The sequence below is a fragment of the Amblyomma americanum genome, chromosome 2 (assembly GCF_052857255.1).
Source record: "Amblyomma americanum isolate KBUSLIRL-KWMA chromosome 2, ASM5285725v1, whole genome shotgun sequence".
NCBI classification, from domain to species: domain Eukaryota; kingdom Metazoa; phylum Arthropoda; class Arachnida; order Ixodida; family Ixodidae; genus Amblyomma; species Amblyomma americanum.
In genome coordinates this window covers 92,889,528-92,960,023 of record NC_135498.1, presented here as the reverse complement: position 1 = coordinate 92,960,023, position 70,496 = coordinate 92,889,528, and the positions used below count along the sequence as shown (strand labels likewise).

General features: G+C 48.1%; 2 protein-coding genes, 9 non-coding genes and 3 pseudogenes across 11 annotated transcripts; 13 read left to right on the top strand and 1 right to left on the bottom strand.

Annotated features, from left to right (window-relative positions):
• Positions 1-2,525: 2,525 nt before the first annotated feature.
• LOC144118818 (uncharacterized) lies at positions 2,526-5,470 on the bottom strand. The gene is made up of 3 exons (XM_077651623.1): positions 5,394-5,470; positions 5,140-5,318; positions 2,526-3,726 (listed from the first exon to the last, which is right to left on the bottom strand). The coding sequence occupies exon 3, from the start codon at positions 3,432-3,434 to the stop codon at positions 2,607-2,609; it is 828 nt and encodes a 275-aa protein (XP_077507749.1). The 5' UTR covers positions 3,435-3,726; positions 5,140-5,318; positions 5,394-5,470; the 3' UTR covers positions 2,526-2,606.
• Positions 5,471-15,329: 9,859 nt separating this feature from the next.
• LOC144119892 (uncharacterized) lies at positions 15,330-22,711 on the top strand (annotated as a pseudogene).
• TRNAL-CAG (transfer RNA leucine (anticodon CAG)) lies at positions 21,387-21,470 on the top strand. The gene has a single exon. It is a non-coding gene; the product is annotated as a tRNA-Leu (tRNA).
• Positions 22,712-25,042: 2,331 nt separating the features above from the next.
• Positions 25,043-26,375, top strand: LOC144118817 (uncharacterized; annotated as a pseudogene).
• An 88-nt stretch (positions 26,376-26,463) lies between these two features.
• Positions 26,464-26,547, top strand: TRNAL-CAG (transfer RNA leucine (anticodon CAG)). Its single transcript has one exon. It is a non-coding gene; the product is annotated as a tRNA-Leu (tRNA).
• A 32-nt stretch (positions 26,548-26,579) lies between these two features.
• On the top strand, positions 26,580-28,071 carry LOC144119890 (uncharacterized; annotated as a pseudogene).
• TRNAL-CAG (transfer RNA leucine (anticodon CAG)) lies at positions 26,624-26,707 on the top strand. The gene has a single exon. It is a non-coding gene; the product is annotated as a tRNA-Leu (tRNA).
• TRNAL-CAG (transfer RNA leucine (anticodon CAG)) lies at positions 26,784-26,867 on the top strand. Its single transcript has one exon. It is a non-coding gene; the product is annotated as a tRNA-Leu (tRNA).
• Positions 28,072-31,783: 3,712 nt separating the features above from the next.
• On the top strand, positions 31,784-31,867 carry TRNAL-CAG (transfer RNA leucine (anticodon CAG)). Its single transcript has one exon. It is a non-coding gene; the product is annotated as a tRNA-Leu (tRNA).
• Positions 31,868-31,943: 76 nt separating this feature from the next.
• Positions 31,944-32,027, top strand: TRNAL-CAG (transfer RNA leucine (anticodon CAG)). Its single transcript has one exon. It is a non-coding gene; the product is annotated as a tRNA-Leu (tRNA).
• Positions 32,028-32,103: 76 nt separating this feature from the next.
• Positions 32,104-32,187, top strand: TRNAL-GAG (transfer RNA leucine (anticodon GAG)). Its single transcript has one exon. It is a non-coding gene; the product is annotated as a tRNA-Leu (tRNA).
• A 76-nt stretch (positions 32,188-32,263) lies between these two features.
• TRNAL-CAG (transfer RNA leucine (anticodon CAG)) lies at positions 32,264-32,347 on the top strand. Its single transcript has one exon. It is a non-coding gene; the product is annotated as a tRNA-Leu (tRNA).
• A 76-nt stretch (positions 32,348-32,423) lies between these two features.
• On the top strand, positions 32,424-32,507 carry TRNAL-CAG (transfer RNA leucine (anticodon CAG)). Its single transcript has one exon. It is a non-coding gene; the product is annotated as a tRNA-Leu (tRNA).
• A 346-nt stretch (positions 32,508-32,853) lies between these two features.
• LOC144119889 (uncharacterized) lies at positions 32,854-33,357 on the top strand. Its single transcript, XM_077652402.1, has one exon. The coding sequence runs from the start codon at positions 32,854-32,856 to the stop codon at positions 33,355-33,357; it is 504 nt and encodes a 167-aa protein (XP_077508528.1).
• Positions 33,358-70,496: the final 37,139 nt, after the last annotated feature.

Genomic DNA, 70,496 nt, shown 5'->3' with positions numbered 1-70,496 from the left:
AGAAGTCGTTAAATTAAGCAGACCCTTCTTGTACTCCACAGTTCTCCAGCAAGAGCATGGCCAGCATGACTGCAAGCGACTGTGCCAGTTATGCCAAGATTTCTTCGTCACCAATGTGCTGCTGTCTCCTGAGCAGGCTGCAACACTGGCAAACCACCCTCAGGGAAGTGCAGCATGGCACAAAGAACGTTTATTGAGGATAACTGCCAGTGAGGCCCGTAGCATTCCCATCAAAGCTGCCCCTGAGAAGTGGGTATCAAAGCACATACACCCAAGCTTCTATGGTAATGCCAGCACACGGTAAGGAGCCAAATATCTCACTGACTACAGCCTTTGGTGTTGTGCCTCAGTTGCTCTGCATGGCATGCTGAAGTTTACACCTTGGATTCGAAAATGCTATGGGAAGTTTTATAGTACAAGAACTATTGCTAAATACTGTTTTGCATGTTTGGTTTGGTTTGGTTTATTGGGGTTTAACGTCCCAAAGCGACTCAGGCTATGAGGGACGCCGCAGTGAAGGGCTCCGGAAATTTCGACCACCTGGGGTTCTTTAACGTGCACTGACATCGCACAGTACACGGGCCTCTAGAATTTCGCCTCCATCGAAATTTTGCATGCGATGCTGACAGTAGAGCGGTTGCAACACTATGCTTTGATTTTGTACAGCAGCACTTTTGCGTATTTGCAGTATGAACTCTCTATTACTGCATTATGCAAAGTGGCAATTTGCAGGCCGAATTTGCCTGCAAAGAATGGAAGTACCACTGTGTGGTTGTAATTTGTGATGTAAATTTCTATTCATTGCTTCCAACAGCAAAGCACAGCCTGACTGCTTGTTCATCGCAAATCGCATGCAAGTTACAAGCCTGAAAGCATGAAATTGGAGGTTGATATTTGTTACATTGTGAATGCTTGGTTTGTGTATTGCAATATACTAGTCACTGTTGAAGTTACTTTAAGATGAGGGACACTAATTCATTACAACATGAATGTGATTTTTACATGAAGGTATGGAAGAGAGTCAGAAGCAAAAGCCCGTGCCTTATCATCCGGCCTGCCACTTCATGGCTTGGAGCCAGCCCTGATGGCATAATTCCAGACTCGGACACAGTGCTGGAAATAAAGTGCCCGACACCACTGACTGTGCAAAAGCATGGTAGCCTTGATGCCCTGTTTAAGAGCGGAAGATATGACGTGATTAAGAAGGAGAACAAACTCACACTCAGCAAGGCCGGGAAGAACAGATATTACCTGCAAGTACAGTTGCAGCTGTTCTGCTGCGAAACAAGTCGGTGCGACTTCGTGATTTGGGCACCGAACGAGGCATATATTATCGAGGTGCCCTATGACAAGGAGTTCATAAGTAAGCAAGTGGCACATCTTGAGGACTTCTATTTTTCACACCTGCTGCCAGCAGTTGTTGACAGCAAGCAATGAACACATTTCTATTGGAATAAATTGACAAGATTTGACTAATTGTCTTGTCATTAAGACAATTTGACCCGGCTTATTTGTGCATGCAACATCAGAATTATCAAATACATCTCTGAACATACAACAAAACAAAAGCAGGCATAGAACAAAAACCAACAGGCTCGTACCCTCACCTGGTACTGAACATTTCTCATCATCCCAAAGTGAACACAGGGAGTACAAGCAGTAAATCTTCAAAGAATGACATCTCCAATATGGTATCAACAAAGGTTTCCATAGGGCAAGCCAATTGCAGAAACTCCCCAACATAACTTTCCATTGCATTTTAAAAATCCACAATCCACATAAACGTCTCACCTACACTGTACACACAGCCGCAAAGCAAGTGCCCCTAAGTGCACCAGCAAGACAATGAAATAGGCTCAGAACATCAACCTTGGCAGCTCGAACGTGCTTTGCAAGTGATTCCAACTTCAGTTCCTCAAGGAGGAAGAGTGCTTTAGAGTTTGCTCTTCCTGGACAAAATGTAGCGGACCTGAAATTGCTGACAAACACTTTGGTAATCAGACGGCATGAAAAAAAGGCTCCAACGCGAGTTGTTTGTAGCAGCTAAGTTAGCTCAGAGCCATCAGTGAAATAGCTAGCAAAATACCTGAATAGCATATCTCTGACAGATATTCTTAGGGTCATCAACAGCAGCCTGCCAGTACACCAGCATGCTTGAGTTAATTACATAAGAGTTGTATCTTGGAAGTATTCACCTATGGGGCAGAAACTCTGAAGCTAATGAAAATGCTTAAAATTAAATTGAGAGCAATGTGAGCTATGGATAGAGACAGCAATCAAGTGGGTTGGGTCAGGGAATAAATGCAAGTTAATAATATCTTAGCTGAAACAGAAATAGCCATCAGCAAAGCATGTAATATGGAGAGCTGATAACCAATGGCATCAAGGGTGGCAGTGTCAGATGGGCAGTTAAAATTGGCAAGTTTGCTGGGGTAAGGTGGCTACAGCTAGCCCAGGAGATTTAACGATTTAACTGAATGCAATTTTGAGGAGCCCTTCTCTTGCAGTGAACATGGTTACGTTAATCAGTGAACAGAGAACATGGCAGGTGCATAAAAACAAGAGACGACTAGGTGATGTGGCTACTCCACATAAATCTCCATGCCTCATTCAGGTGTGTTGTCTACCACTTCCAGCTGCTTGCCTGGATGCGATGGTGACTGAGCACCAGGTTCTGACGCATCACCATGATCTCTAATCAAATTCGGTTGCAGGTTGCACAGCCCAGCGATGGCAACAAGTACATCATTTGCGAGGGGTTTCTTTGTGAATATACTAGCAGGGAATTGCTTCAAAATCCTGAAGCATTTGAGACGCCTTATTGATCGCTCAACATGAATACGAAGCCTTGCCAGGCGACGCGAACTTACTACATCTGAACGACAAATCTGCGGCCGGCCTTTGGAAAAGCTTGGGAGTGAAACTTTAACAGATGGTGGGAGTAGGTCATCTATGTTAAAGCCACGGTCAGCGAGGACTTCGTCGCCTTGCGTCAGGTGGTCTAAAAAACCACTGTCCAAAGTGATGAAACGATCGCTTGCACGGCCACCATACGGTTTTGACAAAAACATAATAAACCCACTTGATGCAATGACGTGAAGAATTTTGGCCGTATTGTGCGATTTGTAGGAACTGTAAGTTGTATTTCTTCGGGGCAGTTGCCCAGGTCTGTCAATGAAAATCTCGAAACAGTCCACAATGCAAGTTACGGAGTAATTCTCCTCAAAAACATAAGGAAATGTCCTCCTGATTGCTGTTCTTGGCAGCCAGAACACTAAGAACTCTCTGGCAAACTTGGCAAGTTTTGGTACAATGAAGCAGAAAATCCTGCTAATGGCTGCAGTGGATGCACCAAAACGTAAGCTAAGGTCATTAAGCAATAGGCCAAGACGCAGCCGCATCAGTGTAAGTAGGATTTGGTCCTCAAAGGGCATAGTGAAAGGGCTCTTCACAATAGTGGAAAGAGTCCGAACCAGTTCGTCAAATACTACTTTTGACAGACCTGTAAAGAAGCGGAAGTGACTTGGTGCAAGAGTTGAGTATGCACTGAATATAGTCTGTCAAGCACTGTCTGCAGTGACCGGGGCCTGCCTGCGAGTGGTTGCATACAAATGGTCATGAGCAGCCGCTGGCTCCACTTGAGTTCCTTTTTCTGATGTTTCGGTAATCTTGCATCTGCAGCCACAGGCCAAGCAGCCATCAACGAGACTCTCAGCTCCTTCTCTCCTGTACAACGAAGGATGTGGAGGAAAGTGAGACACAATATTTAGCATAGTAGTATGAGCTAACAAGCACACAGAATAAAATTACCATGCCGTGCAACGGTTATACTACAGGGAAATAAATAGAGTGTTCTGGTTGTATAATTGTGGTCTGCATCGTACTCCTGCAACAACTTGCAGAGGTATTGAAAGCTTTAAAGGGACACTGAAAGAAAATTGAAACTGGCCTCTATAGATAAGGTACTGTGTTCTAATCACAAATGCTAAGCGAACACTGAGCTTTTATGAATGGTAAAAAAAAACTAAATACAGGGATTCCCATCATTGGCTGACAATATTCAGAGTTTTCCTCAGTAGCCCGTGTAACAGTGCTAATGCAGCAAACTGTCAAGCTTACAGCAGACGACGAACCTGTGCAGTGGAATGGCTGAGCAATGTATGTACATGCACTGACTGAAATCAAGTCTGCTCTCATGTGCATTGATTGCTTTTTGTTCAGAATTGCACAGCAGTAAACACCAAGCAACGTGAAAAAGTCTAGTTCCAAACATACATAGCAGCGTGTGGCCACCACCATCTCAAGGGAAAAAGAATGAAAAGATAGTAATTGCTGCATTGAAATGCAGACTGTGTATGCCTGCAGAGATAGGCATAACTCCTGCGCACATGGCAGCAAGAGATGCACAATCCGGGTCCAGGCAATAAGCTGTAACTGGGCTAGCCTATATGAGCGGTTGCAAGAAATTTTACTGTTAACTGAACATGACAATGCTAAAGATGGCAAAACTCGTAAGCAAGCTTACAATCACCATTTCATGATATCAGCAACTTTATTTGTGAACAGATTCTGCTGTTCTTAACCCTTTCACACGCCATTTCTTTTTTTCTACTCAAAAGGAGCACTCCCACCAAAAAGGCATCTTCAAGCATTGACAAAGACAGTTTGTTAGTTCTCAAGGGCAAAATACTAGTAGAGGTGCCATTATGAAATAGCAACAATAAAAACTATGCGACTTATGAACGATTGTGGGACTAATTTCTATTTCGGAGGTGCACATTACGCTTGAAATCCAAAAAAAATTTATGTCACTAATGGTGGCAAACTATATTTGCACAAAAATGGTAGATGGCATGCTACCCCGCTGACGAAATTGCTGAGTATTGTTTACTTCAGTCACTGTATGACATAAAAACATCTTATTTGCGACGTGAAGGATGCAAAATTCACTTGGAACGAAGAAAGCACTGCTAAGTGCAGCACACTCTCAGCTAAAGGTAATATCCATAGCGTACCACAGGTTTAAACTCTTCATATAACTAGTGAAAGCAAACGTGCATATTGTGCACCCAAAACAGACTTGCATAAAAGCATGTAAATGAGAACCCATGAAGGATAATTCACACCACTTTACCGTACCTATGTGATACATCCTCTGTTGCAATGTTGATAGGCAGGTGATCATCAGCTGCAGCACTCTCTTCATCTTGCTCGTCTGATAAATGGTGTGACAAAGGTTCAGCTGTTGAACAGGTCTCAGGCTCCAAAGGTTTGACATCGTGCCGCACCAGCTTCCTTCTTCCCTTGTGGTGAGCAGTCTAAAATATTGCAGAGTATGAAAATACAAAAGAATAAATAAACTGCAGTTCAGAACAAACCTCCGAAAGCCATACCGGTGTTCCAAGGTGCAGTGTTGGGTACGGGTTGTCTTTAGAGGGACGCCCATCAATGAAATGAACTGAGCATACCTGCAAGAAATGTGTATGAAGCAACAGGACTTGTCGGGCTAGTTGGTTGATCATAATGCAAAAAAGACGAACTGCGCAACAAGAACACGGACGAAAGGGAGGCAGACACACACTAACGTATTCCTTCCTTTAGTAAAGTTGTAAGTCTGCGTTAGTGTGTGTCTGCCTCCCTTTCGTCCGTGTTCTTGTTGCGCAGTTCGTCTTTTTTGCATTGTGTATGAAGGCCACTTAAGTTCTGACAACCAGTGCAAGCGGACTACGTCAAACACCACAAATACAAGGAAATATGTGATATGGTCATTCTAACTAAACATGTAATATCGTCATTTCATGCAACTGTCCAGGCATTGCACTTCTCCTTTGTGCTCTTCAAAAATATTGCACCATAATATTTTCACAATGCATATTTGAGAAGTTTTGTTTTCCATAAACCGGGGCACACAACCAAGAAAAAATGTTTTCAACCGGCGTTTGCACTCACTTAAAGATAGCCCAACAGCATTCCTCGAATGTGCGATGCCACTATTCATAAACGAAAAAAAGTCCAGCACAATGCCTGGAAAGCTTCTGGCCGTATTATGAAATCGCCTATCTCACGTGCGCAAACACACTCACGGAGTACACACACTACGTAGTACCTCCCCGTTGTGGCGAAAATGAAATGCAGCCAGCACCGCACGTTCGCGTAAGTATTTCGAAACGAGATGGTAGAGATAAGGTACTTACAATACAAAGGATCTACGCTTCAAGCGCGAATGCACAGCCGACTCGAAAGGCACCGACTAAACGCGGACATGTATGTACGTACATCATGTACATACATCAGCCCGTTTAGCTCGGTCCTAGGTTAGATCATTTTTACAATTAAAACAGCAGGCTCTAAGCCGTACTACCCTACTGTCAGATGAACACTGAATGCAAGGTGACTGAAACGATACTGGCAAACCAAAACCTCCCGTCAGACCATGCACAGAAATTCATTTGAACAGCGGCTCGAGCGCGCAGGTGACTGCCGGCGTTACAGGTATACCGTCAGCGAACAACCCGAGCAACCGGTGTTTTCACTTTTATCATGTGTACTCACCATAGCCGATGAGCCGGGTTTGAAGTCTTTCCTCTGTAGATTCGCAATCCAGTGCTGTCGTACCAACTTGTTCTTCTCTCCTTGCGGAAATCTATGCATTGCAAAAGGCCTAGTGCACGGACAATCTTCGTGAAGTTGAGGCCCGTGCGTTTCGCAGACAGATACATTCCAAACCTTCAAATCTGCGTCGCAGTTCTTACAATCGAACACGGAACACGTTTTGCCTCTGCTTTTCCACATTTTGGCCGCAGAGCATAGCGGATACAGCAGCGAAGTCAGCAGCGCGTAGGCACCACCTGCAGTCGCCTACTATCCAGAAGGCCACTGATGTCGCGACGGCGGTGGCGCCGCGAGTGTCGACTAGGCGAACTGCTCTCTGTAAACGGTCTATACGCACGACACACTAAGACTGCCGTGGGCGCACTGGTGTTTGGCCGGGATCGTAAGATGATCTGTGCACAGCAGGCGTAAAGCCAACTTCGATGGCCATTTGGCGCTCTAAATCTTGTGGAAGGCCAATGTGACCCATTTGCATGATTGCAGCAACGTATATGTACTTCTGTACACTGATAATGAGCGAGAGTTTGCTACATTGCGATTTATGAACGCGGCTGTCTAGTGCGTTCATGAGCGGCTACTCTTCCCAACTTATTTATGACTGTTTTCTTAGACTGCAAAGATTTGCTGTAACACGGTGGTTTGGGCTAGTTGGTTGCTATTCATAATGGAGACAAGTTCCGCAGCATGAATAATATGCACACAGAAGACAAGGAACAAACAAGACAGGACTGTGCTGCACTTCCAACTGATTTTATTTGAAAAAAATGCTCGACATTTAACTACATTCAGTTCTCATTAGGTGAAGCGTAATCACAATCACCCAAAAAAGCCATTTCATTCTCCAGCAATGAGAGTGAAGGCGTGCTGACGCAATTGTCACTGGCTTTCCTAATAAAAAAGGCTTCGATAATTTCACGCTGAAGCTTGTCCTTGGCGTGACCCAGACACTGCGCCGGCAGTGTACGGCCATCTTGCCGTACACTGCCGGTCGTGCAAATGTGGCTCGTGATGTAAGCTTGGGTGAGGCGGAGAGTAATCCGCTCTGGCAGACCCGCGCGCCATTTAGCCACGCGCCGAATGAGACGGGTGGCTTGCTGGGCTTTGGTCTGGAGAGTTGGGATGGCGTTGCCATGCGCGCCGTGGGAGTGAAGGACGAGGCCCAGGATACAAATCTTGGAGACCAGGGGAATGGGGTGGTTTCCTAGAGTGAGTGAGATAGGAGGGTTGGCGGGGTCGTGCGGCCTGGGGCGGTAGAAGGAGAGTTCTGATTTAGAAGGGGAGCAGGCTAGGCCGCGCGTGCGAGCGTATGAGTCGATGATGTTGAGGGCCGACTGTAGGTTGTGTTCCATGTCGGCATCACTGCCTCGTTAGCCCAGATAATGATGTCGTCAGCATAGAGGCTGAAATGCATGTCAAGGTGTACTTACCTCGCACACGCGGGTGTTTTTGGTAGGCTAGAAATTCTCCCGGCCGATTCTGTGTAAGCACGCAGAACGACGCTCTCGGTCATTTTTCCCGGTGGGAATCGAGAAAAAAGTCTTTCCAGACTCGGATCGGTTGCTGCATCCGAAGGCGCAGCAGCAGCCAGGCATGACTTCCTTGCAGTCAAACGCGAGTGCGGCAATCGAAACAAGAAATGTAGGGAACCTGCGCTGCCTGCGCTCTAACTCAGCCGGCCAAGCCCGGCGCTTGGAAGGTATATCCCAAATTCAAGCGGTACGGTTGGGCCAATGAACGCGTCGGCGGCGCGGGGAAAACAACTGCGGTACTCTGAATTTTTTTCCATGTTCGCAGCGCCACGATCGCGCCGCGGAGGCAGACAGGAAACACACCCAGTGCGCCGGCCGTTTGAAGCGCGGGCCACCGCCGATAGTCGAGCCCGGCCGTGGAAATAGACACTTGCGCCAAGTCGCCGCCAGTGTGTTCGAAATGCGCTGAAGCCGCCGAAAGCGTCGACGGTCAAGTCAAGTGCCGTTGGAGTGTCCAGTGCAGTATTCTAGTTCACCACAGCGTAGAGGGTCTCGATTTGGCCAACGTGGCGTCGCCGTGCAGCGCGGGCGATACGTCGGAGTATAAACGCGCCTTCAACCTCCATGGGCTCCCCATTTGAAGGGGCCACGCACAATGCCCTAACAGGACGTACCGCTTTGTGGCGTGTCCACCGACTTGATCTTCCCACTCTCCGTCAGATGCCTCGGATAGAAAGACGCAGCAAATCCTGCATTGACTGCGCCAGTTGATTTTCCCTCCCGATTACATAGAGGAAAATAACGGTGATGATGATGGTTAAAAAGGATGCTGGCTGTCTTGTAGACTCGATACAGCTCAATAACGTTGCTCAGGGACACTTCTGGAGAGGTCAACTTGTTATTAACAAATAATAAAATAAGATACAATTAAGGAGGAAAAGTAAAAAATAAGGCAACTCCACAAACGTCCACCCAATGAATAATTGGGGGAAGAAAAACATCACCAATTAACCATTAGGAAAAGAAAAAAGAGCCAATTAGTGATTGCGGAAAGAAAACGCATCTCGACAAACAGTGCACAAATATGTGCCCTTTCCACTATCGGGATTTCAGAGGATTGTCCCTTCCTCCCGCGAACTCCTCGACAATTCTCGCTTTCCGAAAGTGCGGGTCGTTTGAATGTCAGGTTCGTTCAATCCGCCTGCACTACGTGAACTGGTCCTCGCGGTGCTGCACTGCGCCATTCGTTTCAGCGGTGCAAGATGGCGCCGTCTGCACGACGTCATTCGTTTCAAAAAAGTGCAGACGTTGTGCAGGTCTAGTTCAGGAAAGTGCAGGAAAACTGTGCACCTCCTCAATGGTCGGTGCCGAAATGGTGCAGCTGCAGCCGCCATGGAAGCATACGACGGCTCGCGCGACGATGGCTTGCGCTTTGCGATAAACGGCGGATATACTCAAATTATTCCTCTCGTCGATGATAACAGTGCCTCACACGGGCCCGCCGACTCTTATGGAACGAGAGTTGCCACCCGAGAAGGCGGCGACGGAGGTGGGGACGGTGGCCCTCGCCGGCACCTTGCATCTCTCGACCATCGTGCTCTCGACGGACCCGTAACCGGCGTCTTTCCTTTCTACTAATAAAGTTATATTAGTACTCGAAGCCGGTTATGTGAACTAAAAAGTAACGACGTGCATGCAGCGCATGATGCACGTTGTTGCAATAACCGCTTAGCATGCAAGTTGGCACGCGCACATCTCAGTGGTGTTCAGTAAAAGAACACACGTGCCTTTCGCTTAGCTGCCGCGAGGTTGCATCGATGCCGCGGTCATGGCAACACTTCGCTGCGATGTGCTGTTTGAAAATTCTTCACGCGGTTCGGGATGTTGGCGGCCGTTTATTTAGGCGCCACGCTGCTCGCCGCAATTTGGTGGCGACACCAAGGCTAGCAGACGACCAGGCTTGCACTCGACCATTCGTTTAGGAAGTAGCCAGTGCCAACTGCAGCACTTGAACTGCTGGAACTGGCGCTGCACGCTCGCGGCACCGCCACGGCACCGCCGTAGAACTTTACAGGACTGGTGCAGGGAGTGCAGGCGAATTGAACGGACCTGCCATCTCCGAGGCCCATCTATTCAGTACTCTCACTCACGAACTGTCTTCATGCACATTAGTCAGAAAGATACCAACTCTCGTACAAAGCGCGTCTCTCGCGTTTCCCTTCTCTTTGCATGTGAGCTGATGTTGACGCGTGCCAGTGGCCGGTCATTCTAGGGTGGCAATTTCTTGTTGACCGCGCGTCAAGCAGTCAACGAGTGCCGTCATAGACACACTAGGCTTTGAGGGGCTGAGCCCCAGATATGGGACAAAAGACACGCGAAGAGGATCATGATGGCTCGTCGGCGCGCACGTGCGTCCGCTTGGCCGCAAGAACATGTACAATGAGATGCGACCCGACACACACCCTGCTGGAGGGGTTTAACCTTACCTGTGCGACACGGGTACGTACGAATGGGATCAGAGTCCAATGGCATTCGCGCGGTGTTGTGCTGTACGACACATTCCGAACGCACTTAAATTTGCTCAGCTCATTTTCAGTGTACAGCGACGATGACGATGGTGGTGGTCACTGCGGTCACACTGGTGCGACAACGACACTGTCACAGTAAACCGCAGCATATGATTGTAGTGGGACAAGTTTTCTAGGCCAACGACACCGACGTATCCGATCGGCGGACGGTCAGCCTTCATGTCCACGGCAGGCCGGCGGCTGATCGGATTCGAGGCGCTGATGAGCAGACGGTGTGAATTAATTCGCGCTTCTACTTATCCGTATTGAAAATAAACGAAACGAGCGGGTATATTTCACATGTGCACACTTGAACACTTACCAGCGATAAGCGCTTGCCGAATTAATTTTAATCGATGGCGACTTCCTTCCCTTCTGCGACGACTAGGCCTAGCGGGTCTGCAGGGTTACCTCTGTGAATTCGGCGGTTGTGAACAGAATGCACAATTTTACGCGAATGCAAATAATCAACGAGTGCAGTTTTGACAACAGTGACCAGAAATCAACTATTGCTCACATCGCAGGGCGCATACGATGAACGGGAAGCGCCGGTGTTACCCAGACCGCCGAGCACTGCTTTACGAGCAGCAGAAGTCGCCATTGCCATTTTGTGGATAACAAGTTTTGCGTTTCAAATAGCATGAATGGTCCGCAATCAAACTTCTGGATAAAGTAGGTTAAAATAAAGTACTGGTCACGCCGGAAGAAGTCGGGAAAATTAGCGACAAGCGCCGGTCGTACGCGATGTCAGCAGCCCGGCTGTCGAGTGTTTCTCAGGCGAGCGATCGGATCGGCGCTTCCTCCCACAGATCGTCGCACTGCGTTAACAAGCACGGGCACAACCGGTACAAATGAAAAGAGATTATTTAATAGAACTAAAGCGCAGAATGTGTTTTAGGTCATGCAAACGAGCGCTAGCTGTTCATACGCAGCGATGTAAAAAATAGTATGAGTGCAACCAACCATCCTCGTCGGCGCACTCTTGGGGAAATTTCATGCTCACGCGGTAAATGTTCATCGGTGTACTATTATTTGCAAGCACTTACTTAGACAGAAGAGGGACAATTTGCTAAACAAAGAGCAGGAAAAAGCGACCAGCGCGTATCGAGATGAGCAGCCACAGAACCGAAAGCAGTCGCGCGGCTGTGGGCGGGGCGAAGCGATGACGGCAGCGACGCCTATTGGTCGGTTCGGGCTATGTTCGCGTTTCGAAGGCTTTCCAAATTCTGGAATGTCTCCGCGGAGATCCGTCGACTCGAATGCCATCTGAACCGAATGCCGTTGAAAAACTTCGTGTAGCAGCGGAAGCTCGGCAGTCGAGCCGAATGACATTCGGTTCGAAGGCATTCGAAACGCCCGTGTAGCAGGGGCATTATACGTGTTCTCGAAATCCTCTGCGGTCGGGCTCCCCCTATCGCACTGGGTAGCGACTGTGAATCACCTCTTCTTTGCCGTTGTACACAGGGCAGAAAGAAATTTAATGGGCATTCTTTTTCGCCAACCCAGAAGGGGCAAACACGCACAGCATCGGAAACTTCGCTGGCCTCAAAGGAGGTTAACGGCCCCGGTAAGACACTCCCCAACCGACATGTGAGACAATTACTGCACCATTTCCTGTCCTTAAAAACTTCTTTTTTTTTTCTTTTTAACCACAGCTTGTGGTGAAACATCGAAGGCGTCTCGGCGTAATGCGCCGAGCACAACCGCCGATTCGGCTGCTCATGAATCCCCAGGGCTTTCATTTGCATTTTTTTCGTTCAGCACTTTCACTGCACCGTATTTTCCAGTAGTTACTCGCAGCACAACCACAGCTGCGATGAGTGCAGAGGCAACGTTCTGACGCTGCGGAATGCAGTGGGTGTATGAAGGAGGCAAATGGGACAGCGCGTGCATGCGCCGAACGCTATGTCACACCACAGGGGAAAGCTCATCTCAGTGGCCGCAAGGAACCGAAGGCAACAAGGTGGGCTTCGGCATTCGAGTGCCCGTCGAAAAAAAAAGTCATTACACGGTACACAGAGATATGAAACGAACGACGCAGCGCGGTGGCTGCCGCGACCATCTGGCAGCGCAATCTGGCGTTGAAGAATGCAGCAACTAGGCCAGCTCAGCGCCCTTGGCGCAGAGAGGAACGCAGCTTAAGCGAGAACGCTTGATTTATTGTCAGTGCTCACAAACACAGCACAAGAGGTTCGCGTTAACCAAGTCCTGTTCGTGGAGCAGCGGCGTGACGAGTATGTAGCCGTGGAGGCCGCCGACAACGTTGTCCTCCGGGAAGGCAGTTTCTTCGCTGCAGCCCAAAACAATTTCACTCGCTGCAACCGCGGAGATGTGTTGTCGGGCAGATCTGCAGCCTTAAGGGGGCAAGAAGCTTGAACGAGGGGAGTAGGCCAGCAGATCCTCGCCCTGATCGTAGGGGACCAAAGCTGCTCGCATCACAGGCTCCGTTGTGCTCTTGGCCAAATTAACGCACATTGGCGCACAAGTACAGGCTCCAACAGTTGACGAGCGCGCATCCTCGGCCGACGCGGATATGGATGGGCCAGCCGAAACGCATTCAACGTCGTTGCAGCTCTGAAGAGGTCGCCGTCTCGCGTAGTGCTTGGAAAGTAGCGGAAGGAACGCCGCCATCCGTGGGCCCGGACCGTCGTTGGGCAAAGTTCCATCACCTTTTATGAGCGCGAGTGGTTGCGCCTTCTGCAGCTCCTTTGCCTTTTTGATGATAGACATTAGGAACATGCGACGAAGGCAGTAGTCACTTGGGCGTTGCTTCTTCCGGTTGTTGAGGTCAGTCAGTTTGCTTTTGGAGGTGTGCAGGACCGCTGAGACGCTTGTGACACTGGTATTGCCTACCACACTTCCATGTGAAGTCATCACGGCGAGACCCGAGAAGGCAACTAGTGCACGAAGAAAAAAAAAAGCTGCGAGCTAGTTCGCGGGAGTGACAAGGACAAATGACGGACAATAAGGATGGATGGATGGCGAGTCAATATGCAAGGGGCCCAGCGATTAAGCGAAGCGTCGCAGCGATAAAAAATGAAAATTGATTTTGAGGAAAGGAAATCACGCAGTAACTGTCTCACATATCTCGGTGGGCACCCGAACTGCACGCCGTAAGCGAAGGGATAAAGTAGGGCGTGAAAGAAAAAAGTTACCCTAATGGTCGTCTTCACGTCGCAGCGATAAGTTCCAACTTGATGCGACCTCCCCGTTCTTTCCCGCTCAAGCCGCCGTGACGACTCAAAACAGGTTTTAACGCGACAGCGTTAAAGAGCTCGTGTCGCAGAAAAGCCGGTGTCGGCGACGTTGGCAGTGAGCGAAAATGGTGCATCTCAATAGACCCCTGAAGCACGCCTAAGGGAAGGGTGACTGAAGCACTCCGAAGGCTGACTGAAGCACTAGTTTTTCCTACTAAAAATACTTCTATTACCTCACAAGTCACCTGGACCTTATGACGGAATAGAATAGTGGTGCTCGGTAAGTGTGGCGAGCATCCACATTTTTGGCAGTGCACTGGAAGACGGTTAAGTGTGGCAGCTGTTGAGTGGTACTTGCTACGCAGTGCATAAAGTACATCCTCAAGAAATTTTGGCCTGTTGTAACGAGTACAAGACGGCTTGGCAATCTTGCCGAGACCAGCCGTCGAGTAGGCGGGTTGGTACTCAGTCAAAAAAAGCTTTTTGTTGAAGAAGGGATTCTGTTTTTGAGATTTCTCCAATGGGGCGCTCGACTACTGATCCGGAGTTCCCGGGTTCGAACCCGACCGCGGCGGCTGCGTTTTTATGAAGGAAAAACGCTAAGGCGCTTGTGTGCTGTGCGATGTCAGTGCACGTTAAAGATCCCCAGGTGGTCGAAATTATTCCGGAGCCCTCCACTACGGCACCTATTCTTCCTTTCTTCTTTCACTCCTTCCTATATATCCCTTCCCTTACGGCGCGGATCAGGTGTCCAAAGATATATGAGACAGATACTGCGCCATTTCCTTTCCCCCAAAACCAATTATTATTATTATTTTCTCCAATGTGTCTTGCAAGATGTCTTGTCGCAGTAAAAAAATTGGCGCAGTAGCTGAGCTGAGCTACAAGATTTGTCATGATATTTTGAAATGTTCTCGAAGCCGACGGCAAGATAATTTGTCAACACATCTGAAAAACATTACTGTTTGGGGGCTGGCTGAGACGTATATAAGGCGGCTTATCTTGCCGAGACATCTAGATTATAGCCGCCCAGTAGACCGCTAAGTGCTAGGTAAGTCCTCAGAAGCGTGACGCAACCCTAACAAGGATCTTCACACAATATGAGCGCTTCTCTGTAATTAAAACAAACAATCAGCAGTGATATTTTATTTTGCCCTCGACTCATCTGATTTCAACCTCGCTCACGATGGCATAGCTGCCGTTCAGTGGCTTAAACCGAAGTAGAAATATGAGGAGATATTCAGTTATAAATAAGTTACCGGGTGAAAGGTAATTGCTCGTGTCGATCCATGTTTATTGATGTCTTGGGCATATCGTTAAAAATGCACAGAATAATCGTGTCCGTGTACTCTTCCCAATTCGGTGCTAGAAGACGAAGAAGACTAATATAAGGTGAAGAGAAAGAAAACGAATAGAGCAGGAGAAAGCATTCGTTCGGACGAAGAAGAGAAGAGAAAACATTTCGTTCAGAAGCGAGCTTTAGGATGCCGAAGATGGAGAACTCTGGACTGCAGACCACCATATGGGTTCAATCTGTCTGCGAAGGTCGCCAGCTTCCTGGAGCATACACCTTTTGTCTGCAGGGTGAGCTGCATCATCACACCGTCATCGACAGCGGCCACGGCAACCCGGGCCTCAGCTTCGACCGCGGCACTGCCGCATCCTGCAGCTGGGGACCGCCGCAGACGCTCTTTGAGGTATCCAGGGGATCGCCTTCTCCAGGAATGAGCTCTGAACGCGGCGAGCCGCTTGTCCGTGACGGACGCACTTGGAGGGCATCTGGCCGGTCTCCGCGGCAGGGACGCAGTTTGCCAACGCCATCACCGGGTGTTCGTAGATGCTGGCCCCCGCCGCCTACGCCGCCAGGGTTTCCGGATGAACGAGCCTCCTGCGAGGACCTCAGCCATCGGCTTTCCAGCCGCCGAGGCAGGCCGCTTGACTTTCATCGTGCGCAAGGTAACACAGGCGGAAGCCCACAAGAAAATCGCCGTGGGTCAGAGATTTCACACACATATCTTTTTGCCGTAGGTCAAGAGAGCTCAGCCGCGACACCTCGCCGTCAAAAAAGACTCGGGGAGCGAGGCCAGCGGAAAGTGCTTCGCAGGCCGACGAGTTAGGACGGAAGGGAGCGCTAACCTCTGAAGGTCGCGATTTGACTGAAAGCGGAAATTACAGAAACCTTCAGAGGTCAATGACGAATGACGAGGCATGGTCTGTGGCCATTGCACAGGACGTGGTCCGCTGGCGAAAACAAGCACCTTGTAAAGACTTTAGTGATCAAGAGCTCAACGAGACGGCCAGTGGGAAGCATGCGGGCTTCGAAATAACCCAACCGAGAACAAGATAGCAGTTTCATCTATGTGGGCGCTGACAACTGTCGGGCACAGTGTTCCACTCCATATTCAAATTGGGACAAAGAAACGGAACCCATCAAGTCGACACCTCCCGAGAGTGATGACGAGGACCCTGTATTGTACAAAATCTTTCATGCCCGGAACAGTTCGCGACAACACTACCGTGCCGAGCGGCTGGCTGCTACTTCCTCGAGTTCATACGCAGCAGGAAGCATCGCAGAGGCCAAATTCCACTACCGGCAAGCACCCGTCCCAGAGCTGTCACCAGGGGGCCAAAGATTTGATGGAAGGAGCACTGTGTCACGTTACTAGTTACGTTTTTATTCCAATTGTCCCCTCCTCGAGCCCCTTTTTCAAAAAAAAGCGCAGAACACCTATAATGATGTTGCGAATAAACAAAATGTACAGTTTTATCGCGTGCTGTTCTTTCATTGCGCCATTGCGACCCACAAAGGTCGTTGTATTGTGAGAGTTCGGGCTCTCCTTTTTAGCACGGCGGAGGAAAGGAGTGAGGGGGAAGAAGTGGGTTCCGCCCACCAATGGCGCACAGTGCGACCGGTTCGCGTGCGGTGCATCATGCGTGTGGTGTGTGTGGTGCTCCACCAGCCGAAAGACTGCAATCGGGAAGGTGCTAGTAGTGCCCTACTCCACCTCTTTGACGAGGCTGCCTGTGCGGACGGACAGAAGGTCCGGTGCTACCACTCCACCTCTGTGACGTTTGCAACTAGCAGGCAGCGGCGCTGTCAACGCTGTGGAGAGAATTGGAAACTACTGTTGTCCTCTCTACTCTCCTCTAAGAGTGGCCTGCTCTCCGAATTCTCAGCGCACGATCTCTCACTTGACGGCTGCTCGCGGATGGACTGCGAGGGTGAGGGTGTGAACATCGTGGCCACGACGGAGTGGGGGATGGTTCGACGCATGCCGTGTTTTTTTGTTTTTGATAGCCAATGTCCCGGTAGTGCTCGGCGTGGACAAATTAGCTGCCTTTTTGCATGCCAATTTTGAGGTGTTGCGATATCGCGTGGTACAAATTGGTTGCACGACACAGTTCATGGCAACTTCTGCGCCGCCTTGGTTGGAACTGTTCTGAAGCACGATTGTGTAACCGACGCTTGACGACGCTTCCAGTGCTCCGGTCAAGAGTCACTTGATGAGCAGCATTACATGTCCGCAAATGATTCGCGTTGTCCGCTGAGTGCGTGAATGGAGCTATATACGTGTCAAAGGCCCGACCACCGCACACTGCTCCCTCCCACGCGCAGAAAAAAAGATGATACGGTTTTTAAACTTGGTTAAACATATTATAGTATGAAATCATTCCCAAGGTCAAATTTTGGCAATGGCCCGGGCCAAATCTAGAGTTCGCCACCGTGTCGGACACGCTCAATTATGGTTTCGTCGAAATTGCCAAGGGCAATGTTCGGAGGTGGGCAGGTAAAATTCCGGGGCTATCCTGAGCCAAATTTGGAGATTTTTTTGATAACGTTATTTATTGCCTCAGGGCATAAGGGGTGCTGGGAAAGTAGAAAGAGAAAGAAAAGAGTAGGTGTGTGCTAAATGAAGGAGAAAAAGTGGGCGGATCTAATGACGTCGAGGAGGCAGCGGTGATGTGGCCCTTGCGTCCAAGCAACATATGAGGACGGGTTGTCCGGCAGGAAATTCGGTGCTGAGATCACCATCATGTTGGGCGCGGTCAATTATGGCTAGACATCAGTTTTGTTCCAAATAAAATTGTTTTATTTTTTTTTCAGGAAAGGAAATGGCATGATAATAGTCTCTCATCTTGGTAGGTCGAAGTCTGACAAGAACATTTTTTAGGGGCGGGGAGGGGGTGGCCTGAGGTCAGAGGTCAAAGGCCATGCCACCATGGTGGACCAGGCTGGTCATGGTGAACTTGCAGAGATAGCACACCTGATGTAGCTTCCAGCAATGCTGTTGCTGTAGTAGGCATCACAAAGTTATTTAAGGTAATCTGGAGACACGGAGTCGGAGATCTGAGTTTTGCATCCAGTAGAACATTCGCTTCAAAAATTTCAGTCCACTTTCGGAGTGGCTCTTCCTTGCAACACTGAGTACGGCTTTTTATACTACTGCGTAACGAGTGCCATAAAATCGAAAACTTCCCGGCACCGCCATCTGTGTGAAGCCTGCACCTGAAAACAGTGGCAGGTGGAGAAAAGGGAGTCCCCCTCCAATCCATTTGTAGGGGAGAGTAGGGAGAGGCCGGAGTAAGAATGACTCACCAACAGTGAAAATAACTAAGAATGACTCAGCAAGAACGAAAAATAACATGCGATTAGAAATAGAAATTCAATAAGAATAGAAGCAGAAGCAGAATAGAATCACGGATAGAACAGAACCAGTTCTGGAATAGATTGCTGAGTGAAAGAAAAGGAATAAGAACTGGAAGCGAATCGCATTTCGACCGCATCAATCCAATTGCTCGCCGCTATTTTTTCTTCTTACTGTGCAAATTTGGCCTTTGACGTTAGTTAAAGAAAAAGGTAAAGGCTAGATTCGTTGTTAAATGTCAACAGGGTTGGATGCTAAGGCCAGCATGTCGACATGCGCGTGTTTGGCTGGCGGGCGTCTTGGATGGTAGCCCTGGCTGCGCAGATGTTCGCTCGTAGCTCGAAGTCCCGGGAAAGTCTTCGTAAGGGGATTCAGCGTTGCCTGCTTGGCGGGAGCAGGGCAGAAGGGGCATTTCAGTGGAGGGGTATGCGACCTGGATGACCAGGACGCCTTGACTGCAGGAGCCAGCACAGCGCCCAATCGAATTCTCCGCAGCGCGACTTTAAGGAGCTTTGGAATAGGGGGACCCTTTTGATTAGGGGCACAGGGGAATAGCGGAGTGACAATGCGCGTGCTCAGAGCAATAACTCCCCTTGAGTTCTTGTCCTGCGCATGAGCACTGGCTCCAAGCTATTCCCCAACCCCCCCTGTTAAGTTGGAAGCCCACGGCGCCGATGGTCCCCCCCCCCCCCCCCCTGCACCTGTTCCCAGGAGCGGTAAATTCCGGGGGAAAAAGAGGAATGTACGTCGAGGCGTGACGCCCGCGCTTAGGGTGACTCTAGAGTCACTAAATAAAGCGGCTCCATGCCGTACGGCTACGATCCCCGCCGCAGCGCAGGGTGGCTAACAGCGTTGTTTACAAAATGGCCGGGCCAAAGTTAGCGGCGAGGTCACCGAAGCGGCAATCTGGCAACAATGATAAACAACAAAATGGCCGCCCCTGCTTACCGCCGTGCTGCCGTGACGGTACTCTAAGTCTTTATTTAGTGACTCTAGGTGACTCGATGCCAGCTACGGCACTAATACTTTCGGCTCTGGCGCCGAGTCAATCTTGCCCCGCCGAAGACATTCCTTTGCTGTCAACGGAGACGGCAAATCCGATGTGTGGTACTCGATGGAATGCGCATGCAGCAAGCTGCGTACGCGGAATCACGCGCCCTGCACATTCCAGGAGGTGCGGGGCCACTGGGCTCGGACCGGGGAGCCCTGGGCTCCGCTCACTTGTACATACACGTTGCCATTGTTTTGCTATTGGTTCAAATTGGGTGAGAGCTGGTTTGCTAAAGCTCCGCCCAGTTATCGAAGGGGTTAAAACCCGCGGGAAACAACGAATTTGGATGAGCGCGCCGAGTCTCAAGCTCGGCCGTTTTTAACAGCCTTTTTTTAAGCAGCCTTTTTTTTAAACTGTCCTTTTTAAACTGCCTTGTGCTATGATGCCTTTTTTTATCAATCCCATCTTTAATAAATAAGTTTTGTTTTAAGAAGTTGGAATCGCTGCCCCAACCGGCAACGTGTCGCCGGACGAGCGGACGAAGACCCGAAGTGCTCTTCGTACCACCAACCGCCGTATATTCGATCACCGGCCAGCGTGCCATCATCAGTCACCGCTCGCGAGGAGCAACCGACTAGCCCAATCCGGCCTTCACATCAGGAGGAGGGCAAGAAGTATAACTCCCCCTTAACCGATAGGGTCCCCCTATTCTAAACTGCCTTTTCCCACGGCGTGTTATGGCTTGTCAGATTGCCTTTGCTCGCGACGACGGCTTTCTAAAGCTTTGAAGCTCCAAGCATGAAGCGACGAAATCAAGGAATGAATCTTGTCTGCATGACATCACGTGTGCCTCATCGCGCTGGCAGTATTTGTCCCTCGGAGTTGCCCTTCCCCCCATCGCCGACTGATCGCCTTGCATTGGTAAAACAATCGCTGCGTGCCCATCTGCTCTGCCGAATACGGCGTATTACAACGATGAGCCGTTCGGGGAATCTTTCCTTTCCAAGGAAATTTGAGACACAAAAATTAAGCGAGAACTTGCTGAGTTGAAATTCAAATTGAAAACAAAAATTGTCTGATTTTTGTTTTCCGGACTGACGGAGTTCAAAAGCTCCAAGTGGAAAAAAACCCTGTAAGAAGAAGACGACGAGGGCGACGCATTACTACCGGACTTCGTCGTCATCGCTGGAGGCTAGAGCGCGGGTCTCGGTCTGAAGCTGCTGCCTCCGGCTCTCCTGTCCCGCTGCTGTCTGAATGCTGCCAGCGTTGGTCGCCGTGATTCATCTGTAAATCCATTCTTCAACACGAACACTGAACCATCAAATAGCTGATCTGCTCAATAAATACTCTCATATTAAGGAACAATTGAGGATAGTGCTTCCATGCAGGCGTTTAGCAGGATTACTGTCTTCTCTTCTTTGGCCTAAAAAAGGCCGTTTCTAGGCCTACAAACAAAAGCTGCCTCATACCTTCCACTTTCTTCCTTTCTCTCTTCGGTTAAGCCTGCATGCCGATTCCGTTTTTTTTTCTCGTCATAGCGTCTTAAATATTGTACATTTAGGTAGAATGCATTTTATTCATATCGATTCTTTATTTTAGTTTCTTGAATTTTCAGTTGTTTTTTTTTCTCACTCATCTGAGTTATGTGCTTATGAATGTCTTTTGCTTTCTGGGCACTATTCTTATGGATGAATGAGTATTATGAATTCTGTGTAAAAATTGCCCGCTGCTCTGCGTGTAAGAAGGAAATTGGGGTGACACTTCGCCCACCAACTTTGTTCGCCTTTTTGTCGCCCCTCGGTAACCAAAGCATTGTTTCAAATTAACTTTGAAACTTTATGCCCACAAGAACAGAAAATAAGATTTTGTACAAAACTTCAGCGATTTCAGTGCACCCGTGATCTGTCAGGATGGCCGAGCGGTCCAAGGCGCTGCGTTCAGGTCGCAGTCCGGTCTTCCGGGCGTGGGTTCGAATCCCACTTCTGACAACACTTTTTATTTTTATGCACTCAAGACGAATAAGGAAGGTTTTACTCTCCACCGATTTCAATGCACCCCTGTTCTGTCAGGATGGCCGAGCGATTCCACTTCCGGCCGCCGCAGCGTACGAACGTGTGATGACGAGCTCCACAGGAGCGGCTACAGCGGCCATGTCTGGCCGCGGAAACAGGTTTTTTAAAACTGACAACGAGTACGAGGTCATCCTACCAAGTTTGCCTACAGGTCGCATAGTTTTAATACAGTTTTTCTTCAGGCTGACGTCCGTGCACGACCGTACCGCGTCGAAGATTTCCGTGACGCGTTGGCTCACCTCAAGTTGCTCCCTGACCTAACCGCCTTGGGGCCGTATCGGATGAGTCACGTCTGGGCGGTGACTTTGGACAGTGCTCACGTTGTCAAGAAGATGCTCGGCGCTGGTGAAATTCAAGTCAAGGAACGTCGGTGTTTGATAATTGACCCAGCAAACCAAGAAGTTCGAATGAAGATTCACTGGTTGCCTCCCGGAGTGCCAGATGAAGACGTGCGTGCGGCCTTTGTGTCGTACGGAAAAGAAACTGAGGTCAAGGCTGAGCGTTGGCGGGTATAAGGCGTCACCGATAAAGGGTCTACAACGCGCCTGGTGTCTCTTTCGCTGAAAGCGGGAGTCAAGCTGGACGATTTGCCGCATCAGGTGAGCATCGCTGGTGAATTGACCCTGGTTGAGGTACCGGGCAGGGCCCCCCTCTGCTTGCGCTGCCGTGGGAAGGGTCATGTTCGGCGTGAGTGAAAAATTCCGCGGTGTGGTGCGTGCCGTCGGTTCGGGCATGCGGAGAGTGAGTGTGCGCGAATGTATGCCAGCGTGACCGGGCGTTCTTCTAACGAAGCAGCGTCCGAGCTGATGATGGATGAGCTTGACGCCGAAGAAGCTGCGACGGGAAAGGGAGGCAACGTTTTGGAGACACTGGTGCCCCATTCAACCAGTGTCGAAGAGGGGAGCGGGAGGCTTGACCCAACAACCAGTCGGTCCCGCCAGACGGATTGCCTGATGAGAAGGCTGCAGTGTTGGAAGACGCCGCCGCCCGTCCTAACGAGGCTTCGGAGAACGCTGAAAGTCATCAGGAGGAAACGGTGGTTTCCGTGGCTGCAAGTAGCAGTCAGGCTGGAAAGCGACCTAGAGAAAAGAATTCCGATGCACCACATACTCCTGAAAAAGGCGCTGAAGAACCTCCGGCGAAAGCTCCTGGAGTGAGGCGTCCGTCTTTCAAGCCGCGGCCTAACGTTCCGCCCGACCCACGGCAGGCGGCCAAGCCGCCTCCGTAGTTAGGTCGACCGCGTGCACCTGGGTGCCTTCGCGTGCAGCGGCAGCATCGACGGACAACAGGCAGCGTCGCCTTTCAAGTTTCCTAGTCAGCGCAACCATGGACTATTGTGAGTTCAGCGACGTTGCTGCACGTGACCTCCTTGTTCACAAAGTCAACAATAGGCGGTACAATTTGCTTTAAAAAGAAAAGATGGAGGGGAAAAAAGATGCAGCATTACGCATAGCAAAGTGTAACGTAAGAGGGCTAGCCGCAAAGCGGCGGCAGTATCAATTAAATTGCCTTGTACTAGAAACTGACATCGACATTGCGGCCATACAAGAGACAAAAGTAGAATCTGAAGAGCAAACTGACCGCATGTTGTTATCTTTTCGATCCCGCTATGACATATGTGTGAGTCATGCCGTCGGCACTTCTGGGGGTGTTTTGCTTGTGATGCGAAACTCAATTGGTATTGTTGTAGAGTGTGTAAAAGTTGATGCAAGTGGTCGTCTTATTGTTCGCGATTTTTTCTTTGCTCAGATGAAATGGCGAGTGATCTGTATATATGCCCCGTACAAGCAACAAGAACGCAGAGTTTTCTTTGAGGAACTTGTGCCCCATGTCAGTGCAGAACGAAATTTTGTTTTACTCGGTGACTTTAATGTGTTTGTATGCGTGAAGATAGGGCAAGGAGGCACCCTTTGCGCGACCGCAGCGCTCTTTACTTGAACACGTTGATCACAGAGCAAAAATTCGAAGATGTAGGTTTGCTGCTATTGATTTATAGTCTGCCACAGTACACTCATTTCCAGCGCAATTCTCCCGCTAGATTTGATAGAGCTTACATATCCGTCGCCCTCGTGCCACTGTGTACCCATTACATGGTGAAACATGTATCATTCAGTGACCATAGCCTCGTTACGCTTACATTAGGTACCAAACAAAGGAATTCGCGCTTTAACTGGCATCTTTGGAAGATGAATAACAAACTTCTCGAAGACGACCCCTTCGTTTGTAACACACAAGATAGTATACGAGAAGTACTGACAAGTGGGGCTAATAGTCTTGTTTGCGCGTGGGGGAGTTTCAAAGAAAACATTAAGATGAGCGCAATCGAACACAGTACAGCGAAACAACACAAAAGAAAACAGGCTGAGAAGCAATTACAATTCCAGCTGGATTTGTTACTCAGTCAAGAATGTGCGCAGCCGGGATTGCGCAGTACAGAAATCAGAGATGTTCGTGGGCAGCTGGAAGTGCTAGACAATGATAAGTACAAGGGAGCAGTTATACGGGCACGGGCAAAAAAGCTTTGGGTTAGTGAAATGCCAACGAAGCGGGCACTTGCGGATGAAAAGAGCTACTCAGCGAAAAACGATATCCAAGAGATAAGGCTCGAAAATGCAGTCACCCGAGACAAGGAAATGACTAAAAGAGCCTTTGTCGAACACTACAGCGAATAATTTGGGTGCAGAAACAAACTTGCAGAGGGTTTTGAAAGCACGTTTTTGTCGCTCATGCCAAAACTCAACGAAGAAAGGAAATCATTTCTAGAAGTTCCAGTTACAATCCAAGAAATTGAAAAAGCCATAGATGATCTTAGTCCGGTCAAGACGCCTGGTCCAGACGGTTTGAGCGCGGCTTTCTATAAGCGGTTTCGAGAAGAAGTGGCAGAGGCATTACACGCTGTTTTAATGGAGGCGTACGAAAAGAAAGAGCTGCCACCGTCTTTCCGGCGAGCGCATATAGTACTAAGTCCTAAGAGTAATGATCGCGAGAAGCAGCAATTGGCTTCGTCTTTCAGACCTATAACGTTAACGAATGTGGATTATAAAATCTATATGAAGGTGCTAGCAAGGAGATTGCAAACTGTCATCAAAGATGTTGTGGGACCACACCAGACTTGTGGCATCAAAGGAAGGTCAATAACCACTAACATTCACATTATGAGGAGCATTTTAGAGTGTTGTGACGTTTTCTCAATGCGCGCAGCTGCGTTACAGGTTGATCTTGAAAAAGCTTTCGGTCGCGTGCATCACGACACACTTTTCAGCATATTGGAATATGTAAACTTGGGCTCAGTGATTTCGGATGGTGTGAGAATGGCATACAAGGGGTGTTTCGCCAATAATGTAGTCAACAAAGAACTCACAGATAGTATCGAAATCCATTCCTCTGTCAGGCAAGGGTGCCCCTTATCCCCCTTGCTATTTGTCATCTATCTGGAGCCGTTTTGTTTGAAAGTACTTTACAATGAAATGGTTAGAGACTTCCAGTTAATGTCAACAGAAGTGAAGGTGCTTTCGTATGCTGATGATATTGCTATTGTTTGCAAGGACAAAGAAAGTGTCAAGGAGGCCTTGAACAATGCCACAGCATACTGCAGATCTACCGGCAGTGTTATAAACTGGAACAAATGCCTGGGTTTCTGGCAGGGGGAGTGGGAAGACTCTCCTCCCTTATTTCAAAATGTTCAGTGGTCAGACGTGCCTACAAAGTATCTAGGCGTACCAATTCAGCACTACAAGGACACGACACAGTATTGGCGAGAAGAAACTGAGCATGTGCGTTCGAAAACAACTAAATGAGGTGGCAGGGATTTTTCCATTTTTGCTCGCGCCATAGTGTGTAACCTTTTCCTTGTCGCGAAAGTATGGTACGTGCTGCAGGCGATGTTCATGACAAGAATGTGTGTTCAGAATCTGCACAGTGTTAGCTGTGTATGTGTGGGAATTAACATGGGAGCGCACGAGCCGGACAAACTTGTTTCGCTCAGTGCAGAATGGTGGTTTGGGTCTTGTACATTTGTTTTTAAGGCAAGTTGTCTCGAGATTCATTTTCCTGCGAGAACAAAAGGATCCCTTTTTGAGGACAGTGATGCAAGTGCGGCTGCAAAACTTTTTACCCGAATTTCTGGTTTGTACGCAAGGGTTTCATCGTCGAGGAGTGCAGGGGTATTTGCGTGAAGTGGTTGGAGCCTTTCAAACATTGAAAGTGCGATTCTCGATGCAGTACCTCAGTGGCGTAAAACGTAGGCGGCTCTATGCGGACCTGTCAGATTTGATGTTACCAGTGCCAATTTATCGCTTACTGAATGGTGATGGTACGGGTGGTGATGTTCTTAAAAGAGTGAAGAAGATGGCCGTGCGGCCATCGGTGAAAACTTTCTTTTTCCACTTACATAGTTGCACACTGCCCGTGAAGCCATGGTTGGAAGAGAAGGGGATATATGTCCCATGGGGCACAACTTGTTTAATATGCCGCAAGCCAGAAACTGTAGACCATATATTCTTGGACTGTTGGGATGCAGTCTTTCTTTGGGACATCCTGCAAAGGACGCTAAAGAAAGACCTTCCAATAACGCCGTATGGCATCCGTTTTTTGCCAGTTAATAACGAAGACGGTGCACCGTATGATTTGTTCATGCTGTCGGTACTGCATGGTGTATGGAAGGCACAAATGGGTGTCCATCATGCAGTTCAAAATGTGCGACCCGCTAGAGAGTACTTTGTTGAGGGCATTGCTTAACTGAGAGATGTGCATAAGGAAAAAGTTGAAAAACCAGAATGGTACACTCTGTTGAATGACCTTGTTGCCGTGAAACGGTTTTAACCTACGAGTGCTGTCTTTGTTCAGATAGCACCTTTTAATGTGTTGTATTTGTTTTTCCTGCCTAGTCGGCAATAAAGAAAAAAAAACTGTCAGGATGGCCGAGCGGTCCAAGGCGCTGCGTTCAGGTCGCAGTCCGGTCTTCCGAGCGTGGGTTCGAATCCCACTTCTGTCATCAATTTTTCTTTTTATGCACACAAGACGAAAATGGAAAGTTTTACTCTGCACCGGTCTGTATGCGCTCGTGTCCTGTCAGGATTTCCGAGCGGTCCAAGGCGCTGCGTTCAGGTCGCAGTCCGGTCTTCCGGGCGTGGGTTCGAATCCCACTTCTGACATCAGTTTTTATTTTTATACACACAAGACGAAAAACGAAGGTTTTACTCTGCACCGATTTGTATGCGCTCGTGTCCTGTCAGGATGGCCGAGCGGTCCAAGGCGCTGCGTTCAGGTCGCAGTCCGGTCTTCCGGGCGTGGGTTCGAATCCCACTTCTGACATCAGTTTTTATTTTTATACACACAAGACGAAAAAGGAAGGTTTTACTCTGCACCGATTTGTATGCGCTCGTGTCCTGTCAGGAGGAGATTCTGCTTCCGGCCGCGCTAGCGAACGGACGCGTTATCATGAGCTCCGTCGGAGCGGCGTCAGCGGCCCAGCAGGGCCGCGGAAACAGGTCTTTTGGTGCTTTTTCTTCGACAGGTGCTGAATACCAGGTAGTTCTACCGAGTTTGCCTACAGGGCGTTTCGTTGCCAACACAGTTTTTTTGCACTGTGATATCAGGGCATGCCCATACCGGGTGGAAGATTTCCGCGATGTTCTGGCTGAGTTATCGCTCCTGCCGGAAGTAATCGCCATTGGAGCCTACAGGATGAGCCACGTGTGGGCGGTTACGTTTAAGGATGAAGACGCCGTGAAAAAAATTGTGAGTGCTGGGGAGCTGGTTGTGAAAAAGTGCCGGTGTCTCGTCATCGACCCAGCTAACCAAGACGTGCGCATGAAAGTCCACTGGCTTTTGCACATGCAGTGTTCCTGACGACGACGTGAAGCTCGCCTTCGCGGCATTTGGCAAGGTGACTGACGTTGCCCGCGAGTGGTGGCGAGTGCAGGGTATGGCAGACAAAGGCTCCACTACAAGGCTCGTCACCCTGAAGCTGAAATCGGGAGTGAAGCTCGACGACATTCCGCACCAGGTGAGCGTCGCCGGTGAGCTGGCTCTCGTGGTCGTGGCGGGCAGGGCTCCGCTCTGCCTTCGCTGCCGTGGCACGGGCCACATACGCCGGGAGTGCCGCATACCGCGGTGCGGTGCTTGTCGACGGTTCGGCCATGAGGACAGCCAGTGCGAGCGCACCTACGCAAAAGTCACCGGGTCCGTTAACACTCAGGACGCTTCAGCCTTGCTCATGGACGCGGCGGATATGGAAGAGACGTCTGCCGCTACGACTGCGACAGCGGCGGGCGAGACGAATGCCGTGGAGACATCGCAACAGGACAAAATTGTTGCTGAGGAGGGCGTAACCATACGTGAACCAGCGCCTCGCCAGGACGCAGGGCCGAGGTCGGAGGGCGAGGTGAAATCCCCAGTCGCTACCGGGGCTCCTTCCATTCCTCCTGACCCTGTGAGCATGGACATGTCTTCCGGGGCGGCTAACCTAGCGGCGGGAAAGCGCCCGCACGACGACGGTGAGAGCACGGCGCTTTAACAGGACGGCAATGGCGGAGACGAGCCGCCGTCCAAAGCCGCAGGTATGAGGCGGCCGACCTTGAAGCCGCGGCCGAACACTTCGTCCGAAACACGGCAGGCGGGGAAACCGCCTCCGTAGTTTCATGCCTAGAGCCCGTTCTGGGGTCTGGGGATTTTTTTTTTGAGGCGTGGCGCGAAGGCAGACACCATAAAATAAGGCGTTTTTTTTTTCTCGATATGGCTCTCATTTTAACTGAAGCACTGCGTGTAGCCACTTTAAACGTGCGAGGCCTTGCAGCAAGAAGGCGACAATGCCAGCTCAGTCGCCTTCTTCTATAGACAACGATCTACACGTAGTTGCAATACAAGAAACTAAAATTGAAAGCCAAGAAGCTACAGAACGTATGGTGTCCGTTTTCCGTACGCACTTTGAAGTATGTGTGTGTCATTCTGTAGGTGCCTCTGGCGGCTGCGTACTTTTTCTTCGCAATAATTTCGGTATTACGGTGCAGTCACTTTTCTCGTGCGATAGCGGCCGTCTTCTTGTCGTTGATTTTTGTACTCTGGCGTTGAGTTCCGAGTTATTTGTGTGTATGCACCAAACGTGGAGTCCGAGCGAAGAGTGTTTTTTGACCGCATTGAGACATACCTAAACTGTGACAAAGTACTAATCCTACTGGGCGATTTCAACTGCGTCTGTCAGGCTACCGATCGTGCAAGAAGTTCGTTTGTGAGAGATAGGAGTGCTGATGTCTTGAACGAATTGGTCCATGGCCATAATTTAGAAGATATTGGAGGTGTTTTCACCAATGGCCTTTGTACACGGTATACCCATTTTCAGGGCAATAGCCATGCCCGATTGGACAGAGTGTATGTGTCGGCAGAACTTTCTTCACTATGCACATTGTATGATGTCACATCGGTGGCTTTCAGTGACCACGCCCTAGTGATTACAACCTTTGGCAGGCAGCAAAGCAAAAAGCGGTTTAATTGACATTTATGGAAATTAAATAGTAAGTTGTTGGAGGACGAAGGATTCGCTAAGGAAGTAAAGCAAGAACTAGAGAAGCTAATTACAGCGCAACCGTTGAACTTCGCTGCACAGTGGGAGGAGTTTAAGCAAAGGGTAAAAATAAGAGCGATTGAAAAAGGTACGCAGTTGAAATATGCCGAGAAACAAAAGGAAGCAGAGCTTCGTGAACAGCTTGAATACCTCACGTGTATAGAAAGCGCACAACCAGGCACATCCTTTAATGAAATCAGGGATGTCAAAGCCCAGCTGGAAAAAATGGACGCCGATAAGTATACTGCGGCAGTTATTCGGGCGCGAACTGAGCAGCTATGGGCAGGGGAAGCACCAACAAAACGAGCGATATCCGATGAAAAACGATACTCGTGCCGAAAGCAAATACGACAAATAAACACTGGGGCAGGGGATTCGGCAGACAGTGGCGTAATCAAGGAAACAATCTATGATCACTTCAAAGATATGCTGGGTCATTCGCGGAACGGGGCTTCCACGGCGAATTTCTACCACTTGTGCCGAAACTTGACGAAGAAATCAAAATACGGCTCGAACAGACGATTTCCTTGCAAGAAATAGAGGACGCGATAGATGCATTGCCAACCGGTAATGCTCCTGGCCCCGACGGCCTGGGAGGAGCTTTCTACAAAGCTTTCAAAACTGCAATAGCCCAGATACTGCAAGTCATTGTCGTTGAAAGTTATGAGAAAAAACGTGTTCCGCTGTCCTTCACAACTTCGCACATAGTGCTCATTCCTGAAACCGATGATGCTGAAAAGCTCCTGATGGTGGGGTCTTATCGCCCGATAAGCCTCACAAACGTCGACTACAATATTTTCATGAAGGTGTTGGCGAAGAGACTGCAGAGTGTTATAACATCAATTGTAGGCACGCACCAAACGTGTGGCATAAAAGGTCGAAGTATCGCTACGAATATACACGTGGCGCGGTCCATACTAGAATGCTGTGACTCTTTTGATGACCGAGTGGCGATGATACAACTAGATCTGGCAAAAGCCTTTGACCGGGTGTCTCATGACGTCCTGTTAGCCGTACTAGAGCATGCGAATGTTGGCCGAATAATAACAGAAGGTGTTAGAATGGCATACGCAAACTGTACGACTCAGATTGTTGTGAACGGCGAACTCACTGGCAGCCTGCAAGTGCGATCTTCTGTAAGACAGGGTTGTCCCCTTTCGCCATTGCTGTTCGCGGCGTACCTTGAGCCACTTTGCTTGGCCATCCGGAATAATGAATGCATAACGGGTTTCAGGCTGCAATCAGCGCACGTAAAAATCTTGGCTTATGCTGGTGACATCGCTGTATTTTGTGCAAATACAGAAAGTATTTCTGAGGTAACGAACGTAGTGCACAAATTTTGTAGCTGCACTGGAGCCCAGAGCAACTGGGAAAAAAGCAACGGTTTCTGGCACGGTGGCTGGGACGTCACGCCTGAACACTATTCTCGGATGCGCTGGTCCACCACTCCAGCGTTGTATTTAGGAGTACCCCTTGACAGTTACCGGGACCCAGATCCGTACTGGCTTGACCAAGCATCGAGGGCCAAGGAAAGAAGTGATGCATGGCAAGGGAGACAGTTATCGATGTTTTCGCGTGCCATTATCTGCAACCTGTTCCTTACTGCTAAAGTGTGGTATGTGATGAATGTGCTCAGTGCTTCCCGGGCAAGCATTCAAAAACTTCATTGTGTATTTGCGGTTTTTATTTGGGCTTCGACCTGGGAAAGGACGAGTCGAACAAACTTGTTTCTTTCTGTGAAGAAAGGTGGGCTTGGCCTGGCGCATTTATTCTTGAGACAAGTTGTCTCGCGTTTCATGTACCTACGGGATGAAAATGATGTCTTCCTCCGGACCGTAATGCAAGTACGGCTTTGTCGACTTCTTCCTGACCTTCTTGTAAGTTCGGTACATGTAAATGGTGCGATAAGAGGGTACCTTAAAGAAGTTGTGCTCGCGTACAGAATGCTGCATGTTCGGTTTTCCATGGAGTATTTGTGTAATGTCAAGAAAAAAAAAATGTACGTGGACTTAGTGGACACAATGCTTCCTCTGCCGATATATCGTTTGCCACACGTTGCAGGCCCAGGAGCTGATGTGCTTAAAAGAGTTAAGAAGATGCCAATATTGCCAGCGATCAAATCCTTTTTCTTTAAACTCCACACTAATACCTTCTCAGTGAAAACGTGGATGCACGATAAAGGTCTTTTCGTCCCTTGGTCAACAAACTGTTTCCTGTGCCACAAACCGGAAACCATTAAACATGTGTTTTTGGACTGTTGGGATCCCATTTTTTTCTGGGATGTCCTTCAGAGAACTTTAAAGAAAGACCTACCATTAGATGCATATGGCATAAGATTTCTACCTTTTCACAAAACAGATGATTTTCCATTTGATGCTGTAATGCTCCTGGGACTTCACAGCTTGTGGAAAACCAGAATGGAGTTTAACAATGCAGATGAACAAGTGAAACCTGTACGGGAACATTTCATTCAAAATGTTGTGCGATTTAGGGAGGCGTGTAAGGCCCTCCCTGAACAGCCAAAATGGATCGATGTGCTTGATGATTTGGCAAGACTGAAGAAATTTTAACATGCCGTGTCAGGCAAAGGTCTGCCGCCACGTTTTAATCGTTCATCTTGTGTGATTAGAATGTCAAAGTCGGCAATAAAAAAAAAAACCCGTGTCCTGTCAGGATAGCCGAGCGGTCCAAGGCGCTGCGTTCAGGTCGCAGTCCTGTCTTCCGGGCGTGGGTTCGAATCCCACTTCTGACATCAATTTTTCTTTTTATGCACACAAGACGAAAAAGGAAGGTTTTACTCTGCACCGATCTGTATGCACCCGTGTCCTGTCAGGATGGCCGAGCGGTCCAAGGCGCTGCGTTCAGGTCGCAGTCCGGTCTTCCGGGCGTGGGTTCGAATCCCACTTCTGACATCAGTTTTTATTTTTATACACACAAGACGAAAAACGAAGCTTTTACTCTGCACCGATTTGTATGCGCTCGTGTCCTGTCAGGATGGCCGAGCGGTCCAAGGCGCTGCGTTGAGGTCGCAGTCCGGTCTTCCGGGCGTGGGTTCGAATCCCACTTCTGACATCAGTTTTTATTTTTATACACACAAGACGAAAAACGAAGGTTTTACTCTGCACCGATTTGTATGCGCTCGTGTCCTGTCAGTATGGCCGAGCGGTCTAAGGCGCTGCGTTCAGGTCGCAGTCCGGTCTTCCGGGCGTGGGTTCGAATCCCACTTCTGACATCAGTTTTTATTTTTATACACACAAGACGAAAAACGAAGGTTTTACTCTGCACCGATTTGTATGCGCTCGTGTCCTGTCAGGATGGCCGAGCGGTCCAAGGCGCTGCTTTCAGGTCGCAGTCCGGTCTTCCGGGCGTGGGTTCGAATCCCACTTCTGACATCAGTTTTTATTTTTATACACACAAGACGAAAAAGGAAGGTTTTACTCTGCACCGATATGTATGCGCTCGTGTCCTGTCAGGAGGAGATTCTGCTTCCGGCCGCGCTAGCGAACGGACGCGCTATCATGGGCTCCGTCGGAGCGGCGTCAGCGGCCCAGCAGGGCCGCGGAAACAGGTGCTGAATACCAGGTAGTTTTACCGAGTTTGCCTACAGGGCGTTTCGTTGCCAACACAGTTTTCTTGCACTGTGATATCAGGGCACGCCCATACCGGGTGGAAGATTTCCGCGATGTTCTGGCTGAGTTATCGCTCCTGCCGGAAGTAATCGCCATCGGAGCCTACAGGATGAGCCACGTGTTGGCGGTTACGTTTAAGGATGAAGACGCCGTTAAAAAAATTGTGAGTGCTGGTGAGCTGGTTGTGAAAAAGTGCCGGTGTCTCGTCATCGACCCAGCTAACCAAGACGTGCGCATGAAAGTCCACTGGTTTTTGCACAGTGTTCCTGACGACGACGTGAAGCTCGCCTTCGCGGCATTTGGCAAGGTGACTGACGTTGCCCGCGAGCGGTGGCGAGTGCAGGGTATGGCAGACAAAGGCTCCACTACAAGGCTCGTTACCCTGAAGCTGAAACCGGGAGTGAAGCTCGACTACATTCCGCACCAGGTGAGGGTCGCCGGTGAGCTGGCTCTCGTGGTCGTGCCGGGCAGGGCTCCGCTCTTCCTTCGCTGCCGTGGCACGGGCCACATACGCCGGGAGTGCCGCATACCGCGGTGCGGTGCTTGTCGACGGTTCGGCCACGAGGACAGCCAGTGCGAGCGTACCTACGCAAAAAGTCACCGGGTCCGTTAACACTCAGGACGCTTCAGCCTTGCTCATGGACGCGGCGGATATGGAAGAGACGTCTGCCGCTACGACTGCGACAGCGGCGGGCGAGACGAATGCCGTGGAGACATCGCAACAGGACAAAATTGTTGCTGAGGAGGGCGTAACCATACGTGAACCATGCAGCGCCCCGCCAGGACGTAGGGCCGAGGTCGGAGGGCGAGGTGAAATCCCCAGTCGCTACTGGGGCTCCTTCCATTCCTCCTGACCCTGTGAGCATGGACATGTCTTCCGGGGCGGCTAACCTAGCGGCGGGAAAGCGCCCGCACGACGACGGTGAGAGCACGGCGCTTCAACAGGACGGCAATGGCGGAGACGAGCCGCCGTCCAAAGCCGCAGGTATGAGACGGCCGACCTTGAAGCCGCGGCCGAACACTTCGTCCGAAACACGGCAGGCGGGGAAACCGCCTCCGTAGTTTCATGCCTAGAGCCCGTTCTGGGGTCTGGGGATTTTATTTTTTTTAGGTGTGGCCCGAAGGCAGACACCATAAAATAAGGCGTTTTTTTTTCTCGATATGGCTCTCATTTTAACTGAAGCACTGCGTGTGGCCACTTTAAACGTGCGAGGCCTTGCAGCAAGAAGGCGACAATGCCAGCTCAGTCGCCTTCTTCTAGACAACGATCTGCGCGTAGTTGCAATACAAGAAACTAAAATTGAAAGCCGAGAAGCTACAGAACGTATGGTGTCCGTTTTCCGTACGCACTTTGAAGTATGTGTGTGTCATTCTGTAGGTGCCTCTGGCGGCTGCGTACTTTTTCTTCGCAATAATCTCGGTATTACGGTGCAGTCACTTTTCTCGTGCGATAGCGGCCGTCTTCTTGTCGTTGATTTTTTGTACTCTGGCGTTGAGTTCCGAGTTATTTGTGTGTATGCACCAAATGCGGAGTCCGAGCGAAGAGTGTTTTTTTGACCGCTTTGAAACATACCTAAACTGTGACAAAGTACTAATCCTACTGGGCGATTTCAACTGCGTCTGTCAGGCTACCGATCGTGCAAGAAGTTCGTTTGTGAGAGATAGGAGTGCTGATGTCTTGAACGAATTGGTCCATGGCCATAATTTAGAAGATATTGGAAGTGTTTTCACCAATGGCCCTTGTACACGGTATACCCATTTTCAGGGCAATAGCCATGCCCGATTTGACAGAGTGTATGTGTCGGCAGAACTTTTTTCACTATGCACATTGTATGATGTCAGACCTGTGGCTTTCAGTGACCACGCCCTAGTGATTACAACCTTTGGCAGGCAGCAAAGCAAAAAGCGGTTTAATTGGCATTTATGGAAATTAAATAATAAGTTGTTGGAGGACGAAGGATTCGCTAAGGAAGTAAAGCAAGAACTAGAGAAGCTAATTACAGCGCAACCGTCGAACTTCGCTGCAGAGTGGGAGGAGTTTAAGCAAAGGGTAAAAATAAGAGCGATTGAAAAAGGTACGCAGTTGAAATATGCCGAGAAACAAAAGGAAGCAGAGCTTCGTGAACAGCTTGAATACCTCACGTGTATAGAAAGCGCACAACCAGGCACATGCTTTAATGAAATCAGGGATGTCAAAGCCCAGCTGGAAAAAATGGACGCCGATAAGTATACTGCGGCAGTTATTCGGGCGCGAACTGAGCAGCTATGGGCAGGGGAAACACCAACAAAACGAGCGATATCCGATGAAAAACGATACTCGTGCCGAAAGCAAATACGACAAATAAACACTGGGGCAGGGGTTTCGGCAGACAGTGGCGTAATCAAGGAAACAATCTGTGATCACTTCAAAGATATGCTGGTTCATTCGCGGAAAGCGGAAAGGGTCGAATTTCTACCACTTATGCCGAAACTTGACGAAGAAATCAAAATACGGCTCGAACAGACGATTTCCTTGCAAGAAATAGAGGACACGATAGATGCATTGCCAACCGGTAAAGCTCCTGGCCCCGACGGCCTGGGAGCAGCTTTCTACAAAGCTTTCAAAACTGCAATAGCCCAGATACTGCAAGTCATTGTCGTTGAAAGTTACGAGAAAAAACGTGTTCCGCTGTCCTTCACAACTTCGCACATAGTGATCATTCCTAAAACCGATGATGGTGAAAAGCTCCTGATGGTGGGGTCTTATCGCCCGATAAGCCTCACAAACGTCGACTACAATATTTTCATGAAGGTGTTGGCGAAGAGACTGCAGAGTGTTATAACATCGATTGTAGGCACGCACCAAACGTGTGGCATAAAAGGTCGAAGTATCGCTACGAACATACACGTGGCGCGGTCCAAACTAGAATGCTGTGACTCTTTTGATGACCGAGTGGTGATGATACAACTAGATCTGGCAAAAACCTTTGACCGGGTGTCTCATGACGTCCTGTTTGCCGTACTAGAGCATGCGAATGTTGGCCGAATAATAACAGAAGGTGTTAGAATGGCATACGCAAACTGTACGACTCAGATTGTTGTGAACGGCGAACTCACTGGCAGCCTGCAAGTGCGATCTTCTGTAAGACAGGGTTGTCCCCTGTCGCCATTGCTGTTCGCGGCGTACCTTGAGCAACTTTGCTTGGCCATCCGGAATAATGAATGCATAACGGGTTTCAGACTGCAATCAGCGCACGTAAAAATCTTGGCTTATGCTGATGACATCGCTGTATTTTGTGCAAATACAGAAAGTATTTCTGAGGTAACGAACGTAGTGCACAAATTTTGTAGCTGCACCGGAGCCCAGATCAACTGGGAAAAAAGCAACGGGTTCTGGCACGGTGGCTGGGACGTCACGCCTGAACACTATTCTCGGATGCGCTGGTCCACCACTCCAGCGTTGTATTTAGGAGTACCCCTTGACAGTTACCGGGACCCAGATCCGTACTGGCTTGACCAAGCATCGAGGGCCAAGGAAAGAAGTGATGCATGGCAAGGGAGACAGTTATCGATGTTTTCGCGTGCCATTATCTGCAACCTGTTCCTTACTCCTAAAGTGTGGTATGTGATGAAGGTGCTCAGTGCTTCCCGGGCAAGCATTCAAAAACTTCATCGTGTATTTGCGGTTTTTATTTGGGCTTCGACCTGGGAAAGGACGAGTCGAACAAACTTGTTTCTTTCTGTGAAGAAAGGTGGGCTTGGCCTGGCGCATTTATTCTTGAGACAAGTTGTCTCGCGTTTCATGTACCTACGGGATGAAAATGATGTCTTCCTCCGGACCGTAATGCAAGTACGGCTTTGTCGACTTCTTCCTGACCTTCTTGTAAGTTCGGTACATGTAAATGGTGCGATAAGAGGGAACCTTAAAGAAGTTGTGCTCGCGTACAGAATGCTGCATGTTCGATTTTCCATGGAGTATTTGTGTAATGTCAAGAAAAAAAAATGTACGTGGACTTAGTGGACACAATGCTTCCTCTGCCGATATATCGTTTGCCACACGTTGCAGGCCCAGGAGCTGATGTACTTAAGAGTTAAGAAGATGCCAATATTGCCAGCGATCAAATCCTTTTTCTTTAAACTCCACACTAATACCTTATGTAGTCAAGAGTTCGACGGAAATCCGTCTGGTCAGGCATGGTGATGCAATGAAGTGAAGTAGCAGTCACTGACCATAGTCGAAAAAAAAAAGGAAAGACGTTTCGAAACCCGTACGGGTTTCTTGTTCACAGTGAGCAGGACAAGAGCGGTGACGAATTTATATCCGGAGAATGTGACGTAAAGATCGGGCGTAGATGCCTGGCGTGGGGCCAGCGTTCTTGTTTAATGTTGCTTGTGATGTTTGGATGAATAGCGATTCCACAGAAGGCGCGTCGTCAGGTTTCTTTCCTTAGATAAGATGGAGGCATTGCCCCAGTCAATCTGGTGGCCAGTGTCGTGTGCATGACCCGCCAGCGCATTTGTGGCATGCTTTTTGTTTTTCACATCACGTTGGTGGTCCTTTATGCGTCTTGAGTACTTCCCTGTCTCACCGATGTAGGCATGATTGCAGTTCAAGCATGGTATTTTGTAGACGACTCCTGGAAACTGCTCATTTGGTAGTCGGTCTTTCACATTCATTAGCTGATTCCGCAGCTTGCTGACAGGCACGTGGGCCACGCGTAAGTCGTATTTTGAGAACACACGAGACAACGCTTCGCTGATACCAGTCATGTATGGAATGCCTGCTCGTGTTCGATACGTCCTACAATCAGTGGTAGCTGGATGTGCAGCTCGTTCTTGTAGCTTTGATATGAAGCGGCTCGGATAACCGTTGGCTGACAGTTCTTCGTGCACTCTTTTTAACTCCTTTTCTTAATCTTCTCGGATTTTGCAGACACGTGTCGCACGTTTGGTCAGTGATGTGACGACGGAGGCTTTGTGCGCAACTGGATGATTTGAATGAAAATCTAAGTACTGGGCTGTGTGCGTAGGCTTTCTGTACACAGAGAACGAAAGGCGATTGTCCCTCCGCTCGACCAGGGCATCCAAGAAGGGAAGGCGGTTTTCTTGCTCAAACTCGGCCGTGAACTTCAAGCTTGGTTCGACACTGTTTAGTTCATGTAGAAACCGCGACGCGTCCTCTTTCCTTAATATGCAAAAACAGTCGTCGACATACCGGTAGAAGACATTGGGTGCTGGAGTGAAAGCATTCAATACCTTGTCCTCTAGTGCTTCCATGACGAGGTTTGCTGTGGTGACCGATATGGAAGCGCCCATCGCAGTGCCTTGGGTCTGTCTGTAGAATTTTGAATTAAAGGAAAAATACGTATTGCTTAGGCAGAACCGTAGCAGTGTGCTCAGCTCTGGAACGTCGAAGGGCGTACGACTTGCCAGATTGCGGTCCTTCTCCAACGCTTCCTCGCACGTGGAAACGGCTAGGTCAACCGGGACACTGGTGAAGAGTGCCGTGACGTCGAAGGAGACCATTACGTCCTCTGCGTCCAATTCCAAGTCATGCAGTTTCTGAACAAAATTTGAAGAGTTCCCGATGTACGTCCTAGTCTTTCCGGATAAAGGGCTGAACACTTCGTGGAGGTACCCCGAAAGTCGATACAGTGGCTACCTTGTGAAGTCCACAAGCCTGGAGTCCCCCTACGCCCGATAGTGGACTTGCCCGATAGTGGATAGTGCCGCGCTGTAGTCGTTGTCGTTTCGGCCATGTCGATGCTGATTGCGCAAAGACGTACGCCAGCGTAGCCGGACCAATGCAGGCATACGACATATGGGACCACCTCATGGATGAGGATAGGATAGGATAGGATAGGAAAACTTTTGATATCCAACAGAAAGAGGGTAGCCAGAGGGCTACCCGCCTAGACGACGGCCGAAAGGTCTTGACTCTCGGCGGTGGCTTCGGCCAGTCGGACGAGTTGTAACTGAGTCACCGGGTCGGAGCTCAGTAGTAAGGTCTCCCATTGATCTTTTGTGTTAATACCTCGTCCCTCCCGGGGAGCATGAGGACATTCCCATAGTATGTGGTCCAAGGTGGCCCTAAGTTCGCAGTTCGCGCAATTTTTCTGAAAATTGCCCTGGGTACATAAGACTCCAGAGGGCCGGGTTTGGAAATGTGTAAGTTTGTAACCGGCGCCAGTTGATGGCTTGGTATCTGGACAAGGATCTATCAGCTGGAGGAAGTCTAGCTCGTTGCAAACGATAGTGTTGTGTAATTTCTCTGTAGGTCACCATGCGATCCCTGTCTGTAAAGACCACCTCGCTCGGGTCCGCCCGGAAAGAAAAGCCTCGGGCGAACTCGTGGGCCGTCTCATTACCAGGCAGGGATGCATGTGCTGGTGTCCAGACTAGCGCAATTTTCCGGTCTATTACATGACGGCTTAGAATTGTATTCGTTAGAGGGGAGCCCCGGCCCCTGCTGAAGTTTAGTATGGCAACTTTGGAGTCACTGATGATGTATCTCGCTTTTGTGCCTACACAAGCCAGTGCTATGGCAGCTTCCTCTGCAGTCTCTGGGTTACCCGAGAGTATGGAGGCACTTATTTTGAGGAGTTGTTTATTATTGACGACCGCGACGGTCATCGTGTTCTTACCATACTCAGCGGCATCCACGTAGACCACGTCCTCGTCTTTGTAGGAGCGGAAGCGTTTCTCTAGCGCCTCTGCCCGCTTGGCCCGGCGCACTGAGTGATGAATAGGATGGATATTCCTGTGTAATGGGGGTACAACTATATTGTCTCGAATTTTTCCGAACATGTCAACTTTGGCGGTTGTTCTGTTATCTCGGCTAAGATTGAGTTTTTCTAGAATGGCCCTGCCGGTTGTGGTCCCGGCTAGGCGTTCGATTTGGGACGTTCTCACTGCTTCCGTAATTTCTTCCAGGGTATTATGCATTCCCAGCTCTAGGAGGCGGTGAGTGGATGTACGGATGGGCAATCCTAGAGCTTGTTTCGTGCATCGTCTGATAATTTCATTTATCTTTTCCTTTTCTGAAACTTTAAGATCAAGGAAGGGGGCAGCATACGAGATACGGCTTACTACGAACGCCTGTACCAGCCGTAGGAGATTCTGCTCTTTCATGCCGTGTCTTCTGTTGGCAATCCGCTGTATGAGCCGCATAGTTCGTTGCGCGCAGTTTTCCATCTTAGTTATTGCATCACCGTTATACCCGTTGCTTTGTATAATCATTCCTAAAATTGATTTTTTCAACATGAGGAATCTCCGCCCCTTGAGTTTGTAATTTGATGTTAGGGATGGTTCTAGTTTGTCTTTGATGCAGAGGTCTATAAAAAAGAAGTTCAGACTTCTGCGGCGAGCATTGCAAGCCCCTACGGCTGACATAGTTTTCGACCTCATTTATGGCCTTCTGTAGCGTACTTTCGATGTGCGCGTCGTGGCCACGGGTCATCCACATGGTGATATCGTCCGCATACATGCAGAAATTCAAGCCATCTATCCCCTCCAGTCTCTTCGGGAGCCGTATCATGGCCACGTTGAAGAGAATAGGGGAAAGTACCGAACCCTGAGGGGTGCCTATGCTGCCCAAGTGTATGTCTTGAGACTGACTTTCACCAAAGTGGATGCGCGCTATCCTGTCCGAAAGGAAATTGGCAATGTAGTTGTATGTGCGCTCCCCGACGTTTAAAAGAGCCAGGTTTTCTAGTATCGCCTCGTGTTTTACATTATCGAAAGCTTTAGTGAGATCAAGTCCCACTATTACTTTCGCATCCAGCGACTTAGTGTCTAATATGTCATGTGTGAGCTGTATCATGACATCTTGCGTGGACAAATGCGATCTAAAACCTATCATCGAATGGGGGTATAAGACGTTGTCTTCCATGAAATTGTTTAGTCGCGTTTGTATGACATGTTCCATCAGTTTTCCAACGCAAGAGGTGAGGGATATAGGCCTTAGATTTTCTAGATTGAGCGGTTTCCCTGGCTTAGGTATGAAAATTACCTTAGCGGTTTTCATTGTTGGGGAATCTCACCCTTCTCCCAGCATTCTTGCATGAAATTGGTCAGCGCCGTTATAGATTTGTCATCTAGGTTTCTAAGCATTTTGTTGGTTACACCATCGGGTCCGGGGGCTGATTTGGTTTTCAGATTTAGTATTTCTGCTCGAACCTCGAATTCGTGAATAGGGGCGTCTAGTTCACTGTTGGATTTACCCTCATAGCGAGGTAAGGTAGTGTTGGTGGCGGAGCCTATATATCGACAACGAATTGCACCGAGGAGTTCCTGCTCCGAACCTTCAAATTTATAACCTAATTTCTGTAAATTTTGTCGCTGTGTTAATTTGCTGTTGGAAGTTACCCGGGAGAAGTGGCGGGCGCTATAGGTGTCACTGTAAAAGAGTCGACGACTCATACAGTTGGGCTAAAATTGCATACGGACGTCAAAATAGACGATATTCTACATCAGCTCCAGATAGCCGGAGAGCTAACTCTTCTTGCTGTGCCGGGCCGCGCTCCCCTGTGTCTGCGCTGCAAGAGCACCGGGCACATACGTCGCGACTGCAAAGTGCCGCGCTGTAGTCGTTGTCGTTTCGGCCATGTCGATGCTGATTGCGCAAAGACGTACGCCAGCGTAGCCGGACAAATGCAGGGAGACGACATATCGGACCACCTCATGTATGAGGAATACTCAGAGGAAACAGCAAGCACGAGCCGCAACCTGCTTACGCAAGGTGCATGGTCGAACACTAAATAGGACGCACTCATTGACGGTGGAGATAAACCCGCAGACAAGCGTCGACGCAGAAGGCGGGAACGAGAAGGATGAATCAAGCACTACGGGCCACACCACTCCCGGAGGAGGCGAAAAACAATCCACCGAGCCGGCACCGATGACCGTGAGGGAGTGCGACAGTATTGGTGCAGCTGCAAAGCGACCTCACGACGCAGGCGAAAATGGGAAGGAGCTTAGTGTCGTTGCTATAGACGAGCCGCCAGCCAAGACGACTGTCGGACGGCGTCCTTCCTTTCGACCGCTGCCGAACATTTCAGCGGCGCGGAAGACGGCGGAAACGCCGCCTATGCCGCCGTGAGGACCGCCCTGTGCTAACACACTCCGGATCTAACCGCAGTTGTGAGGTAAGCGCCATGCCCCCGTTTTGCTTTCCCACCTTGCTGTAATGGCTATGGATAAGTCCATTCGCGTGGCAACATTAAATGTCCGAGGGCTTGCCTCAAGGAGGAAGCAGAGTCAACTGTACCGCCTGTTAAGCGACTTTGACCTTGACTTTCTAGCAGTGCAGGAGACGAAAGTCGAGGGCGACTGTGCTATTGTGAGCCATTCCGTGGGATATTCTTCAGGCTGTGCATTGTTGGTCCTACATACTCTAGGAGCTAAAATAGAAGCCGTTACGTCATGCACGTCAGGACGGTTTATTGTATGTGATTTCTTGTTATCGTCCTTGGAGTGGCGTGTAATCTGTTTGCATGCGCCGACTGTTGCTGGGGAAAGGTGCAGGTTTTTTGAACAGCTAAAACAGTATACCCAGTGTAATAGGTTGGTCATTCTTATTGGTGATTTCAACTGCGTTCTTTTATCCCGGGACAAAACTAGCACCCGACCGTACAAGGATGCAAGCACGACTGCCCTAAATGAAATAATAGGGAACAGTAGTATGGCGGATGTGGCTGAATGCCTTGGTGGTGGAAGAAATACACAGTACACACATTTTCAGGCTTCGAGCCACGCTCGTTTGGATAGAGCATACGTAAGCCTTGATTTGGTACCCTTTTGCAAGGAGTACCGAGTGAGCGCTGTTTCATTTACTGATCACTGCTTAGTCAGTTTTCTAGTAGCAAGCACGAAAGAAAGGAAAAGAAGCTTCGAGTGGCAGTTATGGAAATTGAATTCAAAATTACTGGATGATGAAATTTTTATGGCAGACGTGACGGCGCAAGTTGATGCAATGAAACATATGGGTAATACGATGTGCAGAGAAAAATGAGAGAACTTCAAGCAGACAGTTAAAATGAAAGCATTGGAGCGGGCGAGCGCTATACGCAGACAAAAGGGGGAGATGAAAAAACGATGCGCAGAAACTTGGAAAAATTGATCAGTGAAGAGTGTAGTAGACACGGAGTGTTCATGGACGATATTCGCGCACTAAAGCATAAAATAGAACAGTTCGACATCGAAAGATACCACGGTGCTCTGGTGCGAGCGAGAGCTGAAAAGCTGATAGCGGGGGAAGTTCCGTCAAAAAGAGCGTTGGGCTCAGAAAAGTGGCACGCACGGTGCAATCAGATAGCGGAAATTGAAGATGGTGGAAAAGTTAGTGACACAGCAGAAGATATTGAGCGCGCTTTTTTCGAGCACTACAGTGGGTTATTTGCCAACTGCTCGGCTGACATTGTTCGTTTCAAGGACTTCCTTTTGCTGATGCCAAGCCTAGACGACAGTACGAAGGAAATATTGGAGGAAGCTATTTCAGTAGATCAAGTTAAAAACGCTATTGAAAGCATGCAGCCGGGGAAGTCTCCAGGCCCGGATGATCTGATCACAGCTTTACAGCTTTTTATAAGCGTCTAAAAGGAATAATTTCACAAGTCTTAGCTGCTGTCTATAATGAGGCATTTGATCTCAATGTACTGCCGCCGTCCTTCACATCCTCCCACACTGCTCTTATACCGAAATCAGAAAAACCCGTTGGATTGCGCGGAGTAACTTCTTACCGTCCAATTTGCCTCACAAATGGAGACCATAAGATAATGATGAAAATTTTGGCTAAGCGATTGCAGGCAGTCATTACCGATCTGGTGGGGCCACATCAAACGCGCGGTATTAAAGGACGATCTATCCTCTGAAATATACATGTAGCGCGTAATATCCTGGAATGCTGCGACGCAGTGGGCACACAAGTGGCAATGATCCGAATTGATCTGGCGAAAGCGTTAGATAGAGTGCCTCATGAAATTCTTCTGTGCATTATTGATCATGTGAATGTGGGTAGAATTATTGGAGACGGGGTAGCCATGGCGTACCAGGATTGTTCGACAAGGCTAATTGTCAACAAGGTGGTGGGTGCATGCATTCCAGTCAAGCGGTCGGTGCGCCAGGGTTGCCCCCTTTCGCCACGGTTGTTTTGTTTGCATATAATCATTTTGTTTGAGCGTCATACAGAGCGATTGTATGCGCGGTTTTAAACTGCATCAGTTGGAAGTCCGACTGTTGGAAGTCCGACTTTTGGATTATGCGGATGATATAGCCATGTTTTGTAATAGTTACAACAGTGTAACACAGGCTGTTAAATGTGTTAAAAGTTTTTGTGCGGCAAGTGGCAGCGCGGTAAACTAGAGTAAGTGCCTGGGATTCTGGCACGGGGATTGGCCGGAGGCCTCAGACACTTTTGCCAACGTGAGTTTTACTACGACTGCTGTTAAATACTTGGGAGTTCCCCTTGAGTGTTACAAAGACAGCGAAGCCTACTGGAGGAGTGAAGTGGATAAAATGAGGCAGAGAGTAAATAAATGGAATGGATGGAATTGGTCAATGTTCTCGAGAGCCAGAATTTGCAGCATATTTTTAGTGAGCAAACTTTGGTATGTTCTCCAAGTCTTGCTTTGCTCCAGGGTTCATATCCAAAAATTTCACCGGGTGTTTGCAGTGTTCGTGTGGGCATCTTCTTGGGAAAGATCAAGCCGCACCAATTTATTTCTACGAGTTCGAAATGGACAACTCAGTTTGTCACATTTGTTTTTGAGACGGGTCGTCAATCGGTTTTTATTTCTTCGGGACTTTAGGCACCCGCTCCTACACACTGCCTGCCAACGTCGCCTGGGCAAGCACTTGCCTAATATGGTTGTCTCTGCTGGCAGTATGCCCGGTGGAGTGCATGGTTTTCTAGGCGAAGTTGCGGTTTCATGTAGGTTTTCAAAGGCGCGGTTTTCACTCGAATACCTGAGTGAAGTCAACCGGAAAATCAAAAAAAAATCACGTGACTAGCGCATTCGCTCGTCATGATTGTCCTGCTCTCAAACCTGGCTTGAGTGATCGAAATCAGCTGCGGGCAAGGCGCGACAACCACATTGCTCCGGCAGGCCGATATGTCCACACTGGATGCAACGTCACGCTTACTGGCTCGCGCGGGCGTCGCAACCACCGTCGACATATCGGCCTGCTGGAGCAATCGGATTGTCGCGCCTTGCCAGCAGCTGATTTTGATCACTCAAGCCAGGTTTGAGAGCAACTTAAAAAAAACAGCAGATGTCAACACTGCCACGGTCCGCGGCGTCCTGTATTACTCCGCTAGCCAATCACAACAGTAAACGAAATCAGCTTTTTAATGTTTGACTTTATTAAACGAGCCAGCTATAAAAATTTTAGAACTTATAATGTTTTTGTTGTGATTTGCTTCTTGTTTAGGTAACAAGAAAAAATTTAACAACGGACTACTTTTTTGTCGTGGAGGAATTCTGTGCAGCGGCCCTGAATGTGGGCGGAGCTTCACTGCAGACTTAAGTTGTATCCGACTATAGTCACGTGATTTTTGTTTGCATTTCGGGGGCTTTCTTAGGAGCTCGGAAGAAAGGTACACGTTAGGCTTTCATTACCGCAAATAAATGGAATGGGGGTTTCTGAAGGTGGCTCTCCAAGCTTGTTCAGTTCATTCATTGCTGTCAGTTGTCTACTGCGCCGAGGTTTGATTCAGTAGCGAACTAAGTAGACGGGAGGAGGTTTCATTTTCCTGTACTGGGCGGCTGTATAAAGTTATTTGAAGACGGTATTTACGCTTATTAAAAACGGCTGGCCTAGGATGGCCATTGGCTCTTTTCTGTCTTACGATTCCAAGGACATTTTCCATGTTTTCCTGAGAGTTGCAATGTTTAAATTTGTTTAAACATGTATTTTCATAATTGCAATTTCGAAAGTATTTCGTTGAGTCCAAACTCGCCCGAAATTTTGGCTGCACTGCCACTTAAAAATTCAGTTTGAGTTTTTACAAGTCACATATTCATTTTTAGGTTCAAAAATTCTCCCAAGAAGTTCTTACAGAGAACCGGGCCTCAAAGGGTGTATTGGAATCCAGGAGGCCATCATTTTAATAAGTTTTGACAGTTCCGCAATAAACGCTTTTTGTGACAGAGGAAGACTCCTTTCAGAACCTTTTCACTGAAGAAAGGATTTCTGGGTGAACTAATATTTTGGAATCCATTTGGAAACAGATGTATCCTGTTAGCGTCATGCATGACTTTCAGTTTAACGCTTTCGCTGCCCCCTTTTCGGGCTTTTGATGGCGCAGGAGCACTACTGCCCACATCCTCGCAAAAACCGGGTGTCTGAACCCGTTTTGACCTTTGACCTTTGCGTGCGCGGGCAGGGAAGAGAAAGTGGCGCAAAGCAGCTGCATCCAGGCTAGCGAGGCTGCTTCCCTGTACACCCACCCCCCTCCTTTCCCGAAGGCTCCCCGTGTGAATCGTGCTTACTCGGGAGAAGAAAGACGATGGCGGAATGGTCGACACTTGCGAAACGGGCCCAACAGCGTAGCCAATGGGGAATGTCGCCTTGCTTGACATTCCCAATTAGGCGTGCTTGACCACTCGCTGCCATGACTGCTTCTCGGGTTAGCCCCGGGTTGTCTGTCTGTCGAATAGTATCGCTGTGTGCTGAAACGGGAACAAGCAACGGGCAAGACCACAGCGGCAGCGGGAATCAACGGAGGCCGATGTCGTGGCTACTAAGAGACAGAGGCAGTGTGTGCAGGGAAGACTTGGAGGCTACGTCTTCTGATCAAATGGGTTTAGGCAAGGTAAATCACCCGACAAGACGCATTTATTGCAGCAATGAAAGCAGAATCTAAACAATTGCTCGGGCCTGCGCGAGTCTAACAAAGCAGGTGCCTAACCAAGGCAACGGCAACAAGTCCCGGAAGGCATACAAAAAATTTGCCCCGATGGCGCGGACAAACGCTCACATACGAAGGACCCCAGCAAACGCTCCCGCCGTGAATCGGTCTCTTCTCGCGAGTGGCACCGTACTTCTGTTCCGTTACGTGCGCTTTTTAAATCGAGGGTTAAGCCCCCCTCGATCGCTTCTGCGAATGTCCCGCATATCTGCCTTCCATGCGCCGCTTGATAAGCACGCGCTGGCCTTGCGGCCTACAGAAGTCAGCAAGAAAGCGATGAGGAACGACTGTTGCGACTGGCAGTCGAGAAGGCGGCTCACCGAAAGCAATAATCGGAAGAGCATCTGACGGACAATCCTGCAGCGATGAAAATATTCACTCATGAGTTTGGAGAAAATTCTCTCGGGTTTTTGTCAAGAAGCATCTCAGCAAAACGATGTTTCATCATTGAGACACAACAAGAGTAACTATGCAAAGCCAAGCATAACCGCGAGATTAACTCGAACAATGTTGAATCACTGCATGAGACACAACAAACATAACCGTGCAAAACTAATGCTGCTGCACGATGTTCCTTGATTAACCTAGTTAAGCCGTCTGTATTTATTACGTAACCAGCGTGCACACGGCCACTCGGCCTACTGAAGCCAGTTTTCAAGAACGCGTGAAGGACATTCTCCGCACCGTGCGGAAAGTCCGATAACGAGTAGACGGCACAGTTGTAAACTTCTGTGTGTGGGCAACTCGATTTGATGCTTGTAGCAGCACCTGCCAGCGCATTCACTCTCAAGAACAGCACCTATCGTCACTGTTACATCACATTTTTAGCACGGCGCGCTCTTTTATTACCAATGAAATGTATAACATTCAATTTCTTGTTTAGAGTAAATGAAAAGTTACCGCAGGACTCTCGGCACTCAGTATATGCCGCAGAAGGCAGAAACAAATGAGTTTCTTCCCGTTATCAAAACCTGTATCACGGATCAAATTGATCAAGCTGCTACTCGGGTATTTCTTTGTACAAACCTGTTGATGTAACTAAAAAAAAAGTTAACCAAGAACAATAATGACACTGCTCCGTACCTTTTAAACCAACAGCCCATCGCATGTTGCGATTCCAACTGGCGCCATCACACGTGGCACCGTCGACCAAGAGGCCGAGCTGCTAAACACAGCTGCGTTCCCTCAAGCTGAATCTTAGCAAGTACGCTGACTTCAAATTTTCTTTCCGGATGAAAATCGCCCAATACTTCCATCTATATCCCTGCGACAAAATCAAGGCAGGACACAAACGGCAAAAAAAGAAAAAGAAAAGATTGTTATTTACATTTTTACGACAATTTTTGTGCGCTTTGTTGTTGAAAAATAAATGTCAAACGATTTAGATGTTATACCATAACGCATGATTTAAATGTTACCTGTTACTTGTTTTGAGTCGTCGCGGCGGCTTGAGCGGGTAAGAAAGGGGAGGTCGCATCAAATTGGAAATTATCGCTGCGACGTGGAAACGACCACTAGGGTACCTTTTTTCTATCACGCCCTCCTTTATCCCTTCGCTTACGGCGTGCAGTTCGGGTGTCCACCGAGGTATGTGAGAAAGTTACTGCGTCATTTCCTTGCCTCAAAATCAATTTTCATTTTTTTTATCACTGCGAGGCTTCGCTTAATCGCTGGGCCCCTTGCATATGGACTCGCAATCCATCCATCTTTACTGTCCGTCATTTCTCACTGTCGCTCCCGCGAACTAGCTTGCAGTTTTTTTTTCCTTCGCGCACTAGTTGCCGTCGCGGGTCTCGCCGTGATGCCTTCACATGGAAGTGTGGTAGGCAATACCAGTGTCACAAGCGTCTCAGCGGTCCTGCGCACCTCCAAAAGCAAACTGACTGACTTCAACAACCGAAACAAGCGACGCCAAAGTGACTACTACCTTCGTCGCATCTTCCTAATGTCTATCATCAAAAAGGCAAAGGAGCTGCAGAAGGCGCAACCACTCGCGCTCATAAAAGGTGATGGAACTTTGCCCAACGACGGTCCGGGCCCACGGATGGCGGCGTTCCTTCCGCTGCTTTCCAAGCACTACGCGAGACGGCGACCTCTTCAGAGTTGCAACGACGTTGAATGCGTTTCGGCTGGCCCATCCATATCCGCGTCGGCCGAGGATGCGCGCTCGTCAGCTGTTGGAGCCTGTACTTGTGCGCCAATGTGCGTTAATTCGGCCAAGAGCACAACGGAGCCTGTGATGCGAGCAGCTTTGGTCCCCTATGATCAGGGCGAGGATCTGCTGGCCTACTCCCCTCGTTCAAGCTTCTTGCCACCTTAAGGCTGCAGATCTGCCCGACAACACATCTCCGCGGTTGCAGCGAGTGAAATTGTTTTGGGCTGCAGCGAAGAAACTGGCTTCCCGGAGGACAACGTTGTCGGCGGTCTCCACGGCTTCAGACTCGTCTTGCCGCTGCTCCGCGAACAGGACTTCATTAACGCGAACCTCTGTTTGTGAGTACTGATAATAAATCAAGCGTCCTCGCTTAATTTGAGTAACTCTCTCGTATTTGTGCTCCGCCAAGGGCGCTTAGCTGGCCTAGTTGCTGCATTTTGCAATGCCAGCTTGCGTTGCCACATGGTCGCTGCAGCCACCGCGTTGCGTCGTTCGTTCCATATCTCTGTGTACCGTGTAATGGCTGTTTTTAGACGGGCGCCCGAATGCCGAAGCCCAGCCTGTTGCCGTTGGTTCCTTGCGGCCATTGAGATCTGCTTTCGCCTACGGTGTGAAATAGCGATCGGCGCATGCGCACGCTGTCCCATTTGCCTCTTTCATACACCCACTGCATTCCTCAGCGTCAGGACGTTGCCTGTGCACTCATCGCAGCTTTGGTTGTGCTTCAAGGAACTACTGGAAAATACCGCGCAGTGAAAGTGTTGAGCGTAAAAGAATGTGTATGAGAGACCCAGGGATTCATGAGCAACCGAATCGGCGGTTAAGCTCGGTGCATTACTCCCGAGACGCCTTCGAAGTTTGACCACAAGCCGTGGTTAAAAAGAAAAAAAAACTAATTTTTGAAGGAAAGGAAATGGCGCAGTAATTGTCTCGCATGCAGGTTGGGGAGGTTTTTACCGCACTCTAAGAAAAAAGGGTGTGAGAAGGGGGTAAAAAAGAATTTTACACCCTTTAGAGGACCCTAGGAGTAACTTTGCACCCGTCAATAGCATGCTCCTGATCACTTACCCCCTTTTAGAAAACTTACTCTCTACTTACCCTCCCTACCAGTGTTGATAACTGCGCGTCCGTTCCCGCCCCTAAAACAGCGGGAAGATTAGTTTGCTCGTATGTCACGACGGGGCGCTCGTAGAGCATTTTGTGTAGGGAGCCTACATGTAGGCTCCCTAATTTTGTGTAGGGTGCCTGGACGCCCGCTCACCTCCGCTTTCAGGGTGAGGACGCGCTTTGTACCACCCCGCGCCGCCGTTCCCCCCTCGCCGCGGCATGTTTCCCACTCGCAGGTCGCGTACTGCGCGCTATGCGTATGGCGACTTCAATAATGCGACTTAACTGGAAATAGCAGTAGCGTTTTAGCACTTTCGAGTGTATTTTATGCATGTTGCACTCGCTCCGACTACATGACAATCGACAAGATATGACGGATTGCTGTGTTTCTTTAATGGCTGCATTGAAAATCGACGGCAGTTATTTGTTCTTCATTGATAGTGATAAAATAGACTATATTAGGGTCACCAAATTCCATTAAATTATGCGGCTTTTGTTGTTTTGAACGTACGGACTTTTCGCAAAGCCCCGAGTTTCTCGTTTATACAAGCAACGCGGAGGATGACCTGCCAAATGTAATACTTTTGCGTAGTTAACACCCACTTTTCCAGATTTATCTGAAGTGCATTTGTCTTATTACTGCACTGTATGTGAAAAGTATTCCACGTAACAATGTCAAGTTTCTCTTCCAAGTGGTCCGTCGTGGCACTGCTCTGGAGTGAATTCAAGCTGAGGACGCGTCTCAAACCAAATGACCATATCTTCTTAACTGCTTCTCTTAGCGGCTTGTACCGCAACAAAATAATTCAGATGGTTGCGTTTCCCTTTGGATGGTTTTGACTACAAGTAGACTCATGATGCGATGCGACGACGTTTTCGTAATTCGAAGCGACTAAGTCGCTTTATTCGAGGGAAATTTAACTAAACAATTTTTTTTTTCATTCCAAAACACGAAGAAAAATCATTCAAATCGACTGATTCACAAAGACACTTCCCAAATCAGCTTCTGATAACTACTTATTTTGAATACCGTTGTCCCCGCCAGGCTACACTAACAAAGAGAAGCCGACGCAACACAGGCCGCCTTACTCGCTTCCGCGGAGCCGTCTGCTCCAGTTGCTAAAAGACGCTGGCTTACTGCCGCACTCGATTAGTCGTCAGGCAGGGCTGTAGATGGGTCTGGGCTAGTAGGAAAACCACGTTTGAGGTAAAGCGCGCAGGAAGACGCTGGCTAGTGAACACGACTGACAAGCTCTCATCCCCACTGCATCGAAAGCTGAGGGGAAAAAAAGAGTAATCTATACGACGTTGTGTCCCAGAAACAAGTGTGACGAATTTTGCTGATGTGGGTGCATGGCGGAAATGAAAAGAGCCTTTTTCTCCAGTTGTAGTTTCTTTTTAAGCGATACGAAAAGGAACGCAAATAAACCATTACTGGAGAAAAATCCGCCTTTTGTTGGCTTCACGCAGCCACGACTTCTTTGCTTACTGACGCACAAAAGATAGGTTTGGCGCCAGGATATTCGCAGTGAGCTGATGCAAAAAAGTAGAGAGAGGGGAGGGTTATAATGCCTTCGTGACATTAAGATAAGACATGATAGACTGAACAAAACTTTGCGACGAGAACTTTACATACTCGCTTACCCGCAAGAGCGCCTAAATAATACGGCTGCCTTATGGGAGACGTCTTTGTGGTCAGGTTGTGAAGAAGGCGCTCGGCAAATCTTGATGTGGCCTGGCAGGTTTTAACACTGGCCTTTCGCTTTCCTGGCCCACGTCGTCTGCGCAAGCGCTTGTGGTCTGGTGGACAAAATATGCGACTTCTGACAGCGTGGCGGCAGAACGTACGATGTGTACCGAGGCGACTGTAATCGGGAGAAGGCCGCGACGCGTAACGAGGCGTCTCCAATCGGGAGAAGAAAGGCGGCTGAGAATGCATGAAACATGTGAAACCGAGATGAAAAAAAGGCGATTTCGCCCATCGGGCCACGCCCCTTTGCTTGAAGTGAGCTCGTGTTGTGTGTGTGTGACGCAGCAGTCAAGAGATCACACTATGAGCTAGACACTGTTGTGTTCACGGGTGTTCTGCGCACACTATTAAAGAGCACTGGCTATTTGGATTTGCTCGTGACAGCACGCGGCGAAAAAAAAAAGGCAATCGCAGATGAAGCCAGACAGACGGCTGAATCAACAGTAAACTCCAAAGTATGCAAGGTACGGCATGCGAAACGCTTGCTTTCCAGAACAGTTTCTGCTGAGGACGGAGGAATAATGCAAACTTAACTTTGCATCCTCATAATTATTGAAATTACTAGCCATGAAAGGCGCCTTCTCGCATTGATTTCATGACGAACGAGCAGCTGTTTAATGGCAGTCTTTGGCGAATATGCAAGTGCAGCTCGAAATAAGTAATCCTGACTGTTGGAAAAGTAATCGAAATGTAGTAAGAGATTGCACTGGAATATGCTGCGCACGTTGGAATAATGCTATTATGGAGGAACACAGCGCAAAAGGAACGGGACAGAAGAGAACCAACACGCAGTAGCGCACCGACTGTTCACAAGGCGCCAACTTTATGGTAGTAGTGGTTTTATTAAAAATAATAGTAAAGAGGAAGGAAAAGATTTTTGCTAGCCCCGGCATCTGCCATTGATACTGAAGCACCTGAGCTGGGGCAGCGGAAATAAAGGATAGCAGGCAGAACGGAGAAATGAAATGAAAGAGGTGAGGGGACAGGAAGAGACGATAGGGGGAGAAGTAATATGTGCACTCTATTTACACAATAAGAAATGTGGCCAGGTTGTGCGCGTGATTAGTTCATTTTAGAGGAATTAAATCACACACCCACACAGCACTGTGTTGGTTACAACTGGAGTGGGGCATCCAGTTATTAATCGTTCAAGGTAGAACTCGCGGAGCGTACGGTCACTGCGTGTAACTACCTGACGGAGAACAGACGGGACGTCAAGCCCGTGTGTTCGAGGAATGCACAGAGGGCGCCAACTTTATCGGCACATTAGATTCGAAACATAGTATAATTTCGAGTAACTAACTCTGATTTACTGTTTATACGATCTCTGTTACCACGCTGTCTTGCTAGAATACCAATTTTTTTTTAATTCCAGGCGGCAGCCTCCATTTTCTCTTCGAAACAGAGTGCCGCCGCATTGCACTGAATGCAGCCGAACGGGAGGGTGGGGCCCAACATGCCCCCGCCGAGAGCTGTCTCTTCCTGAAAGCGGCGCTGGCCCATCGAGCCACCTTAATTTTGTATGGAGTGTCTCGTTGCGCATGCCATCTTCATAGAGGGGCAGTAAAGATGGTATAAAATGGTCGATTTCTATTGTGTGGTAAATACATAAAGTAAAAATATCAAGGTTAGAAGTCTGTGCTTAAAACGGAATGCAAATACATGGAGCTTTCTGGTTTATAAGCTGTTTCTAGTACGACGAAAAATATTCAATGCTTCTTTCATGCGACGATCAGCTCCAACGCTCACGTTCTATTGCGAATTTAATGTGTGTCCACTTTCAAGGAATGCACTATTTCCATAGGCGCTCAACTGCACGTAACAGCAAGGTCAGCGGGCTCCGATTTAATATGGTTATTAAACTCGCACCATCAGCTCACATTTGTCACTCAGACATTCGTGGTTTACATAATGCATCAGACGATGTTACGAGTGCTTAAATAACGTAAATGCAATTTCCACTCGACAACCTTTTCACCCGACAGCAGGCCTGTGGCGAGGGTGAGCCCAAGCTAATATTTTAGAAAGGAACAGAACGAAACAGGGAAATGCTCAGTGGCGCATGCACAATGGTAACATTTCAGGATATGGGGAAGAGGAAACTTCTGATTTGTGTGAAGGAAAGGTGGGTCCTCGGCAACTTTCTCCTCCTCCCTGGCAATGTAATCTTTTGGTTATTTCTCCACTAAACTTGAAACGGACCTTTGGGTATAATACGCCAAGAGGAAAAATATAAAAGCTGCTTGTCATACATAAATATGATCAATAAATGAATTCTCAAAACTTGTTACATCTCCAATTTCTCATCACACTCGCAAAAAAAAAAAAATTCTGTAGCAAGGGCTGGGCAGGAAAGGGGAAAAAGGAAGGCGCCTTTGGCCACGCGTCACTGCAGCAATTAGTGAAAATAGTTTTTGGCCGCATGTAAGCTATTCCGCATTTTTTAAACGACCGATGAGGTGCGGTGAAGCTCGCGGAAGGGCACGCATTCATCACTTATGCGGAAAAAAGTAGCTTTTAAGGTAAATTGTCCTTTAGCGCTGAAGAAAAATGTGGCAGAGAAATGCTAGTCGGGGCTACACTTCGCCGCGGAGTGACACTGTTCCCACAGTTACGTCAGCGAACCTAGTCAGCGCATGCACCATCGGTGGGCATGCACCATCGCGCTCTAGTGCATTGCAACCCGCAAGGACCGGCCACACGCGCGCGCAAAAGATGTGCGGCTCCTCTTGTTTACGCAGTGAAGTAGTTTTCGTGGAAGATGTTAGCGCAAATTTGCTTTGTCAGTGCCTCCCTACGGAACTGTGCTTGCACTCCATTCACGCGTAGAGCAGACAAACGCCATGCTACAATTCAGCAAGCCGTTTGTAGAATAGAAGTGCAGCTTGGCTCTGGGCCAATAATTAAGGGTAGCGTACACAGCACGTGCATTCTGCTCAGCCCAGGCATGGCAGAAAAAGAAGCACGCTTGTAGGCTTTGCAAGGCACATCAAATGGAGACAGAAAGCAATTCACTTTTCACTTGAATTTATTGACACTCACTTCATTGAAGTTACCATCCTTGTAGCTAGAACTCCAGGCGCAAACGACGCTTCAACACAAAACGCAAACTCGAACACAGCAAAAGTTTGCCGAAGCTGTGCATCGTAATGTATGTTGAACGCCCAGTAGAGTTCAAAAACACAAGCCAAAGCTGAAATGAAATATACGGTATCCACTTTAACACCTTCCACTGCCGCCACCTGCGGAAATAGCTGGATGGTTTATACTCATGCTATGACAACCTTACCTGGCTGAAAAACCGTTTGGGATTTTCTTTCACAAAACAGGGCATCAGCTGCAGCACAGCGCTTGCGATGCAATCTGGAAATAACAATTTAAATGTCAGTATGAATAGTGGAGCACATTTCACGTTTAACAGAAACAGTCTATTGCCCTCACACTTCTTTTCTTCTTCGCTCATTGCTCGTGAGCTGGCTTCGTCATGGGCTTTAATTATTGCCGCGGCACTCTTCAGCTTTCGGGCTCTCTCCAGCAGTCTCTCTCCGTGCTTATTAATGAAAGAAAGGAGATTTTCTTCTCCGTTTTGCTTTGTGATTCTCGTGAACTCCTCGTGTACCTGCATGACAAAAGAAAGGTAGTTGCCTTCATAACTATTCACTCATTGAAAGGGAGACTGTCTAATCGATGTTTGCGCGGTCACGTGCTGTTGCACGTTTGCACGGGCTTTACACAGCGATATTGGCATCTAACAAGGGACACGTGAGCGAAATGCTATGGAAGGCAACAGATTAAAGATACATACAGCTTCTAGTGTTGCTAGTGCCGGGTACTCGGCTATCACCTCCAGGACTGTGGCATTGCTTTGTGCCATCCATCTTCTTCTTTCTGCAAAAGTACGCCTCATGGCGTCTTGCAAGCGGGGAATGTTTTGGTCCTCCACACATTTTTTTGTTTCTTTTTTCATGAACTCTTTTAGCGCCTGGATAGAATGCTCGTCCTCTGTATCGTTAACGGGGATTTCCTAAAGAAAACAAAACATTACTATCGTCGCATTCTTAATTGTCGCACACATGGTATCACAAATGCTGGATTTCTAAACTTACCCCTCTCTTAGTTGCCGCCTTTGATGCCACGATGGGGCATCCTCCAGCACTTCTTCTTGCCTTTTTTTCTTGCATCATTTACTTCCTCAACGTCTGTAATTTTTCGGCGTTCATTCTTGGTTCGGAATTTGAGCGCTATCTGCCAAGACCCCTGTTGATGAAAAACGACTTCATGGTCAAAACAAACCTTCTGCTGAAGAAAAACGTACGTCTGGGATTAAGAAGAAAAAAAGCCGGCACTTGTACTTGGCATAAATTTGAAAAGAATAAAATAGTCTTACAAAACTTGAGCCCGTCTTATCAGAGAGCACTGGGCGCTTTATCACAAGACGTCTGGCTGCTTCCGCGTATAAATTTCCAGGGTACCTGTTTCAAGACAGAAGAATGACTGTTACACATGAGCACCAACACCGAAATAAAAACTAATAAGTAGCATCTTTGGGCGCATTGCCATAAGGGCTCACAAGCTGGCTCTATCCCTATTAACTTCAGGAAAACAGATCGGAAAAGAGAGGTGACTTCTCAAAAATTTTCATCGCGAGCCTAATTAAAGTCTTTTCGATCATTCACTCCCACTAAATTATGTGTTAAACTTCTGACACCGGCTACAGAGGCAAGCAGTGAAGCATGTTTGTCAGCTTCCTGCTTTCAGACATAGAGTGAGACCACCTAATCACATAAAACCACTGGTCTAGCTTAGAATCAAAATCGTACAACTTACGGTCCGTAAGAAAGCAGGTCTGCGTGAAGCCACCGAATTATGGCGCGGCGCAGATCACTCGAAACTTCTGCGCTCTCCGAAATTTGTGCAAGCTGCCTAGGTATATGGTAAGGCATTTCCGGCAAATGGTAGTTGTGTTTCTCCTTCTGCAGAAGTCGCGCGGTTTCTCTGTAATGAAAGAAAACAAACATGCGAAACGGTATTCAAGGGGGTGTTTTCGAATTGTGCGTTTGCTCTCGCGATCCATTTAGGTGAACGTGACCACTTGCAACGGCGTGGGATGCGAGTTCACATCTTAAGCTTGTAATTTAGTCGTGTTATGATCGAAACTTTTACGCCTCAATAAACAAGCTTAGATGTTAACGGTAGAAACAAAAAAAACTTACATTTTTCCTACCTGATACCTGTCGCCGGTGGAGGTGTTTCCATGTTGAGGGCATCTCCAAGGTCGTTTTCGACTATCACGTTGAGCTTACTGTGCTCTTGCACAACGCTTTCGGAGTCCATGTCAACGAACTCTTCAAAGTCCTTGTCGTACAGCTGCGGTAGATGCGTTTTACATTGTTTTTTTTTACGGTTCGTGATGTCCCCGCCACACACAGAACAACAGGAAAGGTTAAAAGGAAAGCCGAGTTGCTCAGCGTATGTTTAAGTTCAAGTCGTCATGGAGTCACTGATAAAAATCCATCTACATTACGAGAGATGTTTGAGATGTTTGCATGCTTACGAATCTTAATAGCTCTGAGGGGCGAACATATAGCTGAGCACGGAGGCAAAACAAGAATAAAAACAAAGGTGACTGTGCTGGAAATAGGCTGTGTCGTGAAGAATGCTCTCATTTCAATTTGAACTAGAGGCCGTATACACGGCAATAATCATTTTGCAAAAACATAATTTTGCATCTTTACCACTGATGAGCAAACAAACGTTTTTGATATACATTTCGTCCTCGCTATCACGATTTCCTGAATTCGGAAAAGCCGGTTTGTAAAATATGCCTACATACGTAGAATACATGCTACATCTAAAGTTGACGAACAAGCTTTTAACTATTACCTTTTCACTTATCGTGCGAGGCTAAACAGCTAAACATTTATTTTGCGTTTGCAAGCAAAAGAAGACGAGAATAACATTTTATCTTACCTGTATTCTCGCTGAAACTGGAATGAACTGCTGAAGGTCAGATTCCATTAGCGCTTGAAGTACGTCGCTTTCTCGGAACGCACCTCCAACGTTTATGACTTTTCTGCGGTTATTTAAAATCGCAAGACATCTGACTGTGGACATTTTGCTGTTGAACGATGCGAGCCGCACAACGAATGCTGCCACGCGTTCACACCGGCCTTTTTATACCATATTTCTCCTGCACCTTCTTCCTCAGCCTCTCAAGTACCTCCTCTCTTGACATGATAAAGAAAAAGGGCGAGGGCACGAAGCAGCTATGTGACGAACGCTCCTTCGTCCTCTTCCATTTTGATGCAGGCCTGTGTTGGTCTTCTGATACCCTCCAGCAGGAAGGAAAAAAAAAAAGACTGAACCCTTTGTTCTGTTTTCTGCGAAAGAGGTAAAAGAGGTGGTAGGTTGAGGTTCAAGGAACAGCAATATCTGAACATGCACCAACAGAAAAGAAATATTTCCCCTTTTTGGTGTGGATAGCCGCAGGAAGGTTTCTTGGAGGTGAAGGAAAGAAAAGGCTGACGTCCTTTCTGCGAACGAATGCGAATTTGGTGCGTGCACAAACTTGCGACATTATGATGTGGCTCTACCTGAGGGGGCTATTTTTAAAGGAAGTGGACAGTAACAGGTAGGCGTCTAAGCTTTAAGACAAAGAAGCAAGAAAAAACAAGCTTTGAAGAAAAAAACAGAAAACATTTGACGGAAGTCTGTCTGGTTGGAAAATTTAATTTAGTAGAAAGATGACTGACGCCAACCAGGGTAATTTTTGAAAAGCACGACATTTCGGGACCGGCTCGGTCCCTTCATGGTATGACTATGGGCGAGGCGCACCTTGGCTTTTTAAGCCCTCGTGTTGAAGACTTCCGGGTAAGTGGCCGCAAACCATGGATTTAAGAAGAGGGAAGTGTCCCCAGGTAGCGATTAACATTCTTCCGTGTCTGTTGGATGTGCAACGACTCGAGTAGACGCCTCCTGCGCGGGTTAGCTTCGGTTTCCAGAGGAAACGAAGAACTTCGTGGAAAGAATGACTGAACACAAAGAGGACGTCCGACAAATGCACCGTCAGCGTAGAGCTGTGGCAGACCACTGCGAGGCATGCGACCACCGAATTGACTTTGACGGCACTGTTGTACTGGAAACCGAAGCTGTGCTACACGGGTACGTTGAAATGACATTCGAGTCGAACGCCATTCGAAACTTCGAATGGCATTCGGCTGAACGGACCCGCACGGTGCTACACGACTATTCCAAAAGCATTCGAAAGCTTCAGTATTATACCGCCAAGCTACAGGGGCGCTGCTGCCGTCAAGTTTTGTTTTAAACAAACATAGCAGCAACAATTAATTTGTATAGTTACAGTCCGCTATAAAATTGCTACTTTTAAAAGTAATATGTCATTTCTAATAAATTTTACTATTTATTCATTACTAAACGCCTCTGTTCTAACAGAGGCCCAAGCCCATAGCCATGCCATTTTTTGTGTGCGGTCTGTTGGCTACGTTGGGCTCTATCTCCTGCGTTTGTCGAAAAAAACGAAAAAGTGCAATAAACTTCACTGAATAAAAAAAAAGCTCACTTAAAATGTACACACAGACGCACACGCACGCAAAATAAAAAGACAAAACACAGCAAAAGCAACAGCACAAAGTGAAAAAACTGGCACCGGGCCAAAATGGCTGCCTTTCTTTCCTGCGATGGGTTCCAGAGTATGCGGAAAATATTTGCTTGCTAACAAAACGTCTGGAAAAGATCCGTGTAGTGTATATAAATAGTATTTAGAATATCATTGTTTAACGAACGTATTTGCTCTTCAAAACTTATGCTGCCACCTATGGCGCGAAGACGCTGCGGTGGAGAGTAGTCGCGCTTGCGCCTCGAAGGCATTCCAAAATTTCGAATGTCTCCGCGGAGCTCCGTCGACTCGAATTTCATGTGAACCGAATGCCGTTAAAAGACGTCGTGTAGCAGCGCAGCTATGGCAGTCGAGTCGAATGACATTCGTTTGGAAGGCATTCGAGGCATTCGAAACGCCTGTGTAGCACAGGTATAACCTGCGCAGAAGGCTTCTACTCGAGGCGTGGCACATTCAATAGACACAAAAGAATGTTAATCGCTCCCTGGGGACACGCACCGCCAGCGCGACTGAAGCGGGGTCCTGTTTACAGCAATGGAAGGATCGCGAGGCTCTCGATGACTCTTTTCGTCACAGTTTGAAGCTCTTTCAGGTTCCACGAACTTCGCGGTTTAAGTTGTCCTTTCAATGCCCCCAAACCCTTCTCTCCCCGGCTTGAAATCCTCTCCGTCTGCTCGAGAGCCGAAGCAAGCCAGCACCAAGAACATGGAGATGCATACCCCTTTTCGACGCCTGTTCTGGCGTATGCCTTTACACTCTATTTCCAAATCTGGCGGCGAGCGTCGTGCTTCAGATTCTCTCCGTTTCTCCCCTCACCTGTTGGACGAAGAATACAGTGGAGGGCGACTGGGTGACTCATCTGCCCTCGCGCTAACTCTTTCAGTCAGCAGAGCAGGAAGTGAAAACGCGGTAATTGAACAATGGTTTTTGGCTGGAAAATATCTTCCTGTAAGTCAGCATTCCTGCAGTTTTGCGAGTTGTCCATTGTACTACTGGACAGCTTTTTGTGGCTCTGCAGCCAAGGCTAGGCAGGAAAAAGAACAAAACGGGCCAAATTTCTGTTCCCAGAACTGGTCGCAATGTTCGTTGGCGCCCTCACCCCTATCTCTTTCCTACCATCCCCTCACCTCTTTCGTTTCACTTCTTCAAACTACCTGCTATCCTTTATTTCCGCTACCCCAGCTCAGGTGCCACCGATTAGTGATGGCAGATGCCGGGGTGAGCAAACATCTTTTACCTTCCTTTTGTTATTTTAAATAAATAATCACTTACATACAACTGGTCGCCACGATGAAGGACTTCTCACAATCTTTACACATTTTCCAGAGAAAACACATTTGGAACAGCAGTTTTCAGTGACACCGAAAATCTCCCAGAAAAGACGAGCGATAAAGATGGGGCGAATAAAGAACGAACGAATATTCAAAGCACTCTATCGCTAAAGAATAGCACAGGAGGGAAAGAGACGCGGACGCGCAGCTCGGGAGCCATGCTAACCCCTCTTGTTCATCAGAGCCTTTTAGTTTCACCCCCCATACCCGCTACGTGCTCTCCACTCTCCGTGCGATTACCTTGCTGCCCGTGCACTGTGCTGACTCCCTGCTCATGAGAACGTATTTCTCCTTCGCTGAGACGATCATTTTGGTCAATACAGGCATGTACAAGTCGAGCACTGTGGAATGCTAAAGTAGTCATGGTTTTCAGCTGTGAGAGATGTCCCTACTATGCGTCAAGCTACGCGAGCGTAGTGAACCACATAGGGAAGGTTCACTCTCAAGAGCCGAACTTTAAAGTAGTGTGCGGGATAGAAGGCTGTCCTAACGTCTACGGCTCCTACAAGTCATACCGCCAGCACCTCAACAGAAAGCACTCTGAATTTATCAAGACCGCCGAAGTTTACAAGCCATGCAGCGGCAGTGACAACGTAGCATCGGATACCGGCGTGGACGAAGGCCCATCACCTCACTCCATCGAGACCACGTCCGACGAGACTCGGCGAGCAAATGGAAATCCACCTACTGACGACAGCCCTGAATATGAGCTCGACGAAGTTAAGCGCCATTTGATGCCCTTTTTTTTGAAGACGACAGAGACGCGCTGTTTGCCACGGAGTGTTGCGCATGACATATTTGATGATATTAAGGTGTTTGTGCAACTTTTGTTATCTGCCGTTCTGCGGCGCACTTTGAAGGCCGGGCAGAACGGCCGCACTAGTCTGTGTGATGAAGTGGAAACTTTGGGAGTTGACATTGTCGATTTTCTGTGGGCTGACCTTCAAAGTGATCATGCCGTTCTGGCATACGTGCAGAAAAGGCTTCATTATGTTCAGCTAGAGGAAGTTAAACTTTCAGGAGAAACTGACCCGAGAGTCTGTGGTGTGTGCTTTTATGTACCCTTGGAACGTTCCCTTAAAACTCTGCTGACGTCTCATGAAGTAGTTGAAGCAGTTTTGCATCAGGCAAGAATTGATTCCAGCCAAAAGCTTCGGGATTTTTCTGACGGCGCTTTTGTTAAAGAGCACGCTTTACTCATAGAAGGCTCAGCGAAATCAGTACTTCTGTTATTGTATACTGACGAATTCGAAATCTGCAATCCTCTCGGCTCGGCTGCCGGATCGCACAAAATATTGGCAGTGTATTTTTCGATCCTGAATCTCCACCCAAAATACAGGAGCAAATTGAGCTCTATTCACCTGCTGCTCCTTGCCAAATACACCGATGTGCGAAGATTTGGCATATGTCAAGTAATCGCTCCGCTAGTGAATGACATAAAGCGTCTTTACGAGGAGGGCTTAACATTTCTTTTCAACAGTTCCGAGATGGCACTCCGTGTTTTTGTAGTTGGTTTTACCGGAGACAACCTGTCACTGCATAAGATAGGGGGGTTCCGCGCATCTTTTGCAAACGGCAGGGTTTGCCGATTTTGCCTTGCTCACAAAAAGAAGTTGAACACACTACTGTCGTAAGCAGATGTAACTGTGCGAACAGCAGCTGCACACAGCAGCCACCTCACGGCTGTAATGCTTGACAGAGACAATGCGCAACTGTATGGCGTTAATGAGGAGTCTTCCCTCCTGAAAATCCCTGACTTCGACGTCACACAACAGTTGCTTCCCGACTGTATGCACGATATTCTGGAGGGAGGAATAGGATTCGTGGTTAAACATGTGCTCCAGGGCTTATTGTCTTCTGGTGTGCTAAAGACCGAGCAGTTGAAGAACATTTGTAACTATAGTTTCCAACAAAATGATAAGAGAAATCACCCAGTAGCAATCAGCATTTCTCGGAAGGGCATCGTGCTCAAAGGCACAGCAAGCCAGAAGCAGTGCTTATTCCGTTTACTGCCGCAGTTTTTCGCCGACATAGTGCCAGAAGGTGACCCTGACTGGGAGATATATCTTCAGTTCCGGGAGATAGTTAATATAGTCTTAGCAGAAGAAATTCCTGAAGATTGCTGCAGTTATTTGGAGGTCCAAATTTCTTATTTTTTAAAGAATTTTGGAACCAGATATCCAAATGTGCATATCATTCCCAAGATTCACTATTTAATCCATTACCCAAGATTCATTTCATTGTTCGGTCCTCCACGCCGGTACTGGAGCATGCGGTTTGAAGCAAAGCATGCTTACTTCAAGACTATCGGCACGCGCAGCAGGAACTTCAGGAACATCTGTCGTACTTTGTGCGAAAGGCATCAGCTGCGAGCATGCTACGAACAGTCAGCTATGGTCGTCAGTGACAGTTTGAGCACTTCTCATGCGTCCTTCGTCAAGCCAGCAGATGCACCAGAGTTCGTGCGCATTGAACTTGGCATCACAGATCAGGAAGTGAAAATGTTCTCTGTGGCAAATGCCAGCGTCGACGCTTGCTCGTACAGGTGTTCAGATGTTCTACACATAGGCTGGGAAAGTGAAGCTCCTGTCTTTGCTGAAGTGAAAAAGTTGCTGATTTTTCGAAATTGCCTTTTTCTTTGCTTGGAGAAATTTCATACAAAAGGATTTTCACGTCATCGTCAAAGCTATGGTGTGTCGCCGTCTGGAACAGACTTGCTTTTGCGTCCAGGACAAGAACTAGACAATCATGCGTTGGACATGTACGAGTACAGTCAGGGGTTTGAAGTTATCCCGCATTACGAACTTTTTGACTGATGTGGTAATGCTAGCGCAAGTCAGTGTGAATACTAGATCATGTGCAAACAATGCATGAAATAGACGTTGTGAAACTGTTTTATGTTTTATATCTATGTTCTTGCTAATTACATGTTGCTCCGCGAGGATGACGTCAAATGCAGTTGCCGCTAGGATGTATTGACATAAATGTATATATGATTTGATTGAGCAAATTTCAATGCGTCCATATAAGCGCACATATCTCTGTGTGTCTCACATCCTGTGGTCCATTAGACCATCTCTTCATACATCTTTTTTCGAATATATGTATGTGTGCTTAAGTCTTCGTGTCTGAGAGTAAACAAGTACCTGCATTTTTAATACATTTGGCTTGATTCGCTGTCCTGAGATTTGCTTTCTTTTGACATCTGTCACATTCTCTTGGACGTTAATTAATCGCGCTTAGAAGACTACGTAAAGTATGGAAGAACTGATGATACGTACCAAAGTTGTACGTAACGCGTTACATGTAATTGATTACTTGTAAGCAGTTGCATTTTCGTGTTACTTTGGAATGTGCTTTCTTCGTACCGAAGCGGTGTCCTTGTGGTAGAGCATCAGCCTAACATTCGGGGGGTACTGGGTTCGATCCGCAGTGCCACCGGGTACCCGCCTGTTTTTTGATGGCTACAAGATTTTCCCCGGCCTTGTGCTCGGCTCTTATAGGGTGAGATGCTTGGGAAAAGGGTCTTGGGCCAAACCGCTGTCTTGACGGATCAGAGATAAGGCGGATCAGAGCTAAGTTCCGCCGTCCAGCAACCCTAAATCCGGCTCGTGCGGTAGAAGCCCAACTTGTGTGCATCGATTGCTTCTTTCAAACGATGTTTCAGGTAATTCAGTTACTTTTTCTGCAGTTCATCACACGTAATCAGCTATTTTTTTTTTTCAAAAATTAGTTGTAACCAACGGTGCAGCTTTCCTGACGGCACTGGTGCTAGGGGACGTGTTTTCTTTGTGATCGAGTGACAACGAACCGGCTGCAGAGAAGCACTGCGCACGATCATGTCCGGACCACATCCGGGTTACCACCGCCGTCGACGGGAGTTCTCCACCCGAGAATATCATGTGACCACCCTGTACACCCCCCTTACACCCAACACCGGCGCAAGGTGTTCATATGTTAGCTTATAGTACGGCTTTTCCGTGTAGCGCATGAATTGAGGGCGTGTTCAGTGCAGCAGCTGACCGCTTCACAAGGAAACATCGGAAGGTTATCGACCGCAGCTTCGACAAACAACTCCTCTCGGAAATTAACAGCGTAGGACAAATTATCAAGCAGGCCGCTGTAGTTCACTCCAGTCTCAGTAAATTTGTGTTAAGTGCAAACTACAAGGGCCCTTCCTGGAAGTACGCGCCCAGCGTCGGCGCTCTTGGGGTACGCCGAACGGGCGTCGAAAAGAGGCATGCATCTCCATTTTCGTGGCGCAGGCTCTCTTCCCCTCTCGAGCCGACAGAGAAAATTTCAAGCCGTGAAGAGAAGGGGTTGGGGGGCGATGAAAGGACAGCTTAAACCGCGAAGAAAAGTGTGTGTGTCTGTGTGTGGGAAGGGGGGGGGGCTGGGCCTGAAAAGCTTAAAGCCATGAAGAAAAGAGCCACCGAGAGCCCCGCGACTCTCCTATTGTTGTAAACCAGACCCCGCTTTCGACGCGTACGCGAGCGCCCGTGCGCTGGCGCCGATATCTAGCATGGTCAGATGATGTTTGCTGGCGTCTCCTGCAGTGCGCATGCGCAGACCGATTCTGGCGTACGCCAAGAGCTCCAATGCTGAGCGCGTACGCCCAGGAAGGGCCCTTTGAGTTGGCCCTTTATGGTAATATAAATGTCGGGAAGAAAGTGACGCAACAGTAGTCGATTACCTTTCTGTAATTGCCAAGTTACTTTCCTGGGACTGTACTTCGCCACGATAATCAGTTTCATTTCAGATGGAGTCATTTTAAATGTAATCGGTTGCTTATTTTCTATAACGTGTGCAAATCTAATATTTAATGGAGCTATGTCACCTTTTAGTTTTCTTTCTAGCAGTAGTAAAAGCAATTGAGGTACACGTAAGAAGCGGCAGAAACACAATCTGAGAACATGCCTTGTCCCTACAGGTGCGTGACTAGCTCATTTTCTAATTTATGTGCAATATCTCCGAAAACCTATGTTAAAGCACTCTTGAACCACCTTCATGGTGGTGCAAGCGTGCAAGGTGGTGCCATGTTAGGGACGACAAGCGCAGAGCATGTGTACATTTCTAATATTGCCTACTTCTCACTATTTTTAGCACTCAGCAAGTAAAGAAAACAGGCGATTTTTAATGCCGATAGTTAACCACGCAATGCGGTTTGTACCTATGCTCATTACGAAAAAGGTGGGGAAAAAAGGGAAAGATATTTTTACAAATTCATCTGTCTTTCCTCATTTTGTCTGTTTTAAGGGTACGTAAAACGTTAGAGGTGAGTAAATACCAAGAAAGCATACACGGGCAATGTTACTAGAACCAGCAACATCGGTTCGGAGAAGGAAACGGAGAGAATAAAGAATCGGCTTGCACAAGGTCCGAAGGGTGAGAGGTGGTGAAGAGAGGGTGCAGGGGACACGTGGGTTCGCTCCTTCGTCCTTCCGCCAGACAACCGCGTCGTCTGCTAGCGCGACCGCCATTTTCTTGCATACGCTGGTCGCAAGGTGCGCGTTTGCTGCGTGACGCGCCTGGAATGAGGTGCCCCCCCCCCCCTGCAGTGAGAGCTTGAATTGGACTTTACCGTTGATAATCATTCCTTTTCTAGTTTAGATGAAAAGTAAGAGTAAAGAGTCGGTGATGCAGTAGATATTTCGAGACGATTAGCGAGAGTATAGTGGATATCTTTCTTTGTTTTGCAATAGGCCATCACGGCGGGCAACTGCTCGCCGTCGTTGTCATGCCGGCGCCATGAACTTGCTATCATTGCGCTTACGTGTGATATAGCGGAAAGAAAGTGAAGTACGCCAAATGAACAGCTGCATATTCAAGTTCGAACGCATGGCATGCTTACGTCCACTTACACTATTATGCAATGGCGAAAAACTGTGTCATGCATACACTATGCAATCAAAACACAGACTTAGGCGCAAGCAAGAACAATGATTTAATACCCTAATGCACAAATACAATGTCTTCAAAACGATTACGAACGACGATTCACTGCAAGCATAATGCAGCTTATGATTCTGACGCTTAAATTTGTCTCATGCTTTTGTGCATGTAGACGAAAAGTTCGCACTGATTACAGCGTCTGATTACACAGATTACAGGAGACTAATACCCCTGTCACTCGGACACTGTAAAGGTACTTTGAACTAATGCTCCATTACTCTAAGGACGAACGCGCGCTGCCACACGGACGCGCCAAAGGACACCTAGCTCAAAGGAGCTTCGAAACAAGGCAGCTCGAGTTCGTCCTTTGAGGCTTCAAGGGAGTACTCTCTCTCCCAGCGAGTTAACAGCATAAATAAATTGAGAAAAGAAACGTTCAATTTTCATTTTATAAATTCACTTCATAAGATTAGTGGTGTTTTAAAATATAAGATCATTTGTTTTGTGGCAGTCTCACCACGCCATACTCTCATTCCAGATATACAAGCGAGTTGGGCTCAGTGTGGCCAGCACTGTGATGTTATGCTCTGTACTTGGAAAATCATGTCATTATTGCAGTTAAAATTGCATTGCTTTAACTAGAGTCACTCTAGCTTTAACATAATACGGTTATAAAACTAATTTACTAAAAAAAGTGACATTTATGTATTTATATGTCTAGTGAGGTTTGCAATTTAAATTACGCTTTTCGCCGATGAGGGCGCTAACAACTTCTTGCGAAGGTCGTTCCGCGACCGTGTAGCACGGACGAACTCCCTTGAAGTAGTGCTCCTTTGGGAGCGTAAAGGAGCATTAGTTCAAAGTGCCTTTAGAGTGCCCGTGTGACAGGGGTATAACACCAGCACAAGTTTTGCTTCCATGACCACCAGCACGTGTGGCTGGGGACTGACGCAGATGGATGCGCAGCCGCAATTTTGTGTAGGTGGCTATCAGCATTTTGCCTATTGCTTCCTTGTGATCTGCGCATGGCCGGTCTACCTTCGAAAAGTATTCTGTAAGCAATTTCATCGGGGACTTCATCGTGTGTATATTGATTGTACACCACGCGGCAGCGCCTGTAAAGTATTCCTCCTAGTTCTTGAGAGTTCGGATCACTTCACTGCTCGGATAAATCAAGTTCCGTCCATCACTCACACACTCCTTGAGAATTGTCAAAAGAGGCATATTCATTGCCTGCTGTTCCCATGAGAGCATCCTTGAAGAATGCCGCCTTCCGTGTCTAGCGTGGGAGTCGGCGGGACGGTGGGAGCGGAATGCAAGAAAATGGCGGCGGCACCTCCCGAGAACCGGTTTTGGCAGCTACGACCCCTTCCAAGAGTGGCACCACCCTCAGTGGGGAGAGGGCGCGCATCGAGGCACCTGGCAGAAGCCAAGCACATTCCCCCCATGTAGCCACAAGAGAGCACTGACTGGTACTGGCAGCTATGCTTTGCACTTCGCGTCTCTGGACGATGCGTCATACTATCTGCTGTCAGATTCTGTATCTGTGGTGCGCAGTCGCCGAGCGAATAACGCGTTTTGATAGCCTGCCACAGGCTAACATAGGTCGCAATGACGCCATCAATCTTGGTAAGTACTTTCAAACGTTTATCTGCTCGTATTTGGTAGTAGGGCGGGGGTGAAAAATTACTTATGCTCACGTACACCCGTCGTCAAACTTTAATAGCACTTTTAGTAAAATGATTCAATTTTGTCATCGTCTTCCCATGCATTAGAATAGATCATCATCATCATCAGCCTGACTACGTCCACTGCAGGGCAAAGGCATCTCCCCTGTCTCTCCAATTAACCCTTTCCTTTGCCAGCTGTGCCCACCGTACGCAGACTAATTTTCACGGTGAAAATTGCGCAGTGCACCCTTATATCTCCAGCAGTAAGTTTTGAACGCAAAACGATTAGATGTTTAATTTCGACAGAGTCGCCTTTCATAAACTCTTTACGGCGGGTGTACGTTGCAAAATGCATGCAACCTCCAGCATGAGCGCAGCTAATATTGACTTTGTGCTTCAAATGGTGAGTCCTACTTTCTTTTCGGAACACTGATGATTGTTCGGAATAGTTTAAATGTAAATTAATTGAACTGTAGTGCAGGCCTCATTTTGTGAGGCCTAAATCCATTTGGTGCCTTTGTTCCAGATGAAGCTGAGATACGCGCGCAGGATTATTTTCACTTTTAATGCAAAAATACGGCGTATTTTTCCCCCCGTACTCTAGCATTCCCTCCAAGCCCTAAGGGCTTGCTTCAGCTTCACCCGCAAACAATTTTCTATCGCCGTTTCACGTCACTAAGTCCTCATGACAGTTGGCAACTTGCAAAATTTGCCCCTGGCTTAGAAGATATTTTCCAACAAAGAAGACATTTTTCGCAGTCTGCGTTTTCACTTACTTCCCCCTGCCCACAAAATGCAAAATGCGTCAGTCGGTCACCAGATGCAATAAGGGACTTCTCCCACCTTCATTTTCTAAAAAGAATGCGGGACTGCTGTCTGTATACGTGAGCTTTCAGTCGGAAAATATCCTGCTGCAGAAGCTAACATATACTTTTGCAAGTTGTTGCAGAAAGAAACTCACGAATCAGTGCGCATGCGATTTTGTTGCACGCAGGCGGTGAGATGTGGAGTTGAACCTTTTATATGGACAACTTGCAAAATTGCAAGCTGACTTACGGGAAGTTGTTTTCTAACCAAAAACCCTTGTTCACAGACCACGTTTTCAAAGTTGAGAGAAAACTGACGCCAACCAATATTTTTATTTTTGCCCAACGTTTCTGGACCTACTCGGTCCCTTCTTCAGGGGTGACTATATAAAAAAAACTCTGTGCCAGCCGCAGCAGCGGGTTGCTGCCTTCGCTCTCCCTTTGTTAGCACGTGGCACAGTCCACTAACGTACGCGGAGGGGAGCGTTCTTGGAGTCCTATTCATCGCCTCTTTTGTGAGCCGGATGTGCCATGACTCAACATGTCGCCTCTTGAACATGTTTGGTTCCATGGTGCAAGACGCTCACCTTCTCGAAGGCTATCCGGTGGTCGGAGTGGTCGGCGAGGGGGTTGGATTCTGAATTCATTAGTCGGATGGTTGGCGTCAGTTTTCTCTTAACTATCTCAAGAACCCGACCAGGCGGGCCATAGATGTTTTAGTTCAAACCGCGTTTTCACTTCCTGCTCTGCTGAATGAAAGAGTTAGCGCGAGGGGAGATGAGTCAGTCGCCCTCCATTGTATTCTTTTTCCAAAATGTGAGGGGGACTGCCCCCTAGTGTGGGAGAACCTGAAGTCGATGCTCATCACCATCTTTGTAGATATAAACGGAAGTCGTCGAAAGGTTATAGACATTTTTAGCATAATTGAGACGTATACCGGTTTACCCGACCCCTCCTGCGCACGCGCAGTGGCATTGTTGGAATTAGGGGGAACCACTGCGCGTGCGCAGGAGGGGTCGGGTAAACCGGTGTGTTCCCGGTATGCTAAAGGCGTCTAATAATACATTCCTTGACGAGTACCTGTCTAGCCCGCTCCTCAAGTTCGCAGCCCTGCTCTATTGTGTCCTTCCAACAACTTCCCTCTCAAACAGATAAAGGGACATCTCCCCTCCCTATTCGAAGAAGAATGTCAGATTTCCGTCTGTGATTGAGGGTTTTCGGTTGGAAAATTGTAGAGGGTGCTTGATATTACGCAAGTTGTATTTTGCTTGTGCCAAAAGCATTACTGCTCATCAGCTGAACAATGTTTATTTCAGCTTGTTTTTGTTAGTAAAAATGTTCCAGGGTCATAGTATGCCCTTTTGAATCAAAGCCAGAAAAGCACTGTAGATAAAGAATTAGGCCATTTCGAAGTGGGAGCTGCGCCCAACTTCCACTGCATTTCAGATATGTTTGGTTCTATGGAAGTTTGCCATCCCAAAGCGACTCAGGCTATGACGGATGCCGTAGTGAAGAGC

Bases quoted from the DNA above. Each gene is read 5' to 3' on its own strand.
- LOC144118818 (XM_077651623.1), bottom strand. From the start codon at position 3,434: ATGCCCTTTGAGGACCAAATCCTACTTACACTGATGCGGCTGCGTCTT.
- LOC144119889 (XM_077652402.1), top strand. From the start codon at position 32,854: ATGAGCCACGTGTTGGCGGTTACGTTTAAGGATGAAGACGCCGTTAAA.